At 34.7% G+C, this 67,605-nt stretch overlaps 1 protein-coding gene and 1 long non-coding RNA gene across 2 annotated transcripts; one reads left to right on the top strand and one right to left on the bottom strand.

The window, feature by feature from the left end:
* Positions 1-15,915: 15,915 nt before the first annotated feature.
* On the bottom strand, positions 15,916-59,105 carry LOC102802790 ((E3-independent) E2 ubiquitin-conjugating enzyme UBE2O-like). Its single transcript, XM_085502582.1, has 19 exons — positions 58,865-59,105; positions 57,428-57,601; positions 47,108-47,205; positions 46,757-46,814; positions 42,779-42,919; positions 42,366-42,478; positions 40,093-41,473; positions 39,877-39,982; positions 36,267-36,366; positions 35,573-35,720; positions 34,714-34,809; positions 34,055-34,158; positions 30,742-31,244; positions 23,843-23,946; positions 23,011-23,073; positions 22,131-22,334; positions 20,355-20,534; positions 18,778-18,857; positions 15,916-18,513 (listed from the first exon to the last, which is right to left on the bottom strand). Exons 1-19 carry the CDS (start codon positions 59,057-59,059, stop codon positions 18,348-18,350), a joined length of 4,014 nt encoding a protein of 1,337 aa, XP_085358708.1. The 5' UTR covers positions 59,060-59,105; the 3' UTR covers positions 15,916-18,347.
* Positions 25,698-26,425, top strand: LOC146740168 (uncharacterized). Its single transcript, XR_014930232.1, has 2 exons — positions 25,698-25,771; positions 26,254-26,425. It is a non-coding gene; the product is annotated as an uncharacterized LOC146740168 (long non-coding RNA).
* Positions 59,106-67,605: the final 8,500 nt, after the last annotated feature.

Genomic DNA, 67,605 nt, shown 5'->3' with positions numbered 1-67,605 from the left:
AATTTAAATTTAATTCACTTTGCAATTAAATATATAAACCATCCCTCCTAGATCAAGCTGAAATATAGAATGACGCTGTTAAGTTTAGATATCCTGCATTTCATTCATTTCATTTTCGAGGGTTCCAGTGAAACCACAGTATCGTATCTACGATGTAACTGCCCTTCGAAGACAGCGAAAACTTGAACTCATCAGTGAGTGGCTTGTTTACAAATCTAGCTTATTAATTTGAGTGACTACCTGAATTTAATATTCTGCAGTTAATTTCTCATTACATATTTGATCGGCTATATGCTGGTCAGAAGATGAGATCTTACAAATTTGTGAAGAGGGATACAGATTTAACAATCAAAGTGAATATCGATTGAATCTGACTGGAACAAAGAAGAATTGCATATACATGTATGCAAAAATTGGCCCTTAGCCTGTTTATTTATGCTGTCGACGTATCGGTGACAGAATCTGATGGCGTCGGAGAGTATACTGGAAATTGATACGGTATGACGGATACTGTGCGCGACTACCAAGGGAAATTTGCTCATCAAAACCAAAAACAGCTGGGTCCGGTAGTTGTCGACGTGTTCTGACATTACGACAACTGGAGTTGCTCATCCGCCAGACAGAAGCAACGCTTGCCATATCGATAGTTCAGTCGATTACCACGCAGACACAGGCGGCGCAATCCCCCCCCCCCCCACCACCACCAATCTCATGGGATGGTCGGGGTGGATACTTAAATGAAAATGCGTGTGTTTGACACAGTATGTCACCCTATATAAAAAAAAAAACGCACACCCTTTATTAACACATAGGACATTTGAAAACGCAATATAGACGATGTCATGTATATTTTCATTAACTATGTATTGATGAAAATATTGAAAAAGCATAGCATAATCCAAGATTTCGTTTCTCTAATACGCATCATGTGCACCGGAGCAAGTACAATAACAATCTACGTGCATTCATAATATTATTTAAAATTTTTCATCGAAGAATTGTGTGACCTGAAAATTTAACACAACTTTTTTGTTGATGATGAAGTATAGGCCAATCCGCAGTATAACCAAATAGATTGTTTCCAATACAAACAGGTTCTTTGAATATACACACTTCTAGCACAACCTGGAATTTGTCTGACCATAGTTTCCCCGTTACATCATGCACCCACTGCCAATATAGCATTCATCTGCCATAATTTCAATATGCAAATTGTATCATGATAGTAACAAATTATGTTCTCAATTCATACTGATCTAATTTTAAATTACAATTCTATACATATTGCTACGTAGGCAATAACAATTTTATTTTTAAGGATGCACTAAATAATATCACACACATGCACTGTAGCCATGCAATGGATTTATAGTGTACTCCATACATTAATACACTAGCTAATATCACACACATTCACTGTAGCCATGCAATGGATTTATAGTGTACTCCATACATTAATACACTAGATAATATCACACACATGCACTGTAGCCATGCAATGGATTTATAGTGTACTCCGTACATTAATACACTAGATAATATCACACACATGCACTGTAGCCATGCAATGGATTTATAGTGTACTCCATACATTAATACACTAGATAATATCACACACATGCACTGTAGCCATGCAATGGATTTATAGTGTACTCCATACATTAATACACTAGATAATATCACACACATACACTGTAGCCATGCAATGGATTTAAAGTGTACTCCATACATTAATACACTAGATAATATCACACACATGCACTGTAGCCATGCAATGGATTTATAGTGTACTCCATACATTAATACACTAGATAATATCACACACATGCACTGTAGCCATGCAATGGATTTATAGTGTACTCCATACATTAATACACTAGATAATATCACACACATGCACTGTAGCCATGCAATGGATTTATAGTGTACTCCATACATTAATACACTAGATAATATCACACACATGCACTGTAGCCATGCAATGGATTTATAGTGTACTCCATACATTAATACACTAGATAATATCACACACATGCACTGTAGCCATGCAATGGATTTATAGTGTACTCCATACATTAATACACTAGATAATATCACACACATGCACTGTAGCCATGCAATGGATTTATAGTGTACTCCATACATTAATACACTAGATAATATCACACACATACACTGTAGCCATGCAATGGATTTATAGTGTACTCCATACATTAATACACTAGATAATATCACACACATGCACTGTAGCCATGCAATGGATTTATAGTGTACTCCATACATTAATACACTAGATAATATCACACACATGCACTGTAGCCATGCAATGGATTTATAGTGTACTCCATACATTAATACACTAGATAATATCACACTCATGAACTGTAGCCATGCAATGGATTTATAGTGTACTCCATACATTAATACACTAGATAATATCACAAACATACACTGTAGCCATGCAATGGATTTATAGTGTACTCCATACATTAATACACTAGATAATATCACACACATACACTGTAGCCATGCAATGGATTTATAGTGTACTCCATACATTAATACACTAGATAATATCACACACATGCACTGTAGCCATGCAATGGATTTATAGTGTACTCCATACATTAATACACTAGATAATATCACACACATACACTGTAGCCATGCAATGGATTTATAGTGTACTCCATACATTAATACACTAGATAATATCACACACATGCACTGTAGCCATGCAATGGATTTAAAGTGTACTCCATACATTAATACACTAGATAATATCACACACATGCACGGTAGCCATGCAATGGATTTATAGTGTACTCCATACATTAATACACTAGATAATATCACACACATGCACTGTAGCCATGCAATGGATTTATAGTGTACTCCATACATTAATACACTAGATAATATCACACACATACACTGTAGCCATGCGATGGATTTATAGTGTACTCCATACATTAATACACTAGATAATATCACACACATGCACGGTAGCCATGCAATGGATTTAAAGTGTACTCCATACATTAATACACTAGATAATATCACACACATGCACGGTAGCCATGCAATGGATTTAAAGTGTACTCCATACATTAATACACTAGATAATATCACACTCATGAACTGTAGACATGCTATGGATTTATAGTGTACTCCATACATTAATACACTAGATAATATCACACACATACACTGTAGCCATGCAATGGATTTATAGTGTACTCCATACATTAATACACTAGATAATATCACACACATGCACTGTAGCCATGCAATGGATTTATAGTGTACTCCATACATTAATACACTAGATAATATCACACACATGCACTGTAGCCATGCAATGGATTTATAGTGTACTCCATACATTAATACACTAGATAATATCACACACATACACTGTAGCCATGCAATGTATTTATAGTGTACTCCATACATTAATACACTAGATAATATCACACATATGCACTGTAGCCATGCAATGGATTTATAGTGTACTCCATACATTAATACACTATATAATATCACACACATGCACTGTAGCCATGCAATGGATTTATAGTGTACTCCATACATTAATACACTAGATAATATCACACACATACACTGTAGCCATGCAATGGATTTAAAGTGTACTCCATACATTAATACACTAGATAATATCGAACACATGCACTGTAGCCATGCAATGGATTTATAGTGTACTCCGTACATTAATACACTAGATAATATCACACATATGCACTGTAGCCATGCAATGGATTTATAGTGTACTCCATACATTAATACACTAGATAATATCACACACATGCACTGTAGCCATGCAATGGATTTATAGTGTACTCCATACATTAATACACTAGATAATATCACACTCATGAACTGTAGACATGCTATGGATTTATAGTGTACTCCATACATTAATACACTAGATAATATCACACACATACACTGTAGCCATGCAATGGATTTATAGTGTACTCCATACATTAATACACTAGATAATATCACACACATGCACTGTAGCCATGCAATGGATTTATAGTGTACTCCATACATTAATACACTAGATAATATCACACACATGCACTGTAGCCATGCAATGGATTTATAGTGTACTCCATACATTAATACACTAGATAATATCACACACATACACTGTAGCCATGCAATGGATTTATAGTGTACTCCATACATTAATACACTAGATAATATCACACATATGCACTGTAGCCATGCAATGGATTTATAGTGTACTCCATACATTAATACACTAGATAATATCACACACATGCACTGTAGCCATGCAATGGATTTATAGTGTACTCCATACATTAATACACTAGATAATATCACACACATACACTGTAGCCATGCAATGGATTTAAAGTGTACTCCATACATTAATACACTAGATAATATCGAACACATGCACTGTAGCCATGCAATGGATTTATAGTGTACTCCGTACATTAATACACTAGATAATATCACACATATGCACTGTAGCCATGCAATGGATTTATAGTGTACTCCATACATTAATACACTAGATAATATCACACACATGCACTGTAGCCATGCAATGGATTTATAGTGTACTCCATACATTAATACACTAGATAATATCACACACATACACTGTAGCCATGCAATGGATTTATAGTGTACTCCATACATTAATACACTAGATAATATCACACACATACACTGTAGCCATGCAATGGATTTATAGTGTACTCCGTATATTAATACACTAGATAATATCACACACATGCACTGTAGCCATGCAATGGATTTATAGTGTACTCCGTACATCAATACACTAGATAATATCACACACATACACTGTAGCCATGCAATGGATTTATAGTGTACTCCATACATTAATACACTAGATAATATCACACACATGCACGGTAGCCATGCAATGGATTTAAAGTGTACTCCATACATTAATACACTAGATAATATCACACACATGCACTGTAGCCATGCAATGGATTTATAGTGTACTCCATACATTAATACACTAGATAATATCACACACATGCACTGTAGCCATGCAATGGATTTATAGTGTACTCCATACATTAATACACTAGATAATATCACACACATGCACTGTAGCCATGCAATGGATTTATAGTGTACTCCATACATTAATACACTAGATAATATCACACACATACACTGTAGCCATGCAATGGATTTATAGTGTACTCCATACATTAATACACTAGATAATATCACACACATACACTGTAGCCATGCAATGGATTTATAGTGTACTCCATACATTAATATACTAGATAATATCACACACATGCACTGTAGCCATGCAATGGATTTATAGTGTACTCCATACATTAATACACTAGATAATATCACACACATGCACCGTAGCCATGCAATGGATTTATAGTGTTCTCCATACATTAATACACTAGATAATATCACACACATGCACTGTAGCCATGCAATGGATTTATAGTGTACTCCATACATTAATACACTAGATAATATCACACACATGCACTGTAGCCATGCAATGGATTTATAGTGTACTCCATACATTAATACACTAGATAATATCACACACATGCACTGTAGCCATGCAATGGATTTATAGTGTACTCCGTACATTAATACACTAGATAATATCACACATATGCACTGTAGCCATGCAATGGATTTATAGTGTACTCCATACATTAATACACTAGATAATATCACACACATACACTGTAGCCATGCAATGGATTTATAGTGTACTCCATACATTAATGCACTAGATAATATCACACACATACACTGAAGCCATGCAATGGATTTATAGTGTACTCCATACATTAATACACTAGATAATATCACACACATACACTGAAGCCATGCAATGGATTTATAGTGTACTCCATACATTAATACACTAGATAATATCACACACATGCACTGAAGCCATGCAATGGATTTATAGTGTACTCCATACATTAATACACTAGATAATATCACACACATACACTGTAGCCATGCAATGGATTTATAGTGTACTCCATACATTAATACACAAGATAATATCACACACATGCACTGTAGCCATGCAATGGATTTATAGTGTACTCCATACATTAATACACTAGATAATATCACACACATACACTGTAGCCATGCAATGGATTTATAGTGTACTCCATACATTAATACACTAGATAATATCACACACATACACTGTAGCCATGCAATGGATTTATAGTGTACTCCATACATTAATACACAAGATAATATCACACACATGCACTGTAGCCATGCAATGGATTTATAGTGTACTCCATACATTAATACACGAGATAATATCACACACATGCACTGTAGCCATGCAATGGATTTACAGTGTACTCCATACATTAATACACTAGATAATATCACACACATGCACTGTAGCCATGCAATGGATTTATAGTGTACTCCATACATTAATACACTAGATAATATCACACACATACACTGTAGCCATGCAATGGATTTATAGTGTACTCCATTCATTAATACACTAGATAATATCACACATATATACACTGTAGCCATGCAATGGATTTATAGTGTACTCCATTCATTAATACACAAGATAATATCACACACATGCACTGTAGCCATGCAATGGATTTATAGTGTACTCCATACATTAATACACTAGATAATATCACACACATACACTGTAGCCATGCAATGGATTTATAGTGTACTCCATACATTAATACACTAGATAATATCACACACATACACTGTAGCCATGCAATGGATTTATAGTGTACTCCATACATTAATACACTAGATAATATCACACACATGCACTGTAGCCATGCAATGGATTTATAGTGTACTCCATACATTAATACACTAGATAATATCACACACATACACTGTAGCCATGCAATGGATTTATAGTGTACTCCATACATTAATACACGAGATAATATCACACACATGCACTGTAGCCATGCAATGGATTTACAGTGTACTCCATACATTAATACACTAGATAATATCACACACATGCACTGTAGCCATGCAATGGATTTATAGTGTACTCCATACATTAATACACTAGATAATATCACACACATACACTGTAGCCATGCAATGGATTTATAGTGTACTCCATTCATTAATACACTAGATAATATCACACATATATACACTGTAGCCATGCAATGGATTTATAGTGTACTCCATTCATTAATACACTAGATAATATCACACACATACACTGTAGCCATGCAATGGATTTATAGTGTACTCCATACATTAATACACAAGATAATATCACACACATGCACTGTAGCCATGCAATGGATTTATAGTGTACTCCATACATTAATACACGAGATAATATCACACACATGCACTGTAGCCATGCAATGGATTTATAGTGTACTCCATACATTAATACACTAGATAATATCATACACATACACTGTAGCCATGCAATGGATTTATAGTGTACTCCATTCATTAATACACTAGATAATATCAAACACATACACTGTAGCCATGCAATGGATTTATAGTGTACTCTATACATTAATACACTAGATAATATCACACACATACACTGTAGCCATGCAATGGATTTATAGTGTACTCCATACATTAATACACTAGATAATATCACACACATACACTGTAGCCATGCAATGGATTTATAGTGTACTCCATACATTAATACACTAGATAATATCACACACATACACTGTAGCCATGCAATGGATTTATAGTGTACTCCATACATTAATACACTAGATAATATCACACACATACACTGTAGCCATGCAATGGATTTATAGTGTACTCCATACATTAATACACTAGATAATATCACACACATACACTGTAGCCATGCAATGGATTTATAGTGTACTCCATACATTAATACACTAGATAATATCACACACATACACTGTAGCCATGCAATGGATTTATAGTGTACTCCATACATTAATACACTAGATAATATCACACACATACACTGTAGCCATGCAATGGATTTATAGTGTACTCCATACATTAATACACTAGATAATATCACACACATACACTGTAGCCATGCAATGGATTTATAGTGTACTCCATACATTAATACACTAGATAATATCACACACATACACTGTAGCCATGCAATGGATTTATAGTGTACTCCATACATTAATACACAAGATAATATCACACACATGCACTGTAGCCATGCAATGGATTTATAGTGTACTCCATACATTAATACACTAGATAATATCACACACATACACTGTAGCCATGCAATGGATTTATAGTGTACTCCATACATTAATACACTAGATAATATCACACACATACACTGTAGACATGCAATGGATTTATAGTGTACTCCATACATTAATACACAAGATAATATCACACACATGCACTGTAGCCATGCAATGGATTTATAGTGTACTCCATACATTAATACACGAGATAATATCACACACATGCACTGTAACCATGCAATGGATTTACAGTGTACTCCATACATTAATACACTAGATAATATCACACACATGCACTGTAGCCATGCAATGGATTTATAGTGTACTCCATACATTAATACACTAGATAATATCACACACATACACTGTAGCCATGCAATGGATTTATAGTGTACTCCATTCATTAATACACTAGATAATATCACACACATACACTGTAGCCATGCAATGGATTTATAGTGTACTCCATTCATTAATACACTAGATAATATCACACACATACACTGTAGCCATGCAATGGATTTATAGTGTACTCCATACATTAATACACTAGATAATATCACACACATGCACTGTAGCCATGCAATGGATTTATAGTGTACTCCATACATTAATACACTAGATAATATCACACACATACACTGTAGCCATGCAATGGATTTATAGTGTACTCCATACATTAATGCACTAGATAATATCACACACATACACTGAAGCCATGCAATGGATTTATAGTGTACTCCATACATTAATACACTAGATAATATCACACACATACACTGAAGCCATGCAATGGATTTATAGTGTACTCCATACATTAATACACTAGATAATATCACACACATGCACTGAAGCCATGCAATGGATTTATAGTGTACTCCATACATTAATACACTAGATAATATCACACACATACACTGTAGCCATGCAATGGATTTATAGTGTACTCCATACATTAATACACAAGATAATATCACACACATGCACTGTAGCCATGCAATGGATTTATAGTGTACTCCATACATTAATACACTAGATAATATCACACACATACACTGTAGCCATGCAATGGATTTATAGTGTACTCCATACATTAATACACTAGATAATATCACACACATACACTGTAGCCATGCAATGGATTTATAGTGTACTCCATACATTAATACACAAGATAATATCACACACATGCACTGTAGCCATGCAATGGATTTATAGTGTACTCCATACATTAATACACGAGATAATATCACACACATGCACTGTAGCCATGCAATGGATTTACAGTGTACTCCATACATTAATACACTAGATAATATCACACACATGCACTGTAGCCATGCAATGGATTTATAGTGTACTCCATACATTAATACACTAGATAATATCACACACATACACTGTAGCCATGCAATGGATTTATAGTGTACTCCATTCATTAATACACTAGATAATATCACACACATACACTGTAGCCATGCAATGGATTTATAGTGTACTCCATTCATTAATACACTAGATAATATCACACACATACACTGTAGCCATGCAATGGATTTATAGTGTACTCCATACATTAATACACAAGATAATATCACACACATGCACTGTAGCCATGCAATGGATTTATAGTGTACTCCATACATTAATACACGAGATAATATCACACACATGCACTGTAGCCATGCAATGGATTTATAGTGTACTCCATACATTAATACACTAGATAATATCATACACATACACTGTAGCCATGCAATGGATTTATAGTGTACTCCATTCATTAATACACTAGATAATATCAAACACATACACTGTAGCCATGCAATGGATTTATAGTGTACTCTATACATTAATACACTAGATAATATCACACACATACACTGTAGCCATGCAATGGATTTATAGTGTACTCCATACATTAATACACTAGATAATATCACACACATACACTGTAGCCATGCAATGGATTTATAGTGTACTCCATACATTAATACACTAGATAATATCACACACATACACTGTAGCCATGCAATGGATTTATAGTGTACTCCATACATTAATACACTAGATAATATCACACACATACACTGTAGCCATGCAATGGATTTATAGTGTACTCCATACATTAATACACTAGATAATATCACACACATACACTGTAGCCATGCAATGGATTTATAGTGTACTCCATACATTAATACACTAGATAATATCACACACATACACTGTAGCCATGCAATGGATTTATAGTGTACTCCATACATTAATACACTAGATAATATCACACACATACACTGTAGCCATGCAATGGATTTATAGTGTACTCCATACATTAATACACTAGATAATATCACACACATACACTGTAGCCATGCAATGGATTTATAGTGTACTCCATACATTAATACACAAGATAATATCACACACATGCACTGTAGCCATGCAATGGATTTATAGTGTACTCCATACATTAATACACTAGATAATATCACACACATACACTGTAGCCATGCAATGGATTTATAGTGTACTCCATACATTAATACACTAGATAATATCACACACATACACTGTAGCCATGCAATGGATTTATAGTGTACTCCATACATTAATACACAAGATAATATCACACACATGCACTGTAGCCATGCAATGGATTTATAGTGTACTCCATACATTAATACACGAGATAATATCACACACATGCACTGTAGCCATTCAATGGATTTACAGTGTACTCCATACATTAATACACTAGATAATATCACACACATGCACTGTAGCCATGCAATGGATTTATAGTGTACTCCATACATTAATACACTAGATAATATCACACACATACACTGTAGCCATGCAATGGATTTATAGTGTACTCCATTCATTAATACACTAGATAATATCACACACATACACTGTAGCCATGCAATGGATTTATAGTGTACTCCATTCATTAATACACTAGATAATATCACACACATACACTGTAGCCATGCAATGGATTTATAGTGTACTCCATACATTAATACACAAGATAATATCACACACATGCACTGTAGCCATGCAATGGATTTATAGTGTACTCCATACATTAATACACGAGATAATATCACACACATGCACTGTAGCCATGCAATGGATTTATAGTGTACTCCATACATTAATACACTAGATAATATCATACACATACACTGTAGCCATGCAATGGATTTATAGTGTACTCCATTCATTAATACACTAGATAATATCAAACACATACACTGTAGCCATGCAATGGATTTATAGTGTACTCTATACATTAATACACTAGATAATATCACACACATACACTGTAGCCATGCAATGGATTTATAGTGTACTCCATACATTAATACACTAGATAATATCACACACATACACTGTAGCCATGCAATGGATTTATAGTGTACTCCATACATTAATACACTAGATAATATCACACACATACACTGTAGCCATGCAATGGATTTATAGTGTACTCCATACATTAATACACTAGATAATATCACACACATACACTGTAGCCATGCAATGGATTTATAGTGTACTCCATACATTAATACACTAGATAATATCACACACATACACTGTAGCCATGCAATGGATTTATAGTGTACTCCATACATTAATACACTAGATAATATCACACACATACACTGTAGCCATGCAATGGATTTATAGTGTACTCCATACATTAATACACTAGATAATATCACACACATACACTGTAGCCATGCAATGGATTTATAGTGTACTCCATACATTAATACACTAGATAATATCACACACATACACTGTAGCCATGCAATGGATTTATAGTGTACTCCATACATTAATACACTAGATAATATCACACACATACACTGTAGCCATGCAATGGATTTATAGTGTACTCCATACATTAATACACTAGATAATATCACACACATACACTGTAGCCATGCAATGGATTTATAGTGTACTCCATACATTAATACACTAGATAATATCACACACATGCACTGTAGCCATGCAATGGATTTATAGTGTACTCCATACATTAATACACTAGATAATATCACACACATACACTGTAGCCATGCAATGGATTTATAGTGTACTCCATACATTAATGCACTAGATAATATCACACACATACACTGAAGCCATGCAATGGATTTATAGTGTACTCCATACATTAATACACTAGATAATATCACACACATACACTGAAGCCATGCAATGGATTTATAGTGTACTCCATACATTAATACACTAGATAATATCACACACATGCACTGAAGCCATGCAATGGATTTATAGTGTACTCCATACATTAATACACTAGATAATATCACACACATACACTGTAGCCATGCAATGGATTTATAGTGTACTCCATACATTAATACACAAGATAATATCACACACATGCACTGTAGCCATGCAATGGATTTATAGTGTACTCCATACATTAATACACTAGATAATATCACACACATACACTGTAGCCATGCAATGGATTTATAGTGTACTCCATACATTAATACACTAGATAATATCACACACATACACTGTAGCCATGCAATGGATTTATAGTGTACTCCATACATTAATACACAAGATAATATCACACACATGCACTGTAGCCATGCAATGGATTTATAGTGTACTCCATACATTAATACACGAGATAATATCACACACATGCACTGTAGCCATGCAATGGATTTACAGTGTACTCCATACATTAATACACTAGATAATATCACACACATGCACTGTAGCCATGCAATGGATTTATAGTGTACTCCATACATTAATACACTAGATAATATCACACACATACACTGTAGCCATGCAATGGATTTATAGTGTACTCCATTCATTAATACACTAGATAATATCACACACATACACTGTAGCCATGCAATGGATTTATAGTGTACTCCATTCATTAATACACTAGATAATATCACACACATACACTGTAGCCATGCAATGGATTTATAGTGTACTCCATACATTAATACACAAGATAATATCACACACATGCACTGTAGCCATGCAATGGATTTATAGTGTACTCCATACATTAATACACGAGATAATATCACACACATGCACTGTAGCCATGCAATGGATTTATAGTGTACTCCATACATTAATACACTAGATAATATCATACACATACACTGTAGCCATGCAATGGATTTATAGTGTACTCCATTCATTAATACACTAGATAATATCAAACACATACACTGTAGCCATGCAATGGATTTATAGTGTACTCTATACATTAATACACTAGATAATATCACACACATACACTGTAGCCATGCAATGGATTTATAGTGTACTCCATACATTAATACACTAGATAATATCACACACATACACTGTAGCCATGCAATGGATTTATAGTGTACTCCATACATTAATACACTAGATAATATCACACACATACACTGTAGCCATGCAATGGATTTATAGTGTACTCCATACATTAATACACTAGATAATATCACACACATACACTGTAGCCATGCAATGGATTTATAGTGTACTCCATACATTAATACACTAGATAATATCACACACATACACTGTAGCCATGCAATGGATTTATAGTGTACTCCATACATTAATACACTAGATAATATCACACACATACACTGTAGCCATGCAATGGATTTATAGTGTACTCCATACATTAATACACTAGATAATATCACACACATACACTGTAGCCATGCAATGGATTTATAGTGTACTCCATACATTAATACACTAGATAATATCACACACATACACTGTAGCCATGCAATGGATTTATAGTGTACTCCATACATTAATACACAAGATAATATCACACACATGCACTGTAGCCATGCAATGGATTTATAGTGTACTCCATACATTAATACACTAGATAATATCACACACATACACTGTAGCCATGCAATGGATTTATAGTGTACTCCATACATTAATACACTAGATAATATCACACACATACACTGTAGCCATGCAATGGATTTATAGTGTACTCCATACATTAATACACAAGATAATATCACACACATGCACTGTAGCCATGCAATGGATTTATAGTGTACTCCATACATTAATACACGAGATAATATCACACACATGCACTGTAGCCATTCAATGGATTTACAGTGTACTCCATACATTAATACACTAGATAATATCACACACATGCACTGTAGCCATGCAATGGATTTATAGTGTACTCCATACATTAATACACTAGATAATATCACACACATACACTGTAGCCATGCAATGGATTTATAGTGTACTCCATTCATTAATACACTAGATAATATCACACACATACACTGTAGCCATGCAATGGATTTATAGTGTACTCCATTCATTAATACACTAGATAATATCACACACATACACTGTAGCCATGCAATGGATTTATAGTGTACTCCATACATTAATACACAAGATAATATCACACACATGCACTGTAGCCATGCAATGGATTTATAGTGTACTCCATACATTAATACACGAGATAATATCACACACATGCACTGTAGCCATGCAATGGATTTATAGTGTACTCCATACATTAATACACTAGATAATATCATACACATACACTGTAGCCATGCAATGGATTTATAGTGTACTCCATTCATTAATACACTAGATAATATCAAACACATACACTGTAGCCATGCAATGGATTTATAGTGTACTCTATACATTAATACACTAGATAATATCACACACATACACTGTAGCCATGCAATGGATTTATAGTGTACTCCATACATTAATACACTAGATAATATCACACACATACACTGTAGCCATGCAATGGATTTATAGTGTACTCCATACATTAATACACTAGATAATATCACACACATACACTGTAGCCATGCAATGGATTTATAGTGTACTCCATACATTAATACACTAGATAATATCACACACATACACTGTAGCCATGCAATGGATTTATAGTGTACTCCATACATTAATACACTAGATAATATCACACACATACACTGTAGCCATGCAATGGATTTATAGTGTACTCCATACATTAATACACTAGATAATATCACACACATACACTGTAGCCATGCAATGGATTTATAGTGTACTCCATACATTAATACACTAGATAATATCACACACATACACTGTAGCCATGCAATGGATTTATAGTGTACTCCATACATTAATACACTAGATAATATCACACACATACACTGTAGCCATGCAATGGATTTATAGTGTACTCCATACATTAATACACTAGATAATATCACACACATACACTGTAGCCATGCAATGGATTTATAGTGTACTCCATACATTAATACACTAGATAATATCACACACATACACTGTAGCCATGCAATGGATTTATAGTGTACTCCATACATTAATACAGACATGACAGCAAAGTTTATGCAGGAATGATGACTGCATTTAATAATAGGAGAATGAAAAGCTATATGAGCACCTTATTATTTTGCTGTCAAAGGTTTTATAAATAAAGTAAACACACATTCCAGGTTTTAAGAGATTCCACGATAATAAAACAATCATGACAGCATTTAGTGAGGAGTAGGTCCTTTATTGGAAAATGCCAAGCTGGATTGTCATAAATATATTAATAAAACAACTATAATCCAATACAATTAAATTATTAATGACGCCCATTGCAGTAACATATGCAAGGTATATTAATTGTCAGTGTAAAGTGTAAAATTCATTAGTATCCAAGCAAATCAATGAAAATATTAGCACAGGCAATTTATAAGCTCAAATTGTTTGAACAGTGACTCAAAGTGCTTAGAAAAGCAAGAATATGTCTCTTAGACAACAAAAGCAGAGGCCATTTATTGCTTTGCATGAGGAGTTTTATACATGTCTTGTTGAATTATTTCATACAGAACACTTATAAAGCTGTCGTCATGGTGAAATACATACACTGATAAGTTATGTTAAAGTCATCTGATGATATTAAGATATATGGATCTCTTACATGTATACATGTCATGTTCCTTTCTCTTCATCCTCCACTAATACACAAAATACCATCAAAAAAAGCATGTAAATAACAGATGTGATAACATGAATAAATACAACTGAGAGGAAGGAAAAATATAATCATTTATGCAAATCAGAATCAATCGATTTTAAGTGAAAAATGCAGAATTGAGGAAGAAGAGGAAAAACAAAAACAAGTGTCAAGAAGTGTTGAAAAATAATGGTCTTACAGGGAACTAATTACACCCAAAATAATGGTCTTACAGGGAACTAATTACACCCAAAATAATGGTCTTACAGGGAACTAATTACACCCAAAATAATGGTCTTACAGGGAACTAATTACACCCAAAATAATGGTCTTACAGGGAACTAATTACACCCAAAATAATGGTCTTACAGGGAACTAATTACACCCAAAATAATGGTCTTACAGGGAACTAATTACACCCAAAATAATGGTCTTACACGGAACTAATTATACCCAAAATCAACGTAACATAATTGTTCTTTAGAAGCACATACACTTACTTAAATCACAGAGCTATTTTTATGGTCAATAAATAATATTTAACAGAATAAAAGGAATGCGATTTCTATTGAAGATTCATTTCAATTATAGCAAATATGGCGTTATTTGTACATAGCAAGTTAGAATTAACTGAATCACTTAAACAATCCTGCAAAGTAGCGAAAAACATTCTCATAAATTTAAGATTCAGAAAAGTTATGCTTCAGTAGTACAGTATAATTTATTCCTTGTGGCAGTGAGACACTATCATCATGACCAGTTATGTTTTATTTTTCTTTACAAAAAGAAACCGATTCATTCTACGGAAAGGAGTAATTTACTGATAATACATAATGCAGAGAATATAGTGTTAGTGTCTACTACAGTTAGTAATATACAGTTATCAGGTGAAGAAGCCAATTATTCAGCATTATTAGACTATTAAAAGGACAAATACAAGTGTAGAAGTGTAGAAATAGAATATTTTGTTGGTGAGTACTAGATTTAATATTTGTATCTCTAAATTATACAGAGATGATGATAACACACTGAGAGTTACAATGAAGAGTTTCTGTGAAGAGTCTTGGTAACACTCTTAGGTTACCGAGTGCAGGGTAAATTAGAATACACAAATCAAGAAATTCACATGATTGATTACTTCACTAATTATCGTAACACAAAATGAAGCTGACATTATTTAATTAACCAAAGTAATTATTTCAACAAGGGGTCAAAACAATGTTCATATCAATGGCATCTATCGAGCATTTTATGAAGAGTATTACATCTTATATTATTTATGTACTGATATATCTTGTGGTGTATTGACTTATAGCAAAGGTAATCTAAAATACTGACAGCATCATGGCTAATACAGTCCTATGAATATCACACAATTGTACAGTCATTTTTGATAACTAACTTGAACATTCATGGTTGCAGTCATCAAAATATTTTCATGCTGAAGTGAAAGGTCAATGACACCTGTTACTCATTGCATTGCTAACATACCACTTGGAGTGGGTTTTGGAGGGGTCATCAAAACTGGTCAAAATGAAACATGAATTAATGCATTTTACTGATGTGTATATGCAAAATGTGCCACTGAGGGCGCTATAATAATAATCTGATAGTGATAACAAACAACTTTTGATATGGAGAAAAAAGAATGAGGTGCAATGCACTTTAAGTGAACAGTGTCAGGATACTACATTTCATGTGAACTATGTATACATATAAAGTTTTGGAGATTTTCAGAGTCAGATTGAATACAATCCCTGGAAAGAAATTGATAGTGATAGTGTGCATAGCAACACATGCACACTATATTTGTTCTGGTAATAAAGAAATTGTAATTACAAAGTCACTTTGAGTCAAATATATCTATAAACAATATAATACATGACAACAAAATTGAATGACATACAACATGTAAAGCACCATATAACATTCAATATTCTACCACATAAATGTTTTCATTTTCATCAACTTTCTTGGACACCAAGTTTTCTGACTGCTTGTCTAATTGATTCTAGGGGATTCTTTACACTAAGAATAAAACCTTTGGATAATGGAAATAATGGGAATCCTGTCTCCGGATACTCTCCAGACTGGTTACCAGTGAGCCAGGACTCAACACGATGTACCAAGCTGTAATAAACAGAAATCCTCATCAGTTATACAACTGTAAAGACTTCAATTTTCAAGTGAAACAAGAATATTATAATTATAATTACCCAATTTTAATTATGAATAAAAAAAAATTTAAAATAAAAAAGTAGGAGAACATCTTGTCCATGCTCAAATTTAGATATAAAATATCGCATACAATTCATTTAGTTTGGGAACCACCATTCCTCTCTCTGGTGCACCAAGAGGGCGCCATTACATATGAAGTACAAAAGAACACCTTACCTCATTCCATGTCTTTTACAATGCACTATGACTTCATCTTTAAATATTTCTGGCAGATTAGATACCATACTAGCCATAGACTACAAAATACACAGATATAATAACAGTAATAATTAATCTAATTAATCTATCCACCCTCAACAAAGATTTCATAATTGCTCTTACAGTTGAATACATAAGGCTGGATAAGTGTTCAGCTTGGGGAGTAGTATTTTATAGTTATCTGAACAGAAAGTCAGAAGACAGATTAGAGAGGTGTGAATTGCAGATGAAAGTTCTGGAAAGTCATGTATTGTTTGCTAAGTGCATAAAGGCTTTGATATTTCAAGTATAACAACCAACATTGCAACAACTAATGCTAAATGTCTCAATCTGTGCATATTAAATGCTGTGTTCATCTACATACATATGTAAATTAGTAAACAGTGATACAGTGTTATTCACATTCTTTAAGTCTATTTATAATACTAGAAGGTTTATCAATTTGCATATAGACAATAGGTGTTACAGTAATAAATAAATACTTGAAACAAAGTGATCATGAGTAATATAAATATATATTAAAAAAAACGTTGGTAAGTCACATACAGTAGAGCTACAGGTTTGAGACAACTACCGTACTCGACCGCGTTAGCGCCCAGGGGCCTCAACTCAGAAATTCACGATTTTTTAGGGGTGGGCGCTTACCCGAGCACCCCCCTCGAAAAAGAGTGCAAATGAAAAATTTGATTCATCAAGTAACAGATTACGTCTTTGAGGGAAATCAAATTACGAAATTAGTTGAGTGTCATTGATTTTCACAATGAAGAAACAGAAATGATCACAAAAAATATGCACATTTTATTACAATATTAATTACGTACCACCAGAATTTACGAAATTAAAAACATTTGAGTCTGTTGGAACAAAGTCAAAATTGTCATATTATCTCCACTGACGAAGGTGTTGGATTGTACGCAAACTCTCGATGAAAATCACTTTCCGCCATGATGCATTTGCAGATTTCACCTGCAGTGGCGTCCTTTGACTTAATGGGTCAAGTTGGTTATTAACCAATCACAATGCTGTGTTGTACTGACGCAATTCTTCGGAAATTCCCGAAGACTTTCCGGTAACGCAATGCGGAAGTGAATTATTGATGTCGAAGTACGATCTTTTGGAATTGATTTCAGCGAATAAACGACATAGTTTTTCCAAAAAACTAGTAACTAGCCATTTTTGAGAGGTAAACTGAATATGGCATGAAATATTTACCACATTTTACTTGTATTAACATATCATTGTCGAAGCGTAGTTTACGCACGGTTACCGTGTTCTATGCATTCACAACATGTTCACAGCGGTCGATATCCACGCTGTATCATATAAAAACGATTACCAAGATTCGTTACTCAAGACCAATTTTTAAATTAGTTACATTTTGAAGGGGTGGGCGCTTTGCCGAATGTGACCCCGAATATAAAAATTGCGCAAAAGTGGGGGGTGGGCGCTAACGCGGTCGAGTACGGTATTTGAAATGACTGCACAGTATTCAAGTCTTATTGTGACAATATCACATACTTGTACACAGTTCTTACCTGTAACACTTTAAGTACAGCTGTTTCATTGTATACTTTGCTATTTTCCCTTCCTTGTTGTGATCCTCTATGTTTCTCATACCCTGCTTCATTGTAATATGGTTCATTGTTTAATATTAGTCCTTGTATAGATACAAGTACTTGCAGTAAATTAGATTTATTTGTCCACACTTCACTGCCCTGCAATAAAGATTTAGTATGTTTTAATTTTACACAACTGTGCATTTTCCTGCACAAATATGCAATGCATTATGGGAAGGAATTTTCTATAAATTGTATATACCAGGGTAATGAGAAACTATTATCACTGACTAAATTATGTAAATTTTTGTAACAATATACATGTATATGACTTATTCATCCGAAAACATATGTGTAAATTTTTATTGCAATAAGTATTGGATGTCAGGCTCCAGAACAGCATAGCAACCATTGGTTATTTTGTTAATGGGATTTGTAAAACTAAATGAGGTCATCAAAGTACTATTGACTTTAATATTAATGTTTATTACAACTGTGATCCAGTTCTGAAATGGAAGGAATGCTTCATATTTTAAATTAGTAAGAAAAAGCATGTAGAAATTTTTAAAGTTGACAGCCTGATATATATATATATATATATATATATATATATATATATATATATATATATATCAGTTCTTTTTATTTAGATCATGGCAATTTTTTGTGGTAGAGTTTTTCTATTTTCCTGTCAAATGCATTTATTGGTCCACTGAAAAGTGAAAATAATGTTCCCTGTAACTTAGACTCTTATTGATCAAGGCATTTTAAAAATCATGGGTGTTAACTCCCCTCAAGTTAAGACCCGTTGTCCCCTACAGAATAATGGTTGCATCTAATATTAAAATAAAGATGGCGGAGTATAGCGTTGATTCATCTCGTTCTACTCTGGATTACTTGGAGTCAATAAAGATCCTAGAAAGTTAGTATTTATATGCCTGTGTGTTTTTTCACTGTCTTTGACTTTCCCAGTATGTTTGTTGCTGTTGACAACAATTCAGTCCTCTGCCAGGCTTCAGTCAATGTTTTTCTTCACTACCTACCCAACTCCTCGTCGGGCACTATGTAGCTGGTGTGGTATATTTATCACAGACAGTAGGGCAATTGTCACATTTAGTGCTCCAAGAAAATATTCTCTGTCCATGTGTATTTATATAAATAGATGCAGTTTCTTTGGCTTGAATAACATTCACTGGCTTCGTACATACAGGTATACTAGTTTACCTGTTTCTAGTTGAAATATAGCCAATCTTATTAACCAAGACAGTTGGACATTTGCCACATGTCACAACACTCATTTCCAAGTGCCATAGCTTGAAACAAGTAGTCAAATCTGATATTGGCTGGAGCTTTAGTTTATATGGACATGGTAAATGGCAAACTAGATGGTCAGAAAGTAATAAAAATAATCACAGCTTTACTCCACCCACCCCACTATGAAGTAAAAGGCTGTTTATAAGGCCATGTATGATGGTTTCATTTTTCTTATGGAAAACAATTTTAATTAAAAACTTCTATGCTCCTGTACCCAACCGTGGGGGTTCATCACACTAAACAACAGGTGTCACTATTACTAAGATAAATGTACTTTTTTTTCATTAAAATTACTGATATATATATATATATATATATATATATATATGCAATAACCAGCAATGTGATTCATTGAAAACAATTATGTATTTCTTGTATTAAGTATGGTAACAATTAAGTTGTTAACTGTCTAAAGTCTGTTGAAGTGAATATACTACTAACCTTTCCAGTCCATGTTCCCAACAAACTAACACAGACTTTACCATCATTATAAAGATTAGGATTCAATCTACCCGCACAGAATGACACATAGTGAAATATTGGCGGTGACTGTGGATAATTCACTGATAACTGAACATCAAATATGAATAAACCATCTTCATAAGGGGTCTTTGCAGGGCCACTTATCATGACAGAAAATAAGTCCTGCAATTAAGCAAATAAACCTTAAACAAGTTTTCCAGGCTGACAAGTTTTAGAACACGCCGGTCTATCAGACTTGATCCTTTTCAGTTAACTGATAAAACACTGTACAGTATGACCAACATTTAAAGTAACAAGTTTGAGTTGAGTTATAAAAACTACAGCAAATAGTTACCTAAAAAAAATATTGTGTGCCAATGTCAACTAAAATATGCAAATAGAAGAAAGCTTAGAAAGAATTCCTAATGTATCCAAGTTTAAAATAGATTGGATACAAATTTTTACTGTAAGTTATTTGTCAGTTATTGTAAACCCAGGAAATTATGACAATGATGACGACGACAACAACGAGGACGGGCATTTCGCTTCATATTTTACTTCATTTATTCAAGAAAGGTAACAATAAATAGTACAGAATAACAAGTAATGAAAACTGTTATAGGACAGTTGTTGTCATGCCATGCATGCAAGAAATATGATTCCTATATTATCTCTGATTGTTGTGTAAATCAAAGCCAACTTTAATTTGGTAATTCTTGAGATGACTGGAATGCATCAAAAAACTTTATGTTGTCAAAGTCAATATTTAGTATTGGATTGGAAGTGCATTGGAATGTGGGAAAAAACTGATATAAATCTGGTACATACATGGCCACAACCCTGTTATCATATAACTTACCATTCTGTCAGCAAAACTTTTGACTAATATACCAGGTGGGAGGGAAGACTGTAATAATTTCAGCTGTAGAAAGAAACAGTCATGTAGCGTTAGATGGTTGAAAACAAGTGAATTCTATGAGGTTATCATGTTTGTAGAGCTGGTTAGAAAAACTGACGTCACTGGTTAGTATTATCCACCATAATACAGTGACTTGGTTTGTCGTCCGACATCAGTCAGATGATGTTTATTGTGTATGAGTCACTAAATGTCACTACTGCAAATGCACATTTATCATGTGATAAAAAACATTTTATTATAAATATTCAAACTTGAAAATAGAAGCAGCAGAAACAGACCCTTAACATCAAATCCAATAAAATTTAATGCAATAAATATTTCTTGTTCTACACTATATTTTCATTTTTATTTTTTACTGACTCGTCTGTCAGAAATAATATATATTTTATTTCATCAAATCAGAAATTTGAGTGTAGTTTTTAACAGAGAGAGCATAAATAAATTGTTACACTAAATACAATGAAATTTATCAATTACCAAAAAGGCATTAACACATTAGCTTAGGATTCACCTTTTAATATGATCAAAGACTACATTGTATATGAAGTCACCAATTTTTCACTGAGTTTTAATTTCTCTGATAAACTTAAACATAAATGTAAACTTACAATAGAACTAATTTTATTATGAAATGTGTGAATTTAAATTAAAACCCAGAGAATATGATAAAATATCAAAATACTGATACAATGTACCACAGTAAATATTGCTTTTATAGTAAGACATGTGGAAGGTTGCTTTAGTAAACAAAACACGTAGCAGATATTCTTACCTCTTTAGAAATGATAGATGTTAGTTTCTTTGCTAAGCCATCTGATGTAAATGTAGCTGATTTAAAGTAATGAGTGTCAGGAACACAGTCCAGTAAACAAAACCCTGTTAAAAAAAGTATGATGAATGAAACACCGGAATCTTAATATAAAAAGTATTGTTAAAACTCACAAATTTTACCCACCCCAAATTATTCTAAAATTTCTCAAATTGTGCAGTTTTGGTTCACGAAAATTTTGTCCACCTTAGATTGGTCTTAAACTAATGATTCAACTCTAATTTAGGGGAGACCAAAAAAACCTTAGAACAAAAACCAAAAACATCACTTACTTTTCCAAGTTTCTAAGAGCATTGTTTATTATTCAATGATGGTTCAATACAAACAATGTTATTTCTTTGGTTTGCGATGAAATGCATGTACATTTTGTAAACTTTAAGTCATTAACAAATGTTTTAGAATACTTGATTTGGTCTGTATTTATCTTGTTTTCTTTAAATAGACAGGTCAAGCATGCCATTAGAATATAGTTTCTAACAAGACATGACATGTCATGTCATGGGCCCCGCTCAGAAAAAAATTTTAAAACTTATATTGAACTTATATTGAATGACACTGAAAGTTGCAACATATAATTTGTCCAGTTTTTGGCATGGATGTAAATTGGCAAACATGATTTCTATGGCATTTTCAAGTTTATAGCACTCTCCATCCTGGTCTCAGCAAGAACACCAGAGAGCAACAAACAAGTACAACAGGTAAAATGACATGCAAGTATGCAAATCAGATCTGCAAATATGTTGAAGAGTCAGTGTTGTGTCTGTTTGAATAAACTTCCTTGTACCAACTGTATTCCTAATACAAGAACACTGTCAATCACAGAACTGTACCAGCGAAAAACTTCTGATATTTCAAACAGTAACAGGGCAAAGATACCGTTTGTCATACAAGTACTAGCACCAGATGAGGAACTGAGAAACTGCAATGATCCATGGTGTACATTACCTGTGTCAACAACTTTACTTCCCATGTACTTCATGTACAGATCTACATGTACATGTAGTTTGTGGCCCTGAATTAGTTTCAATATCTCTAAATAAGAACAAGAGTACTTCTCATATGACAATGATATAAATAAAATATTATCAAGTTTTTATCATCATACATTAATATTAACAAATCGTGTGAAATTGAACTTTTATGTACAGAGAAACACATATTTATGCTTTGGTTGACAGCACTTCTCAAAAAAAAAAGACAACCTGCAAAACTTTATACAATTGTCAGACATGCAGCGAATAGTATGCTTTTGTAATATATGCAGTTTCAGTGGCTTTGCTTTCCGAGAAAAAAATTCTGGCTCTGCACCTGGAAAAAAACAAAAAAAACATTTAGTCAAAAGTAAGCAGAGGTTGTAGCATACATGTATATGCTCCCATTAGCTGTTAAATTTACTTAAAAAAGATATTAGTGTACCGTCTTTTCAGTACGAAAACATATTACTTAATATATTTATACCAGCCAGAAAGAAATTGCAAGTTTTCACTGAGCAATTAGGAATATACATGGACAACAACAATCTGATTAAAATCTGATGTAGTGTACGGGCTTTAATTATTTTGGCTATAAACTTATTTTAATTTTAATTTTTATTACTTTTGTTATTAATGCCTTTTTATTTTTTATCATTTTACTTTGATTTTGATTTCGTGGTTTTTTTTAATTCCGCCCTACATACATCTGATCTGATGCCTATGTAACGAGATTTCAACGAGACCCACTATCGACGATTTTAGTCAACGAATCACAGACCTCCTTCTATAGCGCACATGATGACGTCACCGGGAAGAGTCAGGTGGCAAAACACACTCAAATAAAATGGCGGATTATACCGACGTTATAATTAGCGACCGAGAATAACACGGCTTTTCGGTAAGTTTATCATTGTCCAATGCAACGAAAGTCATTTTTATGTTAATATTGTGGCTCGAATGGTTAGAGTTTAGATCGTTATTTTGCGTAGTTATTCTGGGAGTGACGATTTTGTTTCCACCGGTTCGACAGAACACCGGTGTCTTTTTCCAGTCGCTTGCCCTGGAGACAGGTGATGTTTTGTTGACGATCGGGCCAAAATCGTCTACGGCATTGAAGCCGTAGCTGTAAATATTCATCAAATTGTATCAACATTTTGTACATTATACAATAACTCTTTATTAAAGTAATTGAGCTGATTTGGACTGGAATAAAATATTTTTTATTTGGAACACATCGCAATTGATCAAGAAATATTTTTTGTGCTCGATTCCGTGGGCCGGTGACCGTTATACAATTTAAAATCAGTTTGAATTGTTTACTATAGCTGTTAACAGTGTTCTAATCATTACGATTTACTCATTTTTTTGCTTCCATTCTAGATAATTATGCTCAGTGTTTGATGTAAAATTGAAGCGATGACTGACTGAATGAACGAACCTTGGCTGGCGAAGATGTATCTGGAAGTGTACACATTTGTTGGAAGTGAAAAAAATATTCAATGTAATGACAAAAATTGTAAAATTTCTTCTGTAAATAAAAATGTACTAGAAATTTTCTATTAATGGTTTATTCAAGTGGGCAAAATATAATTTACAGAAAGCTTGCCGTATACACTGAAAAGTAAGCAACTGACAGCCTGTATAAAAGGGGGGCTGTGATTGGCTGTTACCTTCGCGAGATTTGAACGGGACTTACATAGGCGTCGGATCAGATGTAGGTAGGGCGGAATTAAAAAAAAATCTCAAAATCAAAGTAAAATAATAAAATAAAAAGGCATTAATAACAAATATAATAAAAAATAAAATTAAAATAAGTTTATGGCCAAAATAATTAAAGCCTGTACACTACATCAGATTTTAATCAGATTGGGACAACAATTGATGCATGTCTAGCAATATACTGTTTGAAAGGCTGCAAGATGTAATGAAGTAGCAAACCAATCACTACTCGAGTCGGACTGGCTGGGAAACTGCACAATACATACAAAAATGTATGCAGATGATATATGAGCAGCTCCACCAAATATAAAAATATTCTTTCCATAGTTATGACTCTAATGTGAGTGTGATTTTCCACTCCTTAGCAATAGTAGTTAGAGTATTGTATTGTACTGTATCATACAAGTTTATTGTGATTCTATATGTGTTTGTAATATTATTTAGCTTTATTTAGCATTCTGTTTAGTTGGTTAACTTTACTGTATCTTAATGTAGTTTATTTTATTTTTATACGACCATAGAACAACTCACTGTAGTTTGTTTTAATGTTGAATAAAAATTAAAATCAGTCACTGTATAGTGGTGACGCATTGCGCGAAATTGTTGCAAGGACAATACTTTTCTCGATTTGCGTGTCGTCGTGCGTCGTTAAAAAATGCATGGAATGGTCGGCAGTATCGATCAAGTTCGTCTAGTGTGACATTCGTGGCTGGCGACAAGATGCCGTATAATCATTTAAATAAGCGTCAAGGAGGAGTGAAAGGCCCTAATTTGGTTCTACAATAGGCGTCATGAAATGTTGGAAAATTACAGTCAATCAAAATCAAAGAAAGCTTAGAAAGAACTCTCGTGTGCTGAGAGTTTTGGAGACACATTAAAAATTAATTCAAAATTACTTATACTTGAGATATTGATGGAATAGCTCAAAACTAATTATGCAAATAAGGTAACTAATATGAACAGATTTAAGTGTAAAACTAAAGGTCTGCACAATGTACCAAGTTTCATTGAAATGTGATAAAAAATATTAATTATTAATTATTATGCTAATTAGAGAATTAATATGAACAGATTTTAACCCAAAATTAATCAGGCTGTCTATTATCCTAGAGCATTTATGTACCAAGTTTTATTCAAATGCGATGATCAATACTTGAGATATCAGTATTAATTAATTATGTTAATTAGGTGATTAAGAAGCATAAATATTTACCAAAAACTAATATGGTGCATAGTCTGAGGTTCATTGAAATGTGATGGGTACTCTTTAAAAGTTTCATTGAAATCCAATGAGTGGTTTTTAGACATCAGTGCAACAGCCATAGAACAGCAAAAAATTAACTAATGATGCAAATTAGGTAATTAATAGGCACAATTATTTATCCCAAAATTAATCAGGTCTCTGCATAGTCCTAGAAAAAATGTCGCAATTCTCATTGAAATGTGATGATTAGTACTTGAGATATCAGGTGAAAATCTGAAAATTAACTAATTATGCTAATAAGGTGATTAATATGCACAAATAGTTTACCCAAAAACTAATTAGGTTTCTGCACAGTCCTCAAGTAACTATGTACCAAGTTTCATTGAAACGTGATCATTACTACTCGAAATATCAAAAGCTGAAAATTAATTAATTATGCAAATTAGGTAATTAATATGTACTGATATTACCCTAAAAACTATCAGGTCTGTGCAGTGTCATACGACACCTATGTACCAAGTTTTATTGAAATGTTATGATTAGTACTTGAGATATCACTGGAAAAACTGAAAATTGATTAATCATTATGTAAATTAGGTAATTAATAATATTAACAGATTTTTACCCAAAACTAAACAAATCTGCGCATTAGTTCAGAGCATCCATGTGCCAAGTTTCATTGAAATCCAATGAGTGGTTCTTCAAAAATCAGTGGAACAGTCATAGAACAGCTTAAAATCAGTTAATTATCATGCAAATTAGGTATTTAATATTCATAGATTTTTACCCAAAACTAATCAAATCTGCGCACTAGTTCAGAGCATCCATGTGCCAAATTTCATCAAAATCCAATTAATGGTTCTTCAGATATCAGTGGAACAGTCTTGAAACAGCTAAAAATCAGTTAATTATCATGCAAATTAGGTATTTAATATTCATAGATTTTTACCCAAAACTAATCAACTCTGCGCATTATCCCAGAGTATCTATTTACCAAGTTTCACCAAAATTTGATTAGTGGTTCTTGAGATAACGGTGGAACAAAAAAAGTGACATACATACATACATACATACATACATACAGACATACAGACAGGGTAACTGCAAAGACTCCCTTTTGTGCTTCGCACACGGGAGTCAAAAACTGTTCACATGACAACAAAAAATATTCACTATATTTATTATGCATTATTTTGTTGTTGGTAGCAAATGATCACGGTACGGTAGCTTACAATGTACTTGTTTTCGAAGTGTTGCAATTGTTGATTAGTACTCAGTAGTGATTATATTAACGTACAAAAAATAAATTTGTTGAATTGTTATGAAATGCAAGTAAAATTCAACTTAGTTTTATCGTAAGCAAATGTTTTCGGTTACATGTTAACGCTCGATGAGACGATATCCGCCATGTTATCCAAGCCCACAACGCGTGTTTATTGACCAGATAGGTCAAGTCGCTAATCAACCAATCAAAATGCTGGATGGTGCCCATGTGCTCAAATTACCATAAAGCATTTAAATATGACAGTTCAGCGACCTCATGGTGAAAGCAACACGGAAGACCAGATTTACCGACGTTTTAGTGCGATCTTTTGGCTTCGTTTCTCATGGGGAAAAAAGCATGATTTTTTTTAATCGGATTTAGAAAAATAAATAAACGTACCGTCCCAAATAAAAATGTACCGGGTGGAATTTTTCTGTGGAAAAAATAAACGTACCGGTACGTTTATATTGGGACATTTAGTGTTGTGGGCAAGCTCTCCTGAGTAGCGACATATTTTTAACTTCGCCTATTGCGTGATCAGTGGATTACGTAAATAAACCAACACTTTCAATGAGTACATGCCGACCCAACTTAACTTGTTTATGACTGTTTATGAACAGTGAGGACGCATCTCATAGAACAATAGCTGTGGAAATCATAAACAAATGTAAATGTTGCGGAAATCAAGCATGGCGATAATGATTTTGAGCGAGGCAGAGTCTGGCAAGCGTCTCAGAGCAGCATTGCACTGCAAACCTCTTAAATCACGAGGTAAACTTTCAATTTACACAATACATAATCAGTTCCTACAACCATAATAAAAAAGCAGTTTTTCTGGCGAAACTCTCACCAGGCTAGCAATAGTTTCTCACGGTCACCAAACCAGAGACACAAACAATAATACAAAGTGTATAAATACCATAACAAGCACAGTTTCTTACCTTTGAAATTGACGAGACACAATTTTGTCCATATAAGCGTTGCGCAAATAAAGATACAATTCCGGGATACAATATCCTCACAAAAATGACTGATTTCCACCGAGACGAGAACTGCGTAAGCGTCATCAAAACTCGGATTAAACTCGGGTAATTTCGGGAAAAGTCAGATTTTGAAAGAAAAATGTTAAAAATCAAGAAAAACACAGTGAAACTTTGAAGAATCGAAAAAATAACTTGATGTGCACAATAGCACCATCAATTTCTGTCTCTGTACCAACTCTGAACTGAATTGGATCACACATGTGTGAGAAAAACCTGGTAACATGAAAATGTGCACACACATTTGCACAGACACGACCCAAATTAAATCCCCTGCCTGGATCACAGATCCGGCGGGGGCTAAAAATGTATTTTACATTAGCACAATGAATATTTTTTGTAACTCATTTTTGTTATGGTCATGAAACATACCAAGTAATTGTGTTTTGACAACAAATAATACACCATGTATGGCATCTAGTGTTTTTTAATCACTGATCTTTACTTTTAATTACTTTTTCAAAACTTTATCTCAAAAACTTGACCTATTTTTAAAACTAATTATTTCAGAGTCTCTATGGTATATTTATTTTGAACAATGTATGCCATATAAAGAATATTTAAAATTTTTTAAGTGAAAAAACATGCATTGTATTGGACATTTTCAATCTCACTTATTCAAGAAAGCACTATAACCGTACCTGATGATCTAACTGCAGCAGTGTTGTGTGTTTCATTACACACATCACCTTCTATTTCAACATTCAACTCTGTATCTGTGTTTTTAGTTTCATGTACATGATCTTCCTCATTTATGTCATCTTTTTGTCTTTCTTGAATGCCTTCATCTGTTGCTGCCACGGTGACACCATTAACCTCATCTTTGGTTACCATATCAACAGAAGAAACATCATTAGTACATTTGTCATGGCATCGAACTTCACCCTTTTTTTTCTCCTCAATGTGTTCTTCACTATTGGATTTCTTTCCATCTACTGTAACATCCTCTTTCTCCGCATTGACTGTGACTATGTCACTATTATCATTCTGCTCATCGTTCTCTTCCACTGCAGCTAGAGGTTCTGCACTGACATCTGCAGCATCAGTCTTGTCGTCAGAAGCTACAGTTGACTTGCCTTCAACAAAGACAGTCACCTCATGACAACCATCACTGGTCACAATGATCTTCTCAATATCTTCATCACTGTGTTGTAAAGCAATTAGAAATCTTGTAGCAACTTTTGACATTTTCCTAAATATTTTGATTTCAAGCTTGAAATTACATATTATAAGGTTATTAGGTAATATACACATAGACAGTGCAATGGTCTGTACTGTCAGAGCAAATTACATATTATAAGGTTATTAGGTAATATACACATAGACAGTGCAATGGTCTGTACTGTCAGAGCAAATTACATATTATAAGGTTATTAGGTAATATACACATAGACAGTGCAATGGTCTGTACTGTCAGAGCAAATTACATATTATAAGGTTATTAGGTAATATACACATAGACAGTGCAATGGTCTGTACTGTCAGAGCAAATTACATATTATAAGGTTATTAGGTAATATACACATAAACAGTGCAATGGTCTGTACTGTCAGAGCAAATTGCATATTATAAGGTTATTAGGTAATATACACATACACAGTGCAATGGTCTGTACTGTCAGAGCAAATTACATATTATAAGGTTATTAGGTAATATACACATAGACAGTGCAATGGTCTGTACTGTCAGAGCAAATTACATATTATAAGGTTATTAGGTAATATACACATAGACAGTGCAATGGTCTGTACTGTCAGAGCAAATTACATATTATAAGGTTATTAGGTAATATACACATAGACAGTGCAATGGTCTGTACTGTCAGAGCAAATTACATATTATAAGGTTATTAGGTAATATACACATAGACAGTGCAATGGTCTGTACTGTCAGAGCAAATTACATATTATAAGGTTATTAGGTAATATACACATAGACAGTGCAATGGTCTGTACTGTCAGAGCAAATTACATATTATAAGGTTATTAGGTAATATACACATAGACAGTGCAATGGTCTGTACTGTCAGAGCAAATTACATATTATAAGGTTATTAGGTAATATACACATAGACAGTGCAATGGTCTGTACTGTCAGAGCAAATTACATATTATAAGGTTATTAGGTAATATACACATAGACAGTGCAATGGTCTGTACTGTCAGAGCAAATTGCATATTATAAGGTTATTAGGTAATATACACATAGACAGTGCAATGGTCTGTACTGTCAGAGCAAATTACATATTATAAGGTAATTAGGTAATATACACATAGACAGTGCAATGGTCTGTACTGTCAGAGCAAATTACATATTATAAGGTTATTAGGTAATATACACATAGACAGTGCAATGGTCTGTACTGTCAGAGCAAATTACATATTATAAGGTTATTAGGTAATATACACATACACAGTGCAATGGTCTGTACTGTCAGAGCAAATTACATATTATAAGGTTATTAGGTAATATACACATAGACAGTGCAATGGTCTGTACTGTCAGAGCAAATTACATATTATAAGGTTATTAGGTAATATACACATAGACAGTGCAATGGTCTGTACTGTCAGAGCAAATTGCATATTATAAGGTTATTAGGTATTATACACATAAACAGTGCAATGGTCTGTACTGTCAGAGCAAATTGCATATTATAAGGTTATTAGGTAATATACACATAGACAGTGCAATGGTCTGTACTGTCAGAGCAAATTACATATTATAAGGTTATTAGGTAATATACACATAAACAGTGCAATGGTCTGTACTGTCAGAGCAAATTACATATTATAAGGTTATTAGGTAATATACACATAGACAGTGCAATGGTCTGTACTGTCAGAGCAAATTACATATTATAAGGTTATTAGGTAATATACACATAGACAGTGCAATGGTCTGTACTGTCAGAGCAAATTGCATATTATAAGGTTATTAGGTATTATACACATAAACAGTGCAATGGTCTGTACTGTCAGAGCAAATTACATATTATAAGGTTATTAGGTATTATACACATAAACAGTGCAATGGTCTGTACTGTCAGAGCAAATTACATATTATAAGGTTATTAGGTATTATACACATAAACAGTGCAATGGTCTGTACTGTCAGAGCAAATTGCATATTATAAGGTTATTAGGTAATATACACATAGACAGTGCAATGGTCTGTACTGTCAGAGCAAATTACATATTATAAGGTTATTAGGTAATATACACATAAACAGTGCAATGGTCTGTACTGTCAGAGCAAATTCTTTGCGATATTCTAAGGATAACCTTATTATTACATGTATATCTTTTTCTGTACATAGTCATAACTCATTGAGACAAAATAGGGTTTGTGCCAATGTGATTATTTATCTTCAGGGATGGGATTCTATTCTTAATACATTGTTGCTATGCCCAATGTAAACAAAGGAAATTGAAAATTTGAGGTTGAGAAGCATACATTGAATAAATTTCCACTATATCACCTTTCAGATTGAGCAAACGACGACAACCTTTGAATTTGTTTTGAAACAGATTGTATTGGCTAATGCATCTCTGGGTCATCCATTGCATAGATGTGAAGACACATCTTTCCTGACCAGCTGATTCGTTACCTTGAATGTGTCACAACTAGAAGTAGACTAGACTATTTCAATATTAGGGAATTGCAGCTGGGACTATACCATCAGTGTTGTCTCAATTCAAATGCTCATAAAATCAAAACTTCAATTCTAAGGTAATCCATTCAACATTGTTTTAGAAGAATATTTATTAACTATAATTTCTGCATTTTGATTTGGTATATAGTGTTGCTATTAACAGAGTTATGACTCTTAAAACATTCATGCTGGATTTTCCTGGGAACAAATCTTAGCAGGCCCATATCAAATGAGGGCGTAATTTAATTAATGAAAACAATACGTCAAATGAGCCACTGCAGTAGTAGTATTAAACTAACCTGATATCAGTGGATATAGAGGATTGTGTTTCCCATTCACTATCCGTCATATCACTGTCATCCCAGTCACTACTGTCCTCACTCCAATCACTATCATCATAATCCTATAAAAAAATCACATAACAGTTAACTATGCAGTGTGAAGTCAATCAAAGAACAGGTGATCACGGGTGGCTCAATGTGTGATGTGAAGTTTAAACATGAACGGCTAAGGCATGTCAGCGATACAGCGTCAGAACAGCATTCATTAAAACAAAATAGCTACCATTAGACCATTAGAATCTGATCATTGAAAAAAAAAATGACACACATGTTCATCAAGGTTCTACAAGGTATGTATAACTGTAAACAAAATCCCTTCATACACAGTCAAGATCCAGAAGGGCAGAAATGCTAGTTTTTGGTGAATTTTAACATTAAAATAGCCATCTTCAATTAAACTGTGTGCATGTGGGCAAATTGATGTATGATGTATATATAAAATAAAGTTTCAACATGAACAGTCAAGGCATCTCAGAAATATGGCTCTTATAATAAAAGTGTGGCCTGAATGTGATAAATGAGGTGTGAATGCAAAAAAAAAATACATGTTCAGCAAAAGTACATAGGAATATTTTTGGACTGTGAAAAACAATTATGATATCTTTATTATTACTTACGTCATCTAACTTGAATAAATCCTGTGGTGGTACATTGGATGTTTCATTGTCATACCAGACTACACATATAGTACCATCTACATTCACCCATTTCACCTGAAATATATGATACATGTAGTTTAGTACAGGAATTCAGTCTTGATACCAGAATTGACTTACATGTATGTATACATTGAGGGCAGTATATTTGTATAGCAGACATGACATCAATGCACCGAGAAAATGACTCATCAGGTATCCAACAATAAAGGAATCAAGATAACGCTATGTAACTGAGATTACATATCAAATATCATTTATAAAAAAACTGAGCTAATATTAACAAATATTAACACAGCGTATGATAGAAACTTTAAAAAAGCAGTACTAAATACATGATTCTTTTAAAACTTTTGACTGTGTTTCAAGGTGTATAAAAAGAAAGATAATGGCAAGATTTCAGTATGCAAATTAACTCCATGATAATTCTCTGGTCAGATTGATTGGCGGAATCACTCTTTTTTGGACAATCAATATAGTCTTTTATTTTCTGTAGTCTTTTATCATATACTTGTATAACATGATTTCAACATTAACCCTGGTAGTAATTTTAAGTGTAATTCTCATCAAAATTGACAAGGCATATCTATGTTTAAAGTTATGCATTTCTTCAAAACGAGTGTCAATTTAAGTTTATTGAAATCAAAATAATACATCGTAATCCCAATTTTTAATCCCAATAGTGTACATGTATGTATTACGATAGAACACAGGATGGACATAGAAGGTGAATCATTAAAATTACATTTAGCATGACACACTGGTGCAATCCCAGGGTTTGCACAGCCATGCTTTAACAGCAGAAGTGGAAGATCCTCACCTGACCAGCGCATGGTACTTGATGACTGGAATCTTGGTCGTTGCATATGCCATGTAATCTACACACAACATCACCAACATTGAATGTGAAATCAGTATGTGGTTGTAAATCATATACACTCACTTCCTCAGAAGAGAGGCATTCGGGTCTGTGTAACGGTAGAAATAGTAAAATACAAATCATGAAATTTTGCAATATACTATATTTTTTAATTCCAAAAACCATTTATATTGGTTATTAAAGAGATTTGAACTTTTTTTGTAGATATTACATGAAATAAATAAATGAAAATGTCAACATAATAATTCATTTTTATTTAATATTGAGATTAAAAAGAAAATGCAGTGATTCAGATGTTCAGTTTCTAAGTTTTTTTAAATTACTTTTTTACTCCCAAAATAAATAATCAGAAATGTCCCATGATGCTACATGTAGTTGCCATTTTTGTCCTAAGCTAATTTTAAGATAACTGAAAATGAAACTACTGATTATTCTTCAATCAAATTGTGAGCATTCCATAATACAATGAAAGTGATGAAATGGACTTTCAGAGAAAAGAAAATGGGTGTTAGTTAAAGGACATGATAAGATACTCTTTTATAGAAATGCGTCAATTTTGGGATATAACAAAATATATCCCAATGGTTTCAACACAAGTTGTCAACAAACATTTATAATGTAACTACATACTTACAATGGCTGTGACTTTGTTGGTTTTCTGATCCACTTCACAGTGCAAGTTCTATCTTGATGATTTGCCTTGCTCACCAATCCGTACATATTCTCCCAATTCTCTATAGATAAAAACAAAGTAAAACATACCAATACAGAGGAAGCTATTCCTCTTTGAAATAGTGTTCACACTGAGGAATTAAACCCACAACTTATTGAAGTTTGATGTTTCAGTCTTCAGTGCATGTGCAATAAACAGATTTGCACAGGTTGACAATAGATTCTACTTATAACAGGGTTCTTTAAAAGAATAGGGTACTACCCTGAACAAAACCTCAATCTGTCTGTAAATGTGTTCATTGCCTACACTTAACTGAGTTTGACAAATGTATTTTTCTTCCTTTATAAACTAAATGAAATTCAAAGATTGTGCCCTCAATAAAAAATAAGCCAATGGCCTGCTGCTCAAGGGCTATTGTACAAAAGATTAGTGCTGTATATGACATACATTATACCTCAAAAGGCAGTGAGTTAGACAATAAAACATAATGCTAAAATTGGAATTTTTTACAAAAATAACAGAAATATTCAATAAAATTAGAATCAAAGAGAGCTTAAAAAGACCTCCAGTGTGTTGAGAGAATAACATAACATTATCTGAATTCGTAATACATGTATATACCAAGTTTTGTTGAAATATGTTGAATGGTTCTTGAAATAGCACCCAATAGCTTGAATTTCACTAGCTGATATGCAAATTATCTAATTTGCATAAATTTCCACCAAAAACTAAATATATTTGGAAACTGCTCCAACACATCTATGCACCAAGTTTTATTAAAACATATTAAATGGTTTACAAGATATCACCAAAATAGCCTAAATATTGGTATGTAAATTAGGCAATTTGCATAATTTTCCACCGAAATCAATCATGTCTATACACATTTAAATATGTTGAGTGGTTATGTTCTCATTACAATCACAACAGACCAATCAAAGAAAACTTAGAACTCCCATGTCACATGTGCTATGTGAGAATGAGAAACAGTTGACAGAACAAATGGGAAACATTACATATCTCCCTGTGAGCATATAATTTCAGTATGGCATCATTGTATAATCTTCCCAAGTTTTGTTCATTTTCCAACAACTGTAGTGCATTAAGGAAAAGGTAATAAAAAAAATCATAAATTCCTGAAATTTTTGATAAATTTGGCCACTTTTAGTGACTGGGTGAAGTGTCATCCAAGCTACATATGTACCAAGTATCAAAGAATTTGGACTACTGGTTTTGAAGAACAAGTCAAAAGTACTATTTATGATGAAAAATGACAAAATATTTGCTAAAAATAGAGAATTGAAGATGTCAACACAAAATGAACAAATCTGATAGAGGTCCACCCAACGTATATACCATGCTGGTTTGGGAGCAATCGGACTACCAGTTTCGGAGAAGAAGTCGAAAATAGCATTTTTGACCAAAAATAACAAACAAATATTCGCTAAAAATAGAAAATTGAAGATATGGACATGAAATGAACAAATCTGATAGAGGTCCACCCAAGGTATATACCATGCGAGTTTGAGCACAATCGGACCATCAGTTTCAGAGAAGTAGTTGAAAATAGCATTTTTGACCAAAAATTACCATTTTAATACTCGCCAAAATTAGGAGATTGAAAATTTCCTTACCAAATTAACAAAACTGATAGAGGACAACCCAAGGCACATGCACTATCAATATCAGCACTGTAGACCACTTAGTGTCATAGTAGCATAGAAGAAATTTTAGAGTTTTGGGGGGCTAATTTGTATAATTTTTGCCAGATCGACACTCATCAAGGCATCCACACACCAAAAATTGAATCAAACGGTTCGGGGGATTTTGAGAAGAAGTCATGCACAGACAGATAGTAAGACGGACGGACGACAGACGCAGGACAGATACCCATCCCATAGGCTTAGCGGACCTACATATGTATGGTCCGTTGAGCCAAAAACTTAAGCATTAATTATAAACCAGTGAAAAAATACAAAAAATACACATGAAGGGCAAAATGAGAGTACTGTAAATGCTTGTATCATTTCTGACCAAAAATGATGGGCATCAGTAATTACATAGAAAATTGATTAAAAATTCATGTTCCTCAACTAAATACTACATGTACTGTATTTGTATTTGTATTTGTGAGACATAACAAAAAAAATGCAGCCAGTGATACATTTCAAAAATAAAAATACAAAATAAACGCAATCACGCGCGTTGGAAATAAATAGAACACATTGTGACACAGTCTCACCAGCCTCTTTCACTCACGCAATATAATTATGCTATTTCCCAACACACTTTTATTTAATACATTGACGAAAAACACCCCCAAAAAAATGTAATGTAAATGTAACTCAACTCGAACGCAATATTCATCACTGTAAAATTGGATAAATTCGAACCAGCCAGCTCATGACCGGAGACGTCCGGTTGTCTTCGTTGATAACTCGCCAATTCACCACAATCGTGGTTGTAAACTGTTTAGGTGATTTTTCAAAAGATGGATATTCAATGCATATTCATCCAACTTATTTGAATATTCTTTTGGAAATTTGAGACATTGTTCAAAAAATCCTGTGCAGGGATATGTCTGATGTCAACTAATAATACGCAATTATCCAGGCAGTACTAGAAATTATTGCTGATACTAATCATGTTTTGTATTGGGAAGTTGGATACTTGAACGTGTAAGTCCACGGGTGTGTGGTAGACGAGCACAATTGTACTGTCATATGTTTTTCATCTTAGCCTTGTCTTTTTGTCTTAACCGTCGCAGTCCGCTTCATTGAAGGTTTATTTTCAATTGATAAACATATATTCAGTGTGAGACTGTTGCTTTCAAGTTGTGTTAATATAAAGATGATTTAAACTTGTGCCTTCCGTTGCCAACGTATTAAATATATGGAAATAGCATGTGTGTGTGCGTTTGCGTGATTGAAAGATGCAGGTGAGATTTCTCATCGCAACGCGTTCTATTTATTTCCAACGAATGCAAGTTCCCAAATAGTATAGGTACAAAAATCACTACAAACATTTTGGTAGGACAAGCATCCATGACTTAATGATTTATACTACATAATGAAAACAACATATCAGTATATTACACATATCTGATTGACAGATCTTAGAGAGCATACCGGTATTACTAACAAATGATTCTCATGATTAACAGTATAAAAGTCTTCATTCTGAGCACTTATTTCTGGAAAATGTTACTTGCTGATAAAATTGAACTTGACGTCCATTAGTAACCAATTATATGTCATTGTTATGCCAAGTGTAAATTAAATCAGGTCAACTTATAATGTTGATTTTTGGTGTTTTAGTGGCAACAAATGTTGGCAATCAGTCAAAAGTCAACAAAATGCAAAACAAATGGATGTCCATATTATGTAAACCATTATCACTTGTCTTTGTACAAACTTTAACAAAAGTTGTCCAGGCATGTATGGGAAATTGTGATAAACAGGCACACAGAACCCAAAGAATAAGTCTCCATATGAGACTACGTACATACAACAGACACTACTAAATAAAGCTATGCTTCAAACATATAAACATAATGCTTCACAGTACTTGCCATGGTCACTTTTACTGACAAAATCACCAGGAAAGAATTCCAGTTCATCTAACTGGTGTGTGGGAAACAAATCAGATGATGAGATGCCTTTCTCTAAGACACCATCCTAGAAACAAACAAACAATGAATAATAAGAAACATTCACTAAGAAGTACTTTCCAATCATGTAGTCAGCAATATTTTTAAACATATGAAATGAAACACAAGGAGTCATACCTGCCATTTAACATCGACCACTGTCTCAGTGTGTGTTACTTCAATGCATACTACATCACCAACATAACACTGTTCAGGTGGCTGTACTTTCTTTCGTCTACTTCCTCTCATTCTTATAACCTGATTTCTGTGCTTCATTAATGAGCTTGAAATGACCTTATTTTCCTTTCTACATGTCACTGATCCTTGGGAAGAAGTGATAGATTTGATGGATCCTACTTGGCTGCTGTTATCATCATCATCATCATCTTCATCATCACCATCTTCATCACCTTCTTCCTCATCACTTACTTCCTCAGATGAAGATACATCAACTTTTTCGTTCACTCGTCTATCACATCTACGTTTACTTTTACGTCTGCCAGACTGTATAGCGGTTATGCCATGCTTGGCAGCCTCCAGTTCGTGCTTTGCCTTCTTGCACGTTTCGTTTAAATGTTGCATGAGATGTTTGGTCATCACCATGAGTTCTTGAGTGTTTTTAACCTCCCCAGACAACCTTTCATTCAAGACAATCAGCTCATCGACTTTTTCGTCATCCCGGTTACGTTGCACGCACACTCCACTCATCTGGTCTGTGAGATCATTGACCTTATCAAATATAGTACTAGCTTCTCGGGACATTTCCTCAACCAGCTGATCATGCAATTTCTCAAGACTGTCCAAATCATCACGAATTTGACTAGCATCTAGGCTAGTGATTTTTTGAGCACAGAGACTCCTGACTTTAGTTACGGTCTCCCTTATTTGTTTGGAGATACTGTACGTATTTGGACACAAAGCTGCAGATTGTTCAACAACATTCCCATTACAAGATGCTGCATTTGTTGAAGAATCTGATAGGTTAGGTTGCATTTCCACAACAACCAACGATTCAGAGTTAAGTTCAGCATCAGCTGCTGGGTCTGTTCTGTGCTCATTTTCAATCACAATTGCACTATCAGATTTGAGTTTTAAAATTTCAGAAATATCTTTATGTTCACAATGCCCGTTAACAGAGCTACCAAGTTTATCCTCTGTATTGCACTCTGAAGATTTTTGCAGTCCACTCTCACTACTTAATGAATGAATATTGGAAGATTTATCAACTATTTGAGATTCAGCTCCCACAGTGTCAGATTTGGTAACACTGTGTAAATCAATTTTATCATCATTAGCACCACTGTCACCATCACATTCCAAATCCCTGCTTGGCAGATTGACACACTGTGTAAATGGAGGAAAGGTAATGTCTTCTGTAGGTGTTGGAGGTCTCTGGTAACAGTAAACTGAGCCCAGAGCCACAGGCTGTGGATATTTCAAATCATTATCAGTGATTCTATAGAGTCCTTTATCGCCTACCTGAATACTGGCAGGCACAAAATGGTTTAAAGCGTGCAATCTAAGAAGAAAAAACAGAAATATACAATGTTAATTTCTAGATATGTTACTACGCCTACATGAAGATATGTTACTGAGCTATTATTATTTTTGCCTAGATATATTTCTGTACTACTATTATTTTTTGTCTAGACATGTTTCTGTACTACTATTTTTTTTTTGCCAGTCAAAATGCAGTCTGGTAAAGGTGATGACATTGACAAGAAAAGAAACAAGCAGCCAGTTGGCTGAGATAGCTCCGCTGTTAGCAATGCACATATCAATTAAAGAACAGAAGATATCATTAGAAAATGAACAATATGTATAGTATCAAAGCAACGGGACTTGCTGTTTTCAACAAGAATTCAAAAATATTACTTTTCACCAAAAATGACAAAAATAATCATCAAAATTAAGTAAATGAAGATATCACCACAAAATTAACAAATTTGAAAGAGGTCCACATATAGTCCCTATATATGTAATATAAAAGCAATCAGACTTTCAACAAGAAGTCGAAAATAACACTTTTTACCAAAAATGACAAAAATATTCACCAAAATTAGAGAATTCAAGATATCATCATGAAATGAACAAATCTAAGAGAGGTCTACCCAAGGTACATATACACCAAGTATCAAAGCATTCAGGCTTGTAGTTTTCAAGAAGAAGTCGAAAAAGTAAAACATTGACACGGACGATGACGGAGGATAATCACTTATATGATAAGCTCCGCTCGACAAAGTCAACAGCGGAGCTAATGAAAAAGTTCATGAGATACATGTATATGCAGAGCCTTCTGCTTCAACTAATTATAAAAAAAATACTCCATAAAAATACACATGTTGCAGCAAAATTATAGATTTCAAAGAGTTAAACAAGTCTTGGTAAATTGAGTTAAAATGCAAATTTACTTTTGTAATTCATCAGCTTTGACAGCTTTATTAGGTGGTTCCATCGGACCACTGTCCTCTTGACCTGAGTAACCTCTTGTTTGCCAATGTACATCTACACCTACTATTTGAACCTTGTAGGAAAAGAAACAAAAACATCAGTTGGGATCATGTGATAAAGAATATGCATACATGTACGTAGATATAAGGCTGCAAATTCTATTAAAACAGAGGGATGTTGCTTATATTACAGCATCTACACATATGGGAAATGAAGAATTGTTGGTTCTAATTTTTTTTTAAAGAATGGGTGCAGTTTTTAATGTAGATTTTATACAAAAATACATTGACCTGTACAGAAGCTGAAGTGATAACTTATGTGTCTACATCCAAGTAGGAGATGCTGCAAACTAAGTAGTACACAGAAAACTGACCTCCTCAACGACCACTTTGAAATTCTTGGTACTGCTCAGCACTGGTTGATGTGCTGAAAGCCATTCAGCTGATCTGAATACTCTAGCTGGGCCTGTCAGTACTTGACTTGGATAGAATGCTTCTCTGTAAAATACACAGTCCTGTAACAAAGGCATATCAATATCATACAAAGTCATGACCAACTTTTTAACTTATCAAATCATGATACGTCAAAATTTATTGTTCTGTTTTGTCACATTCATTTCAATAATCAATGAAAGAAGTCATAAATTTATAATTGAATCAAAGTAACACAGTTACCAGATATACAAGAGATAAATAAAATAGATAATTTGTTGCAAAAGAATGATACACTGTATAAACCTCACTATAATGAAATCTTTGGAGGACACATACATAAGCTGTTATAATAGTATATCAAAGTAACCTTAGAAAAAACTCCTGTGTGCTGAGAATATTGTAGGCACATTGAAAATTAATTACCCTTCAAAACAAGAAGCTTGGCAATTATTATTTGTCTGCTATTTGAGATATACAACATGATCCACATTAATGAAGTTTTGATTTTACATCTGTGAATTGCAGTCCAATTTGTTCCAGAGCACCACTATCACAAATTCAATTTAACTCTGATTTTTTTAGATATCAGAAATTGGCTAATAATAATTAGATAATCAATATGCATGTTTGTCGCATACGACTTGTGTACCACTTCCGTGTGACTAAGAATGTTCTAGAACCGTACTGTGTCTGGGTGGAATTTTTAGAAACTGGTTGAATAGGTAATGGAACATTCTAGAAATTTGTAGTAAGTTCCAGACTCATTATGTATGCTGATGTAATGGTCTATTTATAGACAGTGTGGGTATATATAGGGGAGTTGTTCAGCACTGAGATTAGATTGGAGATTTCGTTGAATTGTGTTGGAGTTTAAGTATCTAGTTATTGGAGTAGTGGAGTTTTACCGAGTTATTGTACTTGATGTTTGCAGAGTATAATAATACCAGTACCAGTTGAAACCTCATCTGTTGACTCCGTGTTCGTATGTTATCATCGCCGCCGGGGAAGTCTTTATGTTACTGTTGCCATTTTGGTATTTGAACCATCACACCTGTACTATACCAATTACGGTAATATTAGGTCGCGTGTGACAACTGGGGGCTCGTCCGGGAGCAGTGGAGACATAGAAGACAACATGGCCAGCGGGATAATAGATATGTCGAAACAAGAGTTGATGGAGTGGGCGGATGAACTGGGAATGACTGGAGAAGACAAAAAGAAATTTATTTTGGAGCAACTGAGTTCTCAGCGAGCTGAGAGACAAGCGGCGAGGGAAGAGAGAAAGGCAAAAATGAAAGCAGAACAGCGAGAAAAGGAAAGGGAAGCAGAGGTGAGGAAAATGGAGATTGAGGAAAGAAAGGAAAAGTTACGACTGGAAGCGGAAGCAGAACAGCGAGAAAAGGAAAGGGAAGCAGAGGTGAGGAAAATGGAGATTGAGGAAAGAAAGGAAAAGTTACGGCTGGTAGCGGAAGCAGGCGAAAGAGAATTTGAGTTAAGGAAATTAGAGCTGCAAGCAGCAATGCCGGGGTTCCAACAGGCTGATTTTGGCGGTCAACGAAATGTGGTCAGTGATGCACAGTCACCAAAGTTGCCTGCATTTGTTGATGGTAAGGACGAACTTGATAGTTATTTATTGCGGTTTGAGAGGTTTGCAACGAATGCGAGTTGGCATAGAGATGGATGGGCCATAAAATTGAGTGCGCTGTTGACTGGTAGAGCACTGGAAGTATATTCTAGAATGTCCGACACTGATGCAGTTGACTATGATCGTGTGAAGGTGGCGCTGTTGACAAGATACGATTTCACAGAGGATGGGTACAGGAAGCGTTTCCGTGAAATTAAACCTGAAAGTTCTGAGAGTCCTGACCAGTTAATTGTGCGGCTTAAGAATTATTTTGCTATTAAATGGGTTGAGTTGTCAGGCACTGCAGCAACATATGATGGTGTTACCGACTTGATGGTGAAGGAGCAGTTTATTGGTGCCTGTACAAAAGATCTTGCAGTTCATCTTAAAGAAAGAGCACCCAAAGATTTAGATGAGTTGGCGGTAATAGCAAAGCAGTACCTAGTGGCACATGATCGACAGTTATCCACTAAGAACAAGGTGAGGCGTAACGATAATGACACTGCCATTGATAATACTGATGTGGGACAGGGCAGTAGTATCCGGTGTTTTGTATGTCAGAGTGTTGGTCATCGAGCAGCACAATGTCCATCCCGCGTTACTGATGTCGACCATGGATAAAGCCAGGTTTGCAAATGACCGAGTGATGAGATGGGCGATGACTCTGCAAGGATATAATCATCGTGTTGAGGATATTCCTGGACTGAGGAACTTTTGAACAGTATAGTAGAATGTTATTCGTTTATGACTGTATTTCATATTTTATTATATTCTACTGTATGTGAGTTTCGAATTTATGTACTCAGTTCGATTTGATATATTGTATTGTTGTTTTATTTGAAATTGTTATCGTATTCGTATTATTGACGTCGTTGCTAGTCATGTAATATTATATGTTATAATATTCTTGAGAGGGGAGGCATGTCGCATACGACTTGTGTACCACTTCCGTGTGACTAAGAATGTTCTAGAACCGTACTGTGTCTGGGTGGAATTTTTAGAAACTGGTTGAATAGGTAATGGAACATTCTAGAAATTTGTAGTAAGTTCCAGACTCATTATGTATGCTGATGTAATGGTCTATTTATAGACAGTGTGGGTATATATAGGGGAGTTGTTCAGCACTGAGATTAGATCGGAGATCTCGTTGAATTGTGTTGGAGTTTAAGTATCTAGTTATTGGAGTAGTGGAGTTTTATCGAGTTATTGTACTTGATGTTTGCAGAGTATAATAATACCAGTACCAGTTGAAACCTCATCTGTTGACTCTGTGTTCGTATGTTATCATCGCCGCCGGGGAAGTCTTTATGTTACTGTTGCCATTTTGGTATTTGAACCATCACACCTGTACTATACCAATTACGGTAATATTACGTCGCGTGTGACAATGTTCTCCATTATTAAACTAATCATGTCTGTGGATTACCCCAGAGCATCTATGAACCAAATTTCAACGAAAAGCAATGATTATACACATTGTGCAAATTCAGCAATTAATATGCTCAAATTTCAATCCAAAACTAATGTATTGTTGAGATAGATGTATCAGGGGAAAGGTCACAAATTAACTAATCATTATGCAAATCAGGTAATTAATAAGCACAAGATCTTCACCCAAAACTAATCAGGTCTGAAAATTGTCTCAAAGCATCAAATGTTATCAAAATCCAGTAGAACAGTCACGAAACAACTAAAATTTAAATCAAAACCTAATCAAATCTGTGCATTAGCCCAGAGCATCTATGCACATGGTTTCATGAAAAACTAACATATGATCTTGATATATCAGCTGAACACACAGACAGACACACACACATACAGACAGACAGACACACATACAGACAGACACACACACACACACATACAGACAGACAGACACTCTAATTGCAAAGAATCCCATTGTGTTCACTATAATGAATCACATTTACATTGGGTTTGCTAAGAGCTGGAGATATGAGTTCATTATGTCTGGAAATTCATTATAAAGATGTTCATTTTAACGAGGTCATAATGTGCAATCAAGTCAGTGTTATCTCATGCAGAATGGCATGCATAAGTAACCCACCACCACATAATAGCCATATTGATGAGAATTGATCAAGACACTTACATGCATAACATGATGATTGGCATCCTAGTACTTGTATGTATATTTGAGAGTATTGCCACACACAAAATTTTGTTTTTGTAATTTGTTCTAATTAATTCCCAGGCAGCAGCATAACAACTAAACAGTCACAGGGTTATGGGTATGGTAAAAATCTCAGCATCAAGAAAGAATTAATCAACTCACTGGAGTTACACCAACTGCTTGGGTTAGTTTTGCAGCATCTTCTCCTGGTACAGCACATCTGGTGAAAAGGAATAATACATGACTTGCATAGACATATTTATCAATTATATCAGACATCCAAATGTAATATATATTGTTGTTGCTGCAATCAGAAAGTGAATGTCACATGCAAGTGACATGTGATATTCATGTGTTCTGTGAAAGTCATTTACACTTGGCATGTGTAGGGCAAGTGCAAGTTATGTGCAAGTTATGTGCAGCTTATGTGCAAAACAACAGATCATAATCTCTCCTGTGAGAAGTACAAATATATGCACACATCAATGATTTTGTATAATACCTGGCTCTTACCTGGCTCCGTTTTTAAAAACAACAATTACATTCAAGTATGTTTCTCGTACAACTCCCAGCCAAGATGACATAGTAACGTGAACACCAGGGGCAAACATCTATTGATGAGAAGCAGTACAGATGAATAAAAGTAGTTAGATATAGTGTATTCATTGATAGCTTATTCTTGGCAACATACTATTGAAATTTGAGTATAAAATAGGGCCAACAAATAAATCACAGGTTATACTAACCAAAACTAATTATTATTATTTTCACTAAATTATATCCCATCATACATTGCATTAAACAGTGTCTTGACCCACATCTGCTGAACGAGGGCATTAAACAGTGTTCTGACCCATATCTGCTGAACTAGGGCATTAAACAGTGTTCTGACCCACATCTGCTAAACTAGGGCATTAAACAGTGTTCTGACCCATATCTGGTGAACTAGGGCATTAAACAGTGTTCTGACCCACATCTGCTAAACTAGGGCATTAAACAGTGTTCTGACCCACATCTGCTAAACTAGGGCATTAAACAGTGTTCTGACCCACATCTGCTAAACTAGGGCATTAAACAGTGTTCTGACCCACATCTGCTAAACTAGGGCATTAAACAGTGTTCTGACCCACATCTGCTAAACTAGGGCATTAAACAGTGTTCTGACCCATATCTGCTGAACTAGGGCATTAAACAATGTTCTGACCCATATCTGCTGAACTGCAGAATTAAACAGTGTTCTGACCCATATCTGCTGAACTTGGGCATTAAACAGTGTTCTGACCCACATCTGCTAAACTAGGGCATTAAACAGTGTTCTGACCCATATCTGCTGAACTAGGGCATTAAACAGTGTTCTGACCCATATCTGCTGAACTAGGGCATTAAACAGTGTTCTGACCCATATCTGCTGAACTAGGGCATTAAACAGTGTTCTGACCCACATCTGCTAAACTAGGGCATTAAACAATGTTCTGACCCATATCTGGTGAACTAGGGCATTAAACAATGTTCTGACCCATATCTGCTGAACTGCAGAATTAAACAGTGTTTTGACCCATATCTGCTAAACTAGGGCATTAAACAGTGTTCTGACCCACATCTGCTAAACTAGGGCATTAAACAGTGTTCTGACCCATATCTGGTGAACTAGGGCATTAAACAATGTTTTGACCCATATCTGCTGAACTGCAGAATTAAACAGTGTTTTGACCCATATCTGCTAAACTAGGGCATTAAACAGTGTTCTGACCCATATCTGCTGAACTAGGGCATTAAACAGTGTTCTGACCCATATCTGCTGAACTAGGGCATTAAACAGTGTTCTGACCCACATCTGCTAAACTAGGGCATTAAACAGTGTTCTGACCCATATCTGGTGAACTAGGGCATTAAACAATGTTCTGACCCATATCTGCTGAACTGCAGAATTAAACAGTGTTTTGACCCATATCTGCTAAACTAGGGCATTAAACAGTGTTCTGACCCACATCTGCTAAACTAGGGCATTAAACAATGTTCTGACCCATATCTGCTGAACTGCAGAATTAAACAGTGTTTTGACCCATATCTGCTAAACTAGGGCATTAAACAGTGTTCTGACCCACATCTGCTAAACTAGGGCATTAAACAGTGTTCTGACCCATATCTGCTGAACTAGGGCATTAAACAATGTTCTGACCCATATCTGCTGAACTAGGGCATTAAACAGTGTTCTGACCCATATCTGCTGAACTAGGGCATTAAACAGTGTTCTGACCCATATCTGCTGAACTAGAGCATTAAACAGTGTTCTGACCCATATCTGCTGAACTAGGGCATTAAACAGTGTTCTGACCCATATCTGCTGAACTAGGGCATTAAACAGTGTTCTGACCCATATCTGCTGAACTAGGGCATTAAACAGTGTTCTGACCCATATCTGCTGAACTAGGGCATTAAACAATGTTCTAGCCCATATCTGCTGAACTGCAGAATTAAACTGTGTTTTGACCCACATCTGCTAAACTAGGGCATTAAACAGTGTTTTGACCCACATCTGCTAAACAAGGGCATTAAACAGTGTTCTGACCCATATCTGCTGAACTAGGGCATTAAACACTGTTCTGACCCATATCTGCTGAACTAGGGCATTAAGCAGTGTTCTGACCCATATCTGCTGAACTAGGGCATTAAAAAGTGTTCTGACCCATATCTGCTGAACTAGGGCATTAAACAATGTTCTGACCCATATCTGCTGAACTAGGGCATTAAACAATGTTCTGACCCATATCTGCTGAACTGCAGAATTAAACAGTGTTCTGACCCATATCTGCTAAACTAGGGCATTAAACAGTGTTCTGACCCATATCTGCTGAACTGCAGATTAAACAGTGTTCTGACCCATATCTGCTAAACTAGGGCATTAAACAGTGTTCTGACCCATATCTGCTGAACTGCAGAGTTAAACAGTGTTTCGACGCATATCTGCTAAGCAAGACATAACATGTCATAGCCCCCGCTCAGAAAAAATTTAAAAACTTGTATTGAACTGGGTTTGTGTCAGAGTGAATTAATTCATTGTGAGCTGTACTAAAATTCCATTATTAATTGTTCAGAATTGATGTGGAACAATTTTAGCTGGGTGGGGTAAAAAAAATATTCATTTGGCTTTTCTGAGACAATTTATAACTTGTTAAACATATAATGCGATGTGCACTTGTAAAGAATTATTACCTGTCCCTGTACCAACTTTGAACAAAACTGGATGACACATATCTGTGAAAAAGCTGGTAACCGCTAGAAAAAGCCCCTTTTTTTAAAGATTTTTGAAGAAAAAAATGGCCTCCAAGCCGTAAAAATTTATTCAATCGAACAAGTCATGAATGACATTGCCTTCACTTGTTGTCATTTGAAAGTTGCAACATACAATTTGTTCAGTTTTTGGCATGGACATAAACATTATTTCTATGGCATTTTCAAGTTTATAGCACTCTCCATCCTGGTCTCAGCAAGAACACTAGAGAGCAACAAACAAGTACAACAGGTAAAATGACATGCTAGTATACAAATCAGATCTGCAAATATGTTGAAGAGTCAGTGTTGTGTCTGGATAAACTTCCTTGTACAACTGTATTCCTAATACAAGGACACTGTCAATCACAGAACTGTTCCAGTGAAAAACTTCTAATATTTTAGATAAGAACAGGGCAATGATACTGTTTGTCATACAAGTACTACCCGGTAGCACCAGATGAGGAACTGAGAAACTGCAATGATCCTTGGTGTACAGTACCTGAGACAACTTTACTTCCCATGTACTTCATGTACAGGTCTACATGGAGTTTGTGGCCCTGAATTAGTTTCAATATCTCTAAATAAGGACAAGAGTACTTCTCATATGACAATGATACAAATAAAGTGCAAGAATCCAGAAAAATATTATCACGTTTTTATTATCATACATTAATATTAACAAATCGTGTGAAATTGAACTTTTATGTACAAAGAAACACATATTTATGCTTTGGTTGACAGCACTTTTTAAAGAAAAAAAAAAGGACCTGCAAAACTTTATACAATTGTCAGACATGCAGCAAATAGTATGCTTTTGTAATATATGCAGTTCCAGTGGCTTTGCTTTCTGAGAAAAAAATTCTGGCTCTGCACCTGGAAAAACAAAACAAAACATTTAGTCAAAAGTAAGCAGAGGTTGTAGCATATGTGCTCCCATTAGCTGTTAAATTTAATTAAAAAGATATTTGTGTACAGTCTTTTCAGTACAAAAACATATTACCTAATATACATATGTATTTATACCAGCCAGAAAGAAATTGCAGTTTACACTGTGACTGGGCAATTAGGAATATAAATGGACAACAATTGATGCATGTCTAGCAATATAATGTTTGAAAGGCTGCAAGATGTAATGAATAGCAACCAATCACTTCTCGATTCGGACTGGCTTGGAAACTGCACAATACATACAAAAAATTATGCAAATGATATATGAGCAGCTCCAACAAATTTAAAAATATTCTCTCCATATTTATGACTTTAATGTGAATGTGATTTTCCACTCCTTAGCAATAGTAGTTAGTGTATTGTATTGTATTGTACTGTATCGTGCAAGTTTATTGTGATTCTATACGTGTTTTTGTATTTGTGTTTATTTAGCTTTATTTAGCATTATTTTATTTTCATACGACCATAGAATAACTCACTGTAGTTTGTTTTAATGTTGAATAAATATTATTATTATTATTAAAATCAGTCACTGTACAATGGTGACGTATTGTTGAAATTGTTGCAAGGACATTACTTTTCTCGATTTGCGTGGCGTCGTGCGTTGATAAAAAATGCACAAAATGGTCGGCAGTATCGAACAAGTTCATCTAGTGTGACCTTCGTGGCTGGCGAAAAGCAGGATGTCGTATAATCTTTTAAATAGGCGTCAAAGAGGAGTGAAAGGCCTTAATTTGGTTCTACAATGGGCGTCAACAAATGTTGGAAAATTACAGTCAATCAAAAAAACTGTTCACATGACAACAAAAAATACTCACTATATTTAATATCCATTATAAAGTACAAGTTTAAAATAAAAACAAACCATTGCTTAGTAATAAATGATCACGGTACGGTAGCTTACTTGTTTTTGAAGTGTTGCAATTGTTGATTAGTACTCAGTAGTGATTATATTAATGTACAAAAAATAAATTCGTTGAATTGTTATGAAATGCAAGTAAAATTCAACTTAGTTTTATCGTAAGCAAATGTTTTCGGTTACATGCTAACGCTCGATGCCATACGATATCCGCCATGTTATCCATGCGCACGAGTCGTGTTTATTGACCACATAGGTCAAGTCGCTAATCGACCAATCAAAATGCTGGATGGTGCCCATGTGCTCAAATTACCATAAATCATTTAAATATGTTAATGAAAGTTCAGCGAGCTTATGGTGAAATAACACGGAAGAGATTTAGTGATGTTTTAGTGCGATCTTTTGGCTTCGTTTTTCATGGGGAAAAGGCATGATTTTTTTTTAATCGGCCCGATTTAGAAAAACAGATGAACGTATAGTCTCAAATAAGAATGTACTGGGTGGAATTTTTCAGGGAAAAAAATAAACGTACCGGTATGTTTATTAGAGACATGAGAGTAGCATTGTCGGCAAGCTCTCTGAGTAGCGACATATTTTCAAATTCGACGATGGAGTGATCAGTGGATTACGTAAATAAATCAACACTTTCAATGAGTACATGCCGACCTAAATAAATTTATTTATGGCTGTTTATGAACAGCAAAGACGCATCTCATAGAAAAATAGCTGTGGAAATCATAAACAAATATAAATATTGCGGAAATCCAAACATAGCGATAATGATTTTCAGCAAGGTAAGCATCTCAGAGCAGCATTGCGCCGACACCACCACGACTTTTGAATCCCGGAGAGGACTGCAAACCTCTTGAAACACAAGGTAAACTTTCAATTTACACAATACATAATCAGTTCCTACAACAATAATAGAAAGGCAGTTTTTCTGGTGAAGCTCTTGCCAGGTTAGCAAGAGTTTCTCACGATCACCAAACCCGAGACACAAACGATAATACAAAGTGTGTAAATATAAATACCATAATAAGCACAGTTTCTTACCTTTGAAATTGACGAGACACAATTTTGTCCATATAAGCGTTGCGCAAATAAAGATACAATTCCAGGATACTGTATCCTCGCACAAAAATGACTGTGATTTCCACCGAGACGAGAACTGCGCATGCGTCATCAAAACTCTGAATAAACTCGGGTAATTTCGGGAAAATTTTGAAGAAAAAAATGTTAAAAATCGAAGAAAAACACAGTGAAACTTTGAAGAATCAAAAAAATAACTTGATGTGTCTAATAACACCACCAATTCCTGTCTCTATATCAACTCTGAACTGAATTGGATCACACATGTGTGAGAAAAAGCTGGTAACGTGAATGTGCACACACGGAAGCACAGACACGACCCAACTTAATACCCCCTTACTAGGGCATTAATCAGAAAGTACTACTAACAATATACCATAACAATTCTAGGGGAAAACATACATAACTGCACTCACTCATTAGTGAGTATGTTATCTTACCAATAATGGCATTAGTGAGTATGTTATCATACCAATAATGGCATTAGTGAGTATGTTATCTTACCAATAATGGCATTAGTGAGTATATTATCTTACCAAAAATGGCATTAGTGAGTATGTTATCTTACCAATAATGGCATTAGTGAGTATATTATCTTACCAATAATGGCAATAGTGAGTATGTTATCATACCAATAACGGCATTAGTGAGTATGTTATCTTACCAATAATGGCATTAGTGAGTATGTTATCTTACCAATAACGGCATTAGTGAGTATGTTATCTTACCAATAATGGCATTAGTGAGTATGTTATCTTACCAATAACGGCATTAGTGAGTATATTATCTTACCAATAATGGCATTAGTGAGTATGTTATCATACCAATAATGGCATTAGTGAGTATGTTATCTTACCAATAATGGCATTAGTGAGTATGTTATCTTACCAATAATGGCATTAGTGAGTATGTTATCTTACCAATAATGGCATTAGTGAGTATGTTATCTTACCAATAATGGCATTAGTGAGTATGTTATCATACCAATAATGGCACTAGTGAGTATGTTATCTTACCAATAATGGCATTAGTGTGTATGTTATCTTACCAATAATGGCATTAGTGAGTATGTTATCTTACCAATAATGGCATTAGTGAGTATGTTATCTTACCAATAATGGCATTAGTGAGTATGTTATCTTACCAATAATGGCATTAGTGAGTATGTTATCTTACCAATAACGGCATTAGTGAGTATTTTATCTTACCAATAATGGCATTAGTGAGTATGTTATCTTACCAATAACGGCATTAGTGAGTATATTATCTTACCAATAATGGCATTAGTGAGTATGTTATCATACCAATAATGGCATTAGTGAGTATATTATCTTACCAATAATGGCATTAGTGAGTATGTTATCATACCAATAATGGCATTAGTGAGTATATTATCTTACCAATAATGGCATTAGTGAGTATGTTATCATACCAATAATGGCATTAGTGAGTATATTATCTTACCAAAAATGGCATTAGTGAGTATGTTATCTTACCAATAATGGCATTAGTGAGTATATTATCTTACCAATAATGGCATTAGTGAGTATGTTATCTTACCAATAATGGCACTAGTGAGTATGTTATCTTACCAATAATGGCATTAGTGAGTATGTTATCTTACCAATAATGGCATTAGTGAGTATGTTATCATACCAATAATGGCATTAGTGAGCATGTTATCTTACCAATAATGGCATTAGTGAGTATGTTATCTTACCAATAATGGCATTAGTGAGTATGTTATCTTACCAATAATGGCATTAGTGAGTATGTTATCTTACCAATAATGGCATTAGTGAGTATGTTATCTTACCAATAATGGCATTAGTGAGTATGTTATCATACCAATAATGGCACTAGTGAGTATGTTATCTTACCAATAATGGCATTAGTGAGTATGTTATCTTACCAATAATGGCATTAGTGAGTATGTTATCTTACCAATAATGGCATTAGTGAGTATATTACATTACCAATAATGGCATTAGTGAGTATGTTATCTTACCAATAATGGCATTAGTGAGTATGTTATCTTACCAATAATGGCGTTAGTGAGTATGTTATCTTACCAATATTCGCACTATTGAGTATGCTATCTTACCAATAATGGCATTAGTGAGTATGTTATCTTACCAATCATGGCATTAGTGAGTATGTTATCTTACCAATAATGGCATTAGTGAGTATGTTATCTTACCAATATTCGCACTAGTGAGTATGTTATCTTACCAATAATGGCATTAGTGTGTATGTTATCTTACCAATAATGGCATTAGTGAGTATGTTATCTTACCAATAATGGCATTAGTGAGTATGTTATCTTACCAATAATGGCATTAGTGAGTATGTTATCTTACCAATAATGGCGTTAGTGAGTATGTTATCTTACCAATATTCGCACTATTGAGTATGCTATCTTACCAATAATGGCATTAGTGAGTATGTTATCTTACCAATCATGGCATTAGTGAGTATGTTATCTTACCAATAATGGCATTAGTGAGTATGTTATCTTACCAATATTCGCACTAGTGAGTATGTTATCTTACCAATAATGGCATTAGTGTGTATGTTATCTTACCAATAATGGCATTAGTGAGTATATTATCTTACCAATAATGGCATTAGTGAGTATGTTATCTTACCAATAATGGCATTAGTGAGTATGTTATCTTACCAATAATGGCATTAGTGAGTATGTTATCTTACCAATATTCGCACTAGTGAGTATGTTATCTTACCAATAATGGCATTAGTGTGTATGTTATCTTACCAATAATGGCATTAGTGAGTATGTTATCTTACCAATAATGGCATTAGTGAGTATGTTATCTTACCAATAATGGCATTAGTGAGTATATTACATTACCAATAATGGCATTAGTGAGTATGTTATCTTACCAATAATGGCATTAGTGATTATGTTATCTTACCAATAATGGCGTTAGTGAGTATGTTATCTTACCAATAATGGCGTTAGTGAGTATGTTATCTTACCAATATTCGCACTAGTGAGTATGTTATCTTACCAATAATGGCATTAGTGAGTATGTTATCTTACCAATAATGGCATTAGTGAGTATGTTATCTTACCAATAATGGCGTTAGTGAGTATGTTATCTTACCAATATTCGCACTAGTGAGTATGTTATCTTACCAATAATGGCATTAGTGAGTATGTTATCTTACCAATAATGGCATTAGTGTGTATGTTATCTTACCAATAATGGCATTAGTGAGTATGTTATCTTACCAATAATGGCATTAGTGAGTATATTACATTACCAATAATGGCATTAGTGTGTATGTTATCTTACCAATAATGGCATTAGTGAGTATGTTATCTTACCAATAATGGCATTAGTGAGTATGTTATCTTACCAATAATGGCATTAGTGAGTATATTACATTACCAATAATGGCATTAGTGAGTATGTTATCTTACCAATAATGGCATTAGTGATTATGTTATCTTACCAATAATGGCATTAGTGAGTATGTTATCTTACCAATAATGACGTTAGTGAGTATGTTATCTTACCAATATTCGCACTAGTGAGTATGTTATCTTACCAATAATGGCATTAGTGAGTATGTTATCTTACTAATAATGGCATTAGTGAGTATGTTATTTTACCAATAATGGCGTTAGTGAGTATGTTATCTTACCAATAATGGCGTTAGTGAGTATGTTATCTTACCAATATTCGCACTAGTGAGTATGTTATCTTACCAATAATGGCATTAGTGAGTATGTTATCTTACCAATAATGGCATTAGTGAGTATGTTATCTTACCAATAATGGCATTAGTGAGTATGTTATCTTACCAATAATGGCGTTAGTGAGTATGTTATCTTACCAATATTCGCACTAGTGAGTATGTTATCTTACCAATAATGGCATTAGTGAGTATGTTATCTTACCAATAATGGCATTAGTGAGTATGTTATCTTACCAATAATGGCATTAGTGAGTATGTTATCTTACCAATAATGGCATTAGTGAGTATATTACATTACCAATAATGGCATTAGTGAGTATGTTATCTTACCAATAATGGCATTAGTGATTATGTTATCTTACCAATAATGGCATTAGTGAGTATGTTATCATAACAATAATGGCATTAGTGAGTATATTATCTTACCAATAATGGCGTTAGTGAGTATGTTATCTTACCAATAATGGCGTTAGTGAGTATGTTATCTTACCAATATTCGCACTAGTGAGTATGTTATCTTACCAATAATGGCATTAGTGAGTATGTTATCTTACCAATAATGGCATTAGTGAGTATGTTATCTTACCAATAATGGCATTAGTGAGTATGTTATCTTACCAATAATGGCATTAGTGAGTATATTACATTACCAATAATGGCATTAGTGAGTATGTTATCTTACCAATAATGGCATTAGTGATTATGTTATCTTACCAATAATGGCATTAGTGAGTATGTTATCATAACAATAATGGCATTAGTGAGTATATTATCTTACCAATAATGGCGTTAGTGAGTATGTTATCTTACCAATAATGGCGTTAGTGAGTATGTTATCTTACCAATATTCGCACTAGTGAGTATGTTATCTTACCAATAATGGCATTAGTGAGTATGTTATCTTACCAATAATGGCATTAGTGAGTATGTTATCTTACCAACAATGGCATTAGTCTTCTACTATTAATACCATATATCATCTGTTTAGTCTTGAGAATCTGCACATGAGTATAGACCTCTACATTGTGTACAATCCCACGTTGTGAGTCTTCACCTTGGATGACCCGCCTAACAGCATCCCCTGGCATTAGTGATCTGTCTTGTAACACCACCTATCAATTGAGCAATCACATATAGTGTCTAAACCACAATGGATTGGAGTGATTATACAAATGTAAAGGCATCAAAAATATTGAGGTAAATGAAGTCTAGAAACATATCACAGTCTTGTATAGAATAAATCATGAAAAACATTCAAATAAAAAAATACAAACTTAGTTTACAAGATGGTCTTATTTCAAACTACATGTATGTCTCCAATTCTTAAAGTGTAACTGAATTGGGACAATTGACTTTTTTTGTGTGCAAAATGTATTTATAAACAACATTTGAAAAAAAAAATCAAGTGAAAAATGTACATAAATTAAATAAACGATCAATAATAATGGACGTGGGCATTTTCTTATCCAGAACACTTTAAGTCTATGCTGAATTTAAAACAGTCAATAAATGGTCATCCACTGACAATACAAGTAAAATCTAGCCAACATGTCCAGGTTATGGAGAGGGGTGAAAGAATCACAAAATAGAACAAATGTAACCAGGCTACATTCTTTGTAGATATCCTTATTAACAAACTGGTACAAGTTTTGGATTTTTAACTCCTGGACATGTGCAGATACCAACTACGTTACTTTTCGGAGATTTTTGATGATTTGATGTGAATCCTAAGAAAGTTTATTCCTTGAACAAAGCCCCTGTGAAATTATTTCTACTCCACCACAGTTATATTCTGTTTACTCATTTGCATATTTGAATCAAATGTCATGGTGAATAATTCATAATACTTGTGACATCATTTAAAAAAAAATGGTATTTGCATGGGATCTTCATCACAAAATTGCCTGCTGTCATCTTACAATAGTATTATATAATGCATTTTTTCAGAAAATCCCGACATTCGATACTGGGTTCACTTTCACATCATGTTAACCCCGTCCAGTGGAGGGACTGTGCTTTAACATTAACCGTGACAGTATTATAACGACAATATAAACATGCTCTAAACACAAGTTCCTCCAAGGTTCAAACCTCTAATACACTTTCTACTGTACGTGCACTGTACTATAAGTCTGTATGCATACTCGTCTTATATAATAATTAATACACAAATCCACAAACGCCCGTGAACGTCAGATTACAATTTAATTGAATTTCGATTGCATTTTAAAGATGATCGTATATTTACATTTCTGGAGGTGAGATAATATAATAAATAATGATATGCTATATATACACACATATAAAACCTCATTAACATTCATTCGCCTGTGATCCCGGCCATCTCATTTCGCAAAAAAAAATTATCGACCTACCTTCCGTTCCGACAACACTTCTTCCCTTCCTTTTGGGTACCAAGCAACACAAATCTGTCCTGCTTTGAGACTCCTTGATTCTTCATCGGAGTCACTATCGCTGCTAAACCCTTCACTGTTCTGTATAACTAACCCGTACTGCACAGCACCGTGGTGAATCCGGCGAACAACATCTTCATCGAACAAGACGGCCATCTTTCCTGCAAAGGGGGTTATTATGAAACGTTGTTTCTTTCCTCCACACATTGAGTCATTCTGCTCAGAAAGCATAGCGGGCGCTGTTAAAGGATAACCCGCCGTGAATTATGTGAACAGCAACTTGCGAACATTTCACCGGGGGGGGGGGGGGGGGGGGGGTTTACATAGAACTTGCCTAATGGGGAAGTGCCCCTGAAATGGATCTCGATTTTTGATTTTAGGTATAAGTATAGGTCTTATTTCTGTTCAAAATAGGTATAAATATCGTTAATATTTTTACGATTTGGTATACTCATGGGTCCGTATATGAGCGAATATCTCTACCTCAGATCCATATATATCCTCGGCATTGACGCTGCAGGTCGGCGTCCTTTCTACATTCCTGAACTTGAACCAACTCTTCTTAACAATTCCCACATTGTTTTGGTGCCGAGACCAGGATACAGGATGGCAGAATCTGCTCAAGCGACACGTAATAATAATTTTTTTTTTTTATTAATTGTATAATGGCCTCCGGCCCATTACAATCATGCAAATTAATTATTGACAAGAAATAAATTTACATTACAAAATATGTATGAAAATATAGATGAAGAGTGTGTCAATACAAAATATAAGCCCTATATAATAATGTGATGGGGATATTAATATATATATACATACAAGCTTATTAGGTTATTCTCATTTGATCTTTGATTAAAAAACACTTATAAATAAATAGAGCCAAAGAGTTAATGATTTGGCTTTGAGAGGAACTTAATAGTTGTACTAGAGTATTCAAATTTGGGGGTTGTGTCTCATTTGGAAGATACTTTTTCCTAATTGTGTCCCATGCAGTGCATTTTAGTAAAAAATGATATTCATCATCAATTTCTTGCAGGCACAAATGACAAATACGGCTCTCCCTAGGGATATTATTATGTCTGCCTCTTTCTATTTCTAAGGGATGGCACGCACATCTTAATCTTGCTATTGCTCTGCGCAATTTTAATTGTGGCAATGACACATAGTTTTCAATCCCAAAATTTGTTTTGTATTGCCTATAATACTGCGTTTTTTCGACAGAACAAACGTCTATATACCAATCTGTAATTCCAGTATCTTTGACCCTTTCACAAACTTTATACAAGAACATATCAGAGTCCCCCACCCCTTGATTAAACCAGACATAACCAAATCCATATTTAAATAGCAGTTCTTTAATTTCTGTGGCCCATGACCTTTGTCCTTTTTCGTCCAGTGAAAGTAGCATCCGGTAAGCTTTCTGGGGTAATCTGTTTTCATCCATGCTAGTAATTTTTAACCAATATTTCACACATCGTTTAACATGGTAACAAAATAAGGGTAGCCTCCCACAATCCCCTAATACTGTACAAGTTGGAGCATTTTTACCTACACCGAGGTATTGCCTACAATAAGATGTATGTACACTTTCTAAATGTTGATATTGACCATATCCCCAAATTTCAGACCCATATGTAAGTACTGGTTGAATTAATGTGTCAAAAATCTTAAAATACAAGTCTGCTTTAAAACATTGCATATTTCCTAAGTATCTTTTGATTGCAATCAATTTCTTTTTGCCTTTTATAGCTAAATTTTCTGTGGTAATATTAAAAGAGCATTTACATGACATTACCAATCCCAAGTATTCATATGAACTAACAGTACTAAGTTGCTTGTTCCCGAAGTACCACTTTTCATATTTACTGAGATATCCCCCATTTCTGTATACTACAATTTTAGTTTTATTTAAGTTGATATTTAGATCCCACTTGTTTGTAAACTCATACAATATACTAATTAGTCTTTTCAAGCCCAAAACAGAATTTGAAAATAAAGCAATGTCGTCAGCATACAATAATGAAAACAACTCTAACATGTCGTTCGGGATCAATTGTATTCCTCTATACCCAGAGTCATCCAACATGCTTTGTAGCTCATTAATGTAAAATGAGAATAAAATAGGGCTGATCATGCACCCTTGTCGAACCCCATTCTTCAATTCAAAGAATCTCGAAGTGACTCCTCCTTCACGAACACATGATTTGACGTCTTTATAAATACTTTGTAAAATTACATACATTTTCCCGTTGATACCATTATTGGCCAGTCTAAACAATAAAAAATCCCTGTTAACAGAGTCGAATGCCTTCTGGAAATCTATATAGAGGCAATACAATTTCCCCCCTTTCCTGGCTAACTGTTTCTGAATTATGGCATATAATGTAAATATTTGATCAATAGTTGAATAGCCCTCCCTAAATCCAGCCTGTGTCTCTGGGATTATATCAAAAACCCTTGCCCATTTTGATAGTCGTGCTTCAATGATACTGGTGAAGATTTTTCCAAATATACTCATGAGTGATATAGCTCTATAGTTACCGGGATCATTTCGACTGTTTTTCTTGTGGATAGGAATAATAATACCTTTTGACCAACCTTCCGGAAAGATACCGGTATTAAAAATTAAGTTAAAAAGGGCATTCAAAAATGTTATCGACACATCACATGAAAATTTAAAAAATTCAGCGATTAAAAGGTCAGGACCTGCAGATTTGCCATTTCTAAGTTTATGTATTGACTGAATAATTTCTTCATTCGTTATTGGCACATTCAATGATGTGTCAGTTTCCCCAAATTCTGTAGAATGCGGATCAAAACTATACAGAAAGTTTTTAACTTCAGTAAGATGCTCTCGATCTATGTTATTGTTACATGAATCCTGGTTATACAGTTTTTCGAAGTACATGGCCCAATCTTGTAATGGGATTATAGATGTTTGATTTTTACTCTTATTCTTTCTAATAGTTTCCCAGATACATTTTTCACTTGTTATGTTTTCTCTAATTGTATCCTGCAATTTTTCGTTATATGTATGTTTCTTTTTTCTCACCAGTGAGCGAAATGAATTACGGGCACTTCTGTAGTTATTTAAATCAATCTCACGACCAGTATCACGATATCGACGTAAACGGGAAAGTTTATATAATTTTGCCATGCGACATTCCTCATCATACCATGGTTGTTTATTTTGTCTGTGTGAAGATAATCTTTTGTTAGGGATCTGTACTTGCATAATTTCTCCCGATTCTTTTAAAATATCTGTAAATTGTGTAACTGTTTCATTTAAATTATGAGCCCCGAGTTGATTAGTCAATAAATTAATTTCAGCAGTTTTCTCCAGAACACGTGTTTTATAAATTTGCAATAGTTCGTTGTTCCAACGAAATTTCACAATGGAATTATTTCCGATCGAATTTTCGTCTGAATTAAGTACACCAGAAATTCTAAGTTTATAACAAAGTGGAAAATGGTCAGACTCACTCCTGACTGGTATTGTGAAGGATGTCACATAGCCATACAAATCCAGGGATACCAGGGCGTAGTCGACTACACTTCTACCATCATTTGCAATACACGTGAATTCACCAGGCTCTTTTCTGCCGTTTAACATACATACAGACAGGTGTTTGCACATAGACAGAAGTGAAATGCCAAAATTATTACGGGTAAGGTCCCTAGAATGGCGTGGAATATCAAAATCACACTGCATATAATTAGGATCGATTCCAATGCTATAACGAGCATCATCATGTAACATGTAATCAGGGTCAGATGCGGTTCTAGCATTGAAATCCCCAGCCATTATTATGCTAATATCACCAGCATTACATTGTGACAAAGAATTTACCACGTCATTTTCAAGTTTAATTATACCATCCATTACGTCATCATTCTGTAAATACCACGTTGAGCCTTCTGGAGGGACATATGCAGAAACAAGCAAAATGTCATTTTCAAAACCAAAAAATAGACTATCTAATAACAAAATCACCGCCCCCGTGGTTTCAGGAAGCATTCGTTTAACCCCTTTTAAATAACTTTTTTTAACATAAGTGACGACACCGCCACTTGCTCTTCCCCGGTTCTTAAACTTCACAGCGGGACAATTAAATGCTACATAACCAGAAAACAAATTTACATCATCTATATCAATACACCATGTTTCAAGTAAACTAAATACATCAAAATTATTACAAAAACAATGAAAATCTGTGTCATCTTGTTTACATAATAGACCGCGACACGTCTACCGAAGCTCAAAGGTACCCGAGCAGCACACCGCGGTCAAATGACAAAACTCTTCAGAAAAGCCGAAGAAATCATCAAGACGCTTCCTCAAGATTGTAACAACGATCTCTTAGATGAAATCACCGCTACCCGAGAATTACTACACGCCAAATACGAACTCCTAGCTAATCTAGACAAGCAGATAGTCGACGCAACAGAAGATGACGACCTCGAATCAGACATCTATGACAGGAAATTCAAAGTAAGCCAATTCATCGAAAGAAAACTACGAAAACAGACTCAACCGAGCAACCCCAGAAGTCCCAGTACCGGAAACGTCACCTCTGCACAAACTACACCGTCAAGATCGTCAAGTGCTATCGATCTACCTAAGCTTTCTCTACCGATGTTCAGCGGCGATATTCTCCAATGGGTGAGTTTTAGAGCAATCCATGACAATTCAAACCTCGATACTATCCAGAAATTTCAATATTTACGTACCCAACTAACCGGCGAAGCAGCTAGCACAATCGACGGTTTAACTTTGACAAACGACAATTACGAACACGCTATCGATTTACTTGAACAATGATATGGTCAAAAGCATAAAATAGTTGCTGCATATAGAGTCACCATAGGGACAAATTATTCCTGGCTGCACAAAATAAAATTCCAAATTTTGATAAAGAAAATAGTCAGAATAAATTCATTTTGATTATGGCAAACCATACTCTAGCACCAGCCTTAGCTGTCTTCTTAAAAAACAGCTATGGAACAAAACAGCAACAACTATCAGTGTATTAGGCCACATTCTGTGTTCATTCTATATTCTGTATTCACCATTGGCTGCAAATTGTATTTTTTTGTTTTTGACTTGTTTTTTTTTTTTTTTTTTTTTTTTTTTTTTAATTTCTTTCTGTAAGACCCTTTTTATCCTTTCCTAAGGATTTTATGCGTCTAATAAAAATATATACAATATATATGCGATCGCTGTGGGATCTACCTAAGCCATCTTCAAACATGGAAAGTCTCCGCAACTTTCACGATACACTCGAAAGTTGTGTGCGTGGAATGTGTGGGAAATGTTAAGAAGAGTTGGTTCAAGTTCAGGAATGGAAGAATAAACCGCGTATGGACTGCAATAGATGACTTTATTGAACGAACTATGAATGAATCATGAACAAACAAGACGAACCAAAAAGGAACTGAAAAGGAGACGTTTCGTCTCCTATTTATATTATCAAAGTAAATATTGGCCTTGTTCATGAATGGTTACAATGAATATGGCCTTGTACATGATTGGTGAAAAGATAAAAGAGCTGATTGGTTGAAATTAAAACAATCTCATTGGCTGGCTAAATCTCAGTCAGAATCCTAAATTGTACTCAAGCTCAATTTTCTGACATTTCTCCGGGCCGCGAAATAAAATTCAGGTAAAAACTAAACAATAAATGGATATCGATAATAAACGCACGTAATAAAATTAGAAGGCAATAAACTACTGAAATTAATATCGATAAATGAAATATAAATTCAAACATGCAGTTAGAAATACATTGAGACATAGATCACACAAACTTTATAAACGAATTACAATAATGTCATAAGAGTTAGTTCAGTTCATAATAGTTAACATGTCAATTAATGTCCTGGATTCATAGTCGAGCGATAGCGGCGGCTGTTCTAGTAGAGGCTCGGCGATTAATGATTTCAGGCTCTGGTACACGTTCAGCAGCAGGCGATTCTTGAGTGTGTTCGGAAAACACATCGTGGGGCTTTGCACACACTTCCAGTGGGTACAGTTTCGTCAGCGGGCGGTTTGTACGTCCAGATGAAGTTTTGATATCAACGGATCGCACAATTCCATCATTTCCATATTTCAGTCGTTCAACTTTGGCTAATCGCCAATTAATTCGTCGATCCGTGTCGCTGTGCACGAGGACTATATCACCGACTTTAACTGAATTGTCCGTTTTGCCTGTGTTATCATGTCTTTCACGTAGCGCGGTAAGGTATTCGGATGCCCATCGTTTCCTGAACAAATATAAACCTTTGTTTCCTTACAGCTTGTGGGTGTCCGGATGTAGAGCGCGCCGGTAAAGTCTACACCAGTGACAGTGAATGATGGTGTCATGTTAACTCTGTATGATTGTAGAGGCGCAGCAACTGGTGCTCGGAAAGGGTATCCATTAACTTAGCGACAAGTTCCAACTTTCGAAGTAAATTCTTAACTATTTGTCGAATTCTTGGGATCCAGAATTTCTGACGGACATGTGTGATGGTAGATTGAACTCAACTGTGGAGTACGTGAGAATGTGAGTTCATGATAATGAGATCCGTTAATCGATGATGAGATGGTAGTAGGGCTGGAAATTTGGTTGCCATATCGAGAGGCGCATTGTGTATTCTCCCCCCGCAACGTACCATACCTTGATCATCCATGAACAGTTTCAGTTGCTTCACCAGTGGTCCTATTGTACACTTTTCCTTTTCCGTAGTGATTCAATAATATCTTGATATTTCTTAATTTGGACATCCTTGATCCACATGTGTTCCGCGTAATTAATTTCTTTGCTGGTGAGGTGCCCGTTTTGTTGAGGTTTGTCCCGTTTTAGGCGCGATATGAATCGTAATACCAGTGCGGATATGCGAAGCAATGTATTGAGTGAGCTGAATCGGTCTGCATCAATAACTTGTGAAATACCAACAGGGGTCGATTTGGCGCTTATTGGCGATGTGCGAGCTGGTGCGATTTCTGCGGGAATGGCCGTAATAGAAACGTGATAAACCGGGCTGTCAAATAACTTGCAAATTGGCCAGTTACCTTGCTTTAACCAAGTCGGTCCATTCCACCAGATGTCGGCTTGCTGAAGTTTATTGGCAGAGATACCTCGCGTCACCAAGTCGGCGGGATTGTCGCGAGTAGGGCTGTATTTAATTACGCACGGAAATTGGTTAATTTCTCGCACACGGTTAGCCACAAAGATTGGTAGTCGTTTGTCACTTTTCAACCAGTGTAAGACAATCTGGCTGTCTGACCACATAATGCATTTTTCAATGTTTATCTTTTCTTTGAAGGCGTCGAACACAAATCGTAATAGTCGCAATCCAGTCAGAGCGGCCATCAGTTCGAGTCGAGGCAACGTGATGTCTTGATTCTGTGGCGCGATACGAGATTTGGCAAAAACGAGAGATGACTGCATGTCACGACGTAAATAAACAGCTGCACGGTAGGCCTTATCACTAGCATCGACAAAAACGTGGAGTTCGTAGAGATTGTCCGTATTTTCCATATCAAAGTACTGGCGTTTGATTGTTGTCTTGGTGACAGCGCTTAAGTCAGTTAATACATCTTTTTATTGTCGATGCATATCGTCGCTTCATGGGTCATCCCAGTCAATGTTGTTTTTCCACAGTTTCTGTATAAACAATTTCGCTCCCACGACAACGGGCGTTAAATATCCAAGCGGATCGTATAAACTTGCAGTGTCTTGTACGACCTTTCGTTTCGTAATTACCGACTTGTCTTGTATACGTGCACTCTCTTTCTTATTGTAGGTAATTTGATCGGTACTAACGAGCCAGCGAATTCCAAGATCATTAACATTGTTGGCGGGATTCAAAGTTCCGTCATTGGCCGAAACAGCGCGAAGTTTTTCTGAGTTGGATGACCACGATCGTAGGTTGAATCCACCCGATTTCATTAAGCTGTTTGCCTCATTGTAATAATCCAGCGCTTTCGCATGGGTAGCGGTTCCATTAACAACGTTGTCAACGTATATATTTTCTTCGAGATCAGATGAAGTAGGAATTGATGCATTGGATTATAAATGTGTTTTCACAACTGCATTTAAAAAAAAAACGGTGAACACACTGCGCCAAATAACACTACCTTGAAACGATAAACTTTCAAGGCATTTTCTACATCGGATGGGTTGGACAACCAAAGGAATTTGGCGAATTCGCGATCTTCTTTGTTGAGTCGAATATTCAGAAACGCCTTTTCAATGTCACTTGAGTGGTTAGGTACTACTATGGCAATATGGTTTGAGTGGTTGGGTACTACCATGGCAATATGGTTTGAGTGGTTGGGTACTACCATGGCAATATGGTTTGAGTGGTTGGGTACTACCATGGCAATATGGTTTGAGTGGTTGGGTACTACCATGACAATATGGTTTGATGGTTGGGTACTACCTTGGCAATATGGATTGAGTGGTTGGGAACTACCATGACAATATGGTTTGAGTGGTTGGGTACTACTATGGCAATACGGTTTGAGTGGTTGGGCAGTACCATGACAATATGGTTTGAGTGGTTGGTACTACCATGGAAATATGGTTTGAGTGGTTGGGTACTACCATGGCAATATGGTTTGAGTGGTTGGGTACTACCATGGCAACATGGTTCGAGTGGTTAGGTACTACCATGGCAATATGGATTGAGTGGTTGGGTACTGCCGTGGCAAT

Source organism: Saccoglossus kowalevskii, chromosome 8 (assembly GCF_978046115.1).
Source record: "Saccoglossus kowalevskii chromosome 8, keSacKowa6.1, whole genome shotgun sequence".
Classification (NCBI taxonomy): domain Eukaryota; kingdom Metazoa; phylum Hemichordata; class Enteropneusta; family Harrimaniidae; genus Saccoglossus; species Saccoglossus kowalevskii.
The sequence above is the reverse complement of the archived record's forward strand: the minus strand, read 5'-3'. Positions and strand labels throughout refer to the sequence as shown.

What these genes read in the sequence shown, in the direction of transcription:
- LOC102802790 (XM_085502582.1), bottom strand. Translation starts at nt 59,059, where the DNA reads ATGGCCGTCTTGTTCGATGAAGATGTTGTTCGCCGGATTCACCACGGT. An exon ending in AAGTGTTGTCGGAACGGAAG is followed by an intron (nt 57,602 to 58,864) that starts GTAGGTCGATAA and finishes CTCAATTGATAG; the next exon opens with GTGGTGTTACAAGACAGATC. An exon ending in TGGGAACATGGACTGGAAAG is followed by an intron (nt 20,535 to 22,130) that starts GTTAGTAGTATA and finishes TCTTTATTGCAG; the next exon opens with GGCAGTGAAGTGTGGACAAA.